A 61,954-nucleotide genomic window follows, 5' to 3' on the forward strand; every position below is an offset into this window, starting at 1 on the left:
TTAAATTAATTTCATCGAGGGAAACATTAGATTATGGATTTTTTGGAGATGATGAATGCGATGGATTATCGTTTGTAATAGCTCACTGCTGGTTACTGTCTGACTAGCTAGTTATATTAACTTGCTACTGCTAGTTTGCTAACTAGCCAATTTGTTGCAAATGTTTTGTGTACCAAGGAACATAACACCGAAGACAACCAATGTTACCAAAAGTATATATCACATATTTTTGATAAATGCCTAACTCGGAGGTAATTCGCGAGGGTCGGGGAAGAAGCCCATCGGCACAGAGAAGTGACAGACCGGAGCGACGCAGTAGCGTTAGAACTATAAGCGGTGCTACTCAGCAGCGAGAGAAACACCGGGAGAAGAGGCTGTCGTCTAGTAGAAAGAAACACAGTCACGCTAGGGAGAAAGAACCATGGCATACGGTAGGTGAACGGAGAAGCACTCTCGAAAGAGAAGGCGAACCTCGGACTTTGGTGGAATATGAAGACGTGAGTTCCCAATCAGAACGTTTTTCTGGGAGCCCTTCACCTAAACCAGAACCGCATGCTCGGATTTCGGTCCATCGATTTAGCAAAGTTGTGTTTACAGACATCAACGGACCGACATCCCGAGAGAGATGGTCTCGAAGAGACCGGGATATAGTACATCTCAGGAAGGATGAACAAACCAGTGGTTCATCCGAGAGGAATAGACAAGAGAAGGAACCGAAAAGAAAGGAACGCCAGAGCGGTGAGAGGGACTCTTCGAAATCTCGTGGCGGGCGTAGCCTTAGTGCCACCAAAAACAACCGAGATGGTGCGAGAAACAGTGACAGTGACGGCCAGAAGACGTCTACAACATTGCCGCCCATGTCTTTGGATAAAAGGGAGTCTAAACGGCACAAAAGTAAGTCACGGTCTGAAAAAGAGGCCCTGTCTGCATACAGGGATGCACCACAATCATACCGAGATGACTGTGAAGAACTCGGAGCCTCCAGAAGAAGTCCTGGTTTCAAGGCAGAAAGTCCACATGGGACATCTTATTCCTATGGATACCAGTCTCCCAGTGGTAGTTATAATAAACAGTTTATATGTAGAAGAAGTCCCAGTTATGGGAACAAAAGGCTGTCCCCTAGTTTGACATACTACAGCCGAGATGCTGAGGTCTATGGCGCCTACAACATTTCAAAGTCGCCCAGTTCATACTCAAGCAACAAAAGAAAGCGGTCTCCAATGAGCCCATTCAACAGGCGCAGTTCTCCAAGCTATGGCCGACATAGTCCATTTGAACAGGGAGAACTTGTCTCAAGTCCCTACGGTACCCGTCGGCGATCACGAAGTCCATACCGAAAGTCACTCAGCCCAAGTCCAGTAATAAGGTAAGCAGTCAATCAGATGGTACTGTACCTGTATTAAAGTCAAAGATAACACGCCTGGTATAATTTCAGGTGTCAATCGTCTAACTACCTACCCGACTGTCTGATTTGGACCAGTGTTTTAGCTACTCTTGTGTGATCATGTTCAATATTGTGTTTTATGCCCTTGGATTGCTGAGTTAAGAAAGTGCCGTAAGCTCATTGCACAGCTAGCTTGCAATGTTGCAAATGGAGCCATCCAATCGGTACCCTTTGGGTGGCTCAACCCATTGGAACGTTGTCAAGGAGGCCGGTATCACTGGTTCGAGCCTAGTATGGACAGTGGAGGAAGCTAAGCTGTTAGCAGCACACTGACCCCCGTTACACATACTTCCTCATTATGTAAATATGATTACACAGAAGGCCTTAGTTTGGAAGAGAGGCCATCTCCTTTTCAAAATGCAAGATGGCTTAAGACAACAGAACGCTTACAACAGATGGCCTACGAAGTGTTGAATTAACTTGGCACATGGAAACGGTGACAGTAACAGCATGCACATTTGGCTTATCAATAGTAAGCGCTTGACTGGTACTCTGTCATGGGGCCGCTAGGTGCTTTAAATGCTGCCTGCCATTGTATCAGTACCCAAATGTACAAGTGCAATGTATCTAGATACCCATTAACGCATTGTAACATGATCAAAAATGTTAGCTAGCTAGTCACTTCGACGGATACATTATTTCTGCTGCTTGTCATGTTGTGTGCTGACTTCATCCACAGGAGCCACTGGGAGACACCAGAGTTTCAAAATCCTTTGCTTTGGTTGACTAAAGTTATGCAACACTGGCTTGAGGGGATTAAATGTGAATGGTTACAAAGTTAATATTTTGAATCATCCATTTCCTTTGTTTTTATTTACTAAAGTTTCAATGTTTGAAAGAAGGCTACACGGTGGACTACACGTGCCACCTCAAGGCTCCTGACTGCAAACATTTTAGTCGCACCCTTTGACTTGGCTGTGCGAGTAAAACATTTCATCGGTTGCATCAGTGCAAGCTGCACATTCTACATGGTCACCTCACTCAAAACATCCTATTTTTTAGGGGGCTAAAATCCTCATGATTCCAGTAATGAAAGTGTCTGCCTGTCGCGGTACCTGTTTCACTAGGGTCTGCTGCTGTGTCGAGTGAGCCTCTCGCCCCTTTCCCGGGGAGAAAAATGCTCTGATTTGTATAATATTTTAAAATCCAATTGCTGGCAAAGCACTACTTTCCTGTTGACAGCTTTCTGTAGGTATACTTTTTATTTCTCAGCTCTCAATTTTTAGCTCAGTAGCAATTATTTACAACCGTTATATTTTATATTCATGTTTCCATATTAAAGGACTCATGAGCACCAACGTGAAGTAAATAGAAGTATGTAAAATTGGGTGTCAAATGAAAGCTGAGTCTATTTAAAAAAAAAAATATTAAGGCATATATATACTAGGGATGTGACAATTTTAAAGTTTGCATTTCCTTCTCATTTAACTTCTCAAAATATTGCCATACAGGACTCCGCTGCAACCTTTCGGTTACTAGTCCAACGCTCTAACCACTAGGCTACGCTGCCGCCCCGATTGCACGGGCAGGCACGACTCCAGCACCATCATTAATTTTGCCAATGACGCAACAGTGGTACATCACTGGGGCCAAGCTTCCTGCCATCCAGGACCTCTATACCAGGCGGTGTCAGAGGAAGGCCCTAAAAATTGTCAGACTCCAGCCACCCTAGTCATAGACTTCTCTCTGCTACCGCATGGCAAGCGGTACTGGAGTGCCAAGTCTAGGTCCAAGAGGCTTCTAAACAGCTTCTACCCCGAAACCATAAGACTCCTGAACATCTAGTCAGATGACTACCCGGGCTATTTGCATTGCCCCCCCCCCCCCCCCCACACTTTGATCAACTCTACCTACATGTACATACTACCTCAACTAACCGGTGCCCCCGCACATTGACTCTGTACCGGCACCCCCCTGTATATATATATATATATATATTTCTTTTTTACAATTAAACCGCAATAGTACGGTTTGACCATCTTGAGACTCAGGAGCCAGTATACACTTCCCCAAAATAGTCTGAAAATTCTAGAAATCTGGCATTAAATTTGATGTTTTTGTTGATGATTTAAAAAAAGTGCTTCTCGTTGAATGACAAACACTTTATTAACCCTTAGCCTACAATTTCCGCAGCCCCGTGGAAATCGATTTAATAACATCCCCATCAAAATCCATCTGTTTTTAAGATTGGGAGATGTTTTTTGCATGGGCTGCCTCTCAATCCATTGTCTGAAGGTCCCCAGTACCAGCAAAAAAAAATGAATGGAAGTATATATGGAGATAGTTTAATTAGTGAATCAGCAGCTTACCGATCACTGTACCTGTACACAGCCCATCTGTAAATAGCACACCCAACTACCTCATCCCCATATTGTTATTTATTTTTTGCTCTTTTGCACCCCAGTATCTCTACTTGCACATCATCATCTGTCACTCTAGTGTTAATGCTAAATTGTAATTATTTCGCCACTATGGCCTATTTATTGCCTTACCTCCCTAATCTTACTACATTTGCACACACTGTACATAGACTTCTCCATTGTGTTATTGACTGTACGTTTTCTTATCTCATGTGTAACTCTGTGTTTTTGTCGCACTGCTTTGCTTTATCTTGGCCAGGTCGCAGTTGTAAATGAGAACTTGTTCTCAACTGGCCTAAATAACTAGTTAAATAAAGGTGAGGGGGAAAAAAGGGGGGTCTTAAAATTCAAACTCAAATAGCTAAATTCTCCTTGGTATGACCATCATAAAAAAATTATATATGTTAGCTTAGAATCTACGTCATCACGCCCAGCATTTTATCCACAAGTCAATTTGATGGTAACGCATCTCTTGTGGGGAAAAAGTGCATATTGTTTTCATGCTGATTAAAAAAATATATATATATTTGCATAAATCTGTCGCCAATTAGATGGAAACCTAGCTACTCAGAGACATTTGTAAATATCAGGTCAGGGTGGAATCTGGATTGCCTGAGAGAGCTCTGCTTTGTGAAAAAGTTTAGTACAACTGTTTTACTAGATTGTGACTAAGGTTGTAATGATGCTTTTAATGGCTCTGAATATAAATTTCCATTTCAGTAGTCTGCTAGATTTGCACTAGGTAGACATTATGCACCTTTTTTAATGAGAACTTTTCTCCTGTGATAAAGGTTCATCATACAACCTGTGTGTCTCCTTTCTCCAGGCGATCTGGCAAGTCTCGAAGCAGGAGCCCGTATTCCTCCTTGAGGCACTCCCGCTCACGCAGCCGCCATCGCCACTCTGGCTCCCACAGTCGACCTTCCAGCCTCTCCCCCAGCACTCTGACCTTCAAGAGCAGCCTAGCGGCCGAGCTCAGCAAGCAGAAGAAGGCAAAAGCTGCCGAGGCAGCTGCCCGGGCCAAGAGCTCCAGCAACGCCTCCAATTCCACCAAGGGCACCTCTACAGGCTCCCACCAGCCCAGCCCCAAGGCCAACCCCACCATCAAGATGGGCCGGCCCCCTTCCCCGCCGCCTCGTGAGAAGGATCCCAGGACCCCTGTGTTGAGCCAGCCCCAGTCCCCTGCAGACAGGACCTCCAAGAGGAGCACAGAGCCCCATCAGCCCAGCAGGGACAGAGAGCGGCACCCCTCGGTGCAACAGGACAAGAGGAAAGCACCAGCATCCGGACAGGGCAAAGAGAAGGGGCGAGTAGCTGCCCCGACTGCCTCTACACTGACATCTCTACTCCTGCCCATGCACGTCCTCGAGCACTTAGATGGAGCAGATTGGTAAAGGGAACGTAATAGAAAATAGCTTTTATAATTTTCACCACTCCACCTCTCTGTGCTGTTCCATAGCCTAACTTCTCATTCTCTTCTTCCCCTGTGCAGCTTGAAGGAGGTCTTACCTTCGCTCTCAGGGAAGAAGCCAGCAGAGCATCAGAAGGCCCACCACCTCCTTGCCGACCTGCCCCTTCCTCCTGAGCTCCCCGGTGGCGGTGCCTCCTCCCCCCACAGCCCATACAACGAGAAGAAGACCACCACGCTTCACCGCCGGCCCAAGTATGTCTGGGCCCCTTGGCCTTCCGTGTCTGCTCTGTGGAACCATTATACTCACCCTACCTCTTCCATGGTCTATGCTTCTTAGTGCTCCTTGAGTTTCTACTGCCTGGTGTTGACCACCACTGCTTGACCTAATCTCTAGTTGGTTTGTTTGTCTCCCAGGATCTGCGGCCCACGTTTTGGGGAGATCAAGGAGACTGAGATAGACTGGGGGAAACGGTGCGTGGACAAGTTTGAGATTATCGGCATCACGGGAGAGGGCACCTACGGCCAGGTGTACAAGGCAAAAGACAAAGACACAGGTGAAGACTACTTGATGCTTTCTTTTCTCAACATTTCATGTAGATCATAGGCTACGCCCTATCTTCCTGGTAGCTCATATTATAATAATTATTTCACTATCAACATTTTAAAGCAAAAACTCACTCTACTCCAAATGTAAGTCTTTCTATGCCCTGTGTATCAATTATGTATGAACATGTTGTAGCAGGATCAAGGGTGTGGGGTTTCCACATCACCAAGTTCAATAACAAAACAGGCACCAGTAGCCCAAATAGAATGCAAAGTGGAAGTTTATTGGGGATTTTGGTACATGGGGAAAGAAGGGGGAATTCACCCGTCTCCTCACAGTCCACAAGCCGTTCCGTTTTCCAGGGGTAATCCTCACACTCGGGTTCTCAGCCAATCTGGTCTGGTACATGGGGGTTAGTCCGACAGTCCAGGTCACAACGGGCAATCACACAGATTTTGCTCTCGTTTCTCTCACTCTTCATACCTCTTGTCTCACCTCCTCTGCCCCTTTGTGTAGGCTGCTCCCTTCTTTATCCCCAAGCACTCCCTGGCGTAACAATTCAGTCCTGCCTCGTTGGGGGCAGGAAGTCCATATAAGGCTTGTGGGTAGAGCCAGCGACCTGCAAGCTATCTTTCCTCAATTCCCGCTCCCTGCCGTCTGCCACAATGTATTTTATAATATACTCTGCCCTTTATCTCTATCCCCAATGGTCTAGCTGAGATGGTGGCCTTGAAGAAGGTGCGTCTGGACAACGAGAAGGAGGGCTTCCCTATCACCGCCATCAGGGAGATCAAGATCCTCCGGCAGCTCAACCACAAGAGCATCATCAACATGAAGGAGATAGTCACCGACAAGGAGGATGCCCTGGACTTCAAGAACGACAAAGGTCCATATGACAAACCCTCTGTATTAGCATGTCCGCACTCCATTCTCTAAATAGTGCACTACTTTTGACCAGAGCCCCATGGGACCTGGTCAAATGTAGTGCACTATAGGGAAAAGCATTTGGGACGCAGTCCATGTGTCTGCATTTATGTTTGTCCATGCATCTGTTTCCCTTCTATATGATCCATCCTCCTCCTACAGGTGCATTCTACCTGGTGTTTGAGTATATGGACCATGACCTGATGGGCCTCCTGGAGTCAGGCCTGGTCCACTTCAATGAGAGCCACATCAAGTCCTTCATGAGGCAGCTGCTGGAGGGCCTTGACTACTGCCACAAAAAGAACTTCCTGCACAGGGACATCAAGTGCTCCAACATCCTGCTCAATAACAAGTGAGTGCTCCTCAGGATAGCTAGCCTCCTGGTCCCATATCTGTCGGTGCTGTCTTGTCAACTCCTATGGTCATTGTCACGCCAAAGCACAAGCAGCTCTGGGACCAGGCTAAAGGATAGCCAATGTCAAAGAACCTATTTCTATCCACTGCGGTGGCAGTGTCTGACAGAAAGGGTTTGGAAGTCAAGTTAAAGCAGTGTTCTGTTCTCTCCGCCAGGGGTCAAATAAAGCTGGCAGATTTTGGACTGGCTCGACTTTATAACTCTGATGAGAGGTAAGCGTCCCGATATGGCTTACAGTTGATTACTGCCCATAGTTATTGGAATTTCAGATGTATTACTGTTTATATGTTTCATCAAACATATAGGTCTCAACTGTGTTTTGTTGTGGATGGTATTATGGTTGTGGATGGTATTAGTATTACACTGATGCATTTGTCATTTTTCTGTCCCTGTCTTGTAGCCGCCCGTACACCAACAAGGTGATCACCCTGTGGTACAGACCCCCTGAGCTTTTGCTGGGGGAGGAGAGGTACACACCTGCCATTGACGTGTGGAGCTGCGGGTGAGAGACACATGCGTTGCGTTGACGTTCGGTGTGGTGTTTCACTGGCTTATGAGAGTCATGATTCTTGAACCAAGGACAGATGATGGGTCATGGTTCTATAAAGATGATAATGTAATCATTCTGTTTTTGTCTGAAATCCAGGTGCATTCTGGGGGAGCTGTTCACGAAGAAGCCCATTTTCCAAGCCAACCAGGAGCTTGCCCAGTTAGAGCTGATCAGGTACGTTGTGGTCAGAGGAAAAGGGTACTATAAATCCGTCATTGTCTTATTCTCAGTATTCGTTTAAAGATTCACTATTAAGAAATTGCTCTGTCATTTCCTGGTTGCTAAAATTCTAATAGTTCGCCTAATTTCAGTATGTGACAAAACAAGAAAATAAAGAGTAGAGCAGGGCTCTCCAACCGTGTTCCTGGAGAGCAACCGTCCAGTAGGTTTTTGCGCCAACCCTAATCTAGCGCACCTGATTCTAATAACTAGCTGATTGATAAGCTGACTCAGGTTAGTTACAACTGGGGCTGGAGCGGAAACCTACAGGAACATGGTTGGAGAGCTCTGGTGTAGAGAATCATTGTACCATCTAAACTGCTGTGAAATATATTTTCCATAACCAAAAATATTGTATTTTCAGCTGTTTGAAGCTGGTGTACAAAACTGAAAGTAAAAGACGCAAAACCAAGAAGCATAGAAATGGCACACACAGAACAGATCTACCACTTCTTAGATTTACTTTCAATGATTGACAGATCCATAACTCACATTTCTATGTGAATTTTGTCAGGTCGCCCAAAAATGTACTTATTGCAGCTTTAACTGTCTGAAAGGCCTTCAACTATCTCATATGACAGTCTTCCTGATGGGGCACAATATTGAACTCTAGCCCAAACTGATGGCTTCTCTCCCTTCCAGTCGTATCTGTGGCAGCCCCTGCCCCGCCGTGTGGCCAGACGTCATCAAGCTGCCCTACTTCAACACCATGAAACCAAAGAAACAGTACCGGCGGCGGTTACGAGAGGAGTATGCTTTGTGAGTCAATCAGCTGGTTTGAATTCAGTAAATGGGTTCGTCATTGACGTATGAAAATAATACACGGCATTATCCTTTGGCTGTGTTTGACTAATCACTTGGTCTTTCTCTCTGGTCAGTATTCCACCCTCAGCCCTGGACCTGTTTGACCACATGATGTCCCTGGACCCCAGTAAGCGCTGCGCGGCCGAGGCGGCGCTAAGCAGTGAATTCCTCAAAGACGTGGACCCAACCAAGATGCCCCCACCAGAGTATGTTTGGGAAAAGTCGTTACTCCTCAGTGTCTGTGATCCATCACTGTAGAATGTACACTACCGTTCAAAAATTTGGGGTCACTTAGAAATGTCCTTGTTTTTTAAAGAAAAGCAGTTTTTTTTTGTCCATTAAAATAACATCAAATTGATCAGAAATCCAGTGTAGACATTGTTAATGTTGTAAATGAATATTGTAGCTGGAAACGGCAGATTTTTTTTAATGGAATATCTATATAGGCGTACGGAGGCCCATTATCAGCAACTATCACTCCTGTGTTCCAATTGCACGTTGTGTTAGCTAATCCAAGTTTATCATTTTAAAAAGCTAATTGATCATTAGAAAACCCTTTTGTAATTGTTAGCACAGCTGAAAACTGTTGTTCTGATTTAAAGAAGCAATAAAACTGGCCTTTAGACTAGTTGAGTATCTGGAGCATCAGCACTTGTGTGTTCTATTACAGGCTCAAAATGGCCAGAAACAAAGCACTTTCTTCTGAAACATTGTCGTTCTGAGAAATGAAGGCTATTCCATGCAAGAAATTGCCAAGAAACTGAAGATCTCGTCCACATTGCTCTTTTCCAGTCTCCCCCTGTGGCAGGACTGCCACGAGTTGTGGAGTAAGAAGCGGCGGAAACAGAAGCAAATGCCAGAGGAGCTGTCAGCTCCCAAGGCCCCCCGTAAGGAGCTGGGGCTGGGAGACGACAGTCGTAGCAACACCCCCCAGGGCTTCCCTCCGCCCGGGGGGCTCAAAGCCCAGCCTGTGGCTGCCTCGGCCCTACTGGGTGAGTGAATGGGTCTCTAGTCTAGTACCGCAAAGTCAACCCACCATACTTGCCTCATGCCTTGTCAGTTACACACTAACAACAACTTAGAGTGAATTAATAGTTACTTTTTAGTAAATCATGTTTTCTTTTGTCTCCCGTAGACCCAAAAGGTCCCAACTGCCAGCTGACCCAGGAACAGCTGGCGGTCCTCCTGAAGCTGCTTGGCCAGTCCAAGAGCACTGTCAACGCAGCCCAGATCGCTAAGGTCAACTCTGAGACACTGCAGCAGCTCTCCAAGGTCCTGCCACCAGCGCCCTTTGACTCCAACCAGCCCCCAGAGCCACCCCCTCCGCCCAAGCCCCCTCTGATGGGTGGAGCGCCCCGCACGCCCCCCATGCCCAAGCTCCCATCACCACCTCCCTCGTCGGTTTCGCAGGGGAAGCCTGAAGGTGAAGCATCGTCAGCCACCCAGACGGCGGTCACCATGCTGCTGGCCCAGCTCCTCCAGGCCCAACAGAGGCAAGAGGCCAGGGACGAGGCAGTCGGCAGAAACCCACTAGCAGGACGGCCTCCGCCACCCCCTGAGCCCAAGCAGCCCCCAGAGCCCATCCCTGTCTCTCCAGGTAACTACACTCATATATAGACATTTTGCTAGTTGTGACTGTTGTGACCATCCAGTAGGCTTATCTGTCTCTAATTTCTCTACACAATGAATTTAATGTTGGATAGAACTCCAACTAGAACTATTCCTTTGCATTGAATTAACATCATGTCTTGTGCTTTTCCCCCTTAGTGTCCGAGGGGAGTGGAGTTTCCTCCAGACCCATCCTACCCCCTGACCAGAGACCCCCTGAACCTCCAGAGCCCCCTCCCTGCTGCGAGGACCTGGACTACCGGCAGAAGATGAAGCCCAAGACTGGCCACCTGCCGCCCATGCTGACCTCAGGTGTGGCCGGTGAGGAAGGAAGGTTCCCGGAGCAAGTTTACTCACCACACCCCTGCGCAGAAGGACCGGGCTATGGCGGTGACTACAGCCGCCCACCCCCTCCACCCTTCCCTCCTGCAGGTTTTGGCGACAGCTACATGGGCCACATGCTGGGGGGTGGCCTGCCCCCCCACGCCCTGAGGGAGGTGTTCACCAGCAGCGCTCCGACCCCCGGCTCATCCTCAGCTGCCGGGTCCCTGGCCCCCTCGCTCCAGGAGCCCTACCCTTCAGGCACAGGGGGAGGTAGAGGTGGCAGTAGCATGGTGTTCAGCGGGGACAAAGACCACCGTTTTGAGTACAATCAAAGCCCCTCCTTGCTTGTGGAAGGGCAGGTCAACCCCACCACCATCCAGCTCTACAACCATGCCACCCCTCCCCCGCCCATCCCACCTCCGGGCCAGTCCTGGGGCTCCCCTTCCCAGGCCGGGGCCCCATCTATGCCCCTTGGCTTCAACACAAATGTGAACTCAACAGCCATCCGAGGGCGAGGCCTCCCCTTCTGATTGGCTGTGGCATAGTGAACGGGGCGGGGTGTGACGATGGAAACACCCCAGACTTGAGGACTCAAAAGAAACTGAGCCCAAACCCTCTCAGGCTGACCAGAGGGATCTGGAAATGCGCACCTGATTTGTAATAATTTAAAAAAATCTGTGTCAAGCATTGTAGTCCTAATTTATCTGGAATGTGGGGTATGTTGCAGAAGGAGGGGGCTTTTCCTGCTCGTACCTTTTTGTATTTTTTTTTGCAATCTATTCTACTTCTGTCTTTTAAATTAAACATACATTTTTCGAGTGTACATTTACCAGGCTAGGTATGCGTTTTAAATATGTACTTTAGCCGTTCTTTAATTACTCCCGGACAGACTATTATTAATATTTTTTGCACTACTGACTAAAGAAGGCGAGAACAATTTAGGTATGAAATGAATGAAGTGCTATATCTGCACAATTATAAAAAGACCAGTTATGTCGTTTTTGGGGGTTAAGAATATGTTGCAACCAGGAGGTCTCAGTTGATAGGGCTTCTCTAGGCTTGTTTTTGATGAAAAGTTCAAGTGTTATTGTCACATCCACAAGTACAGTGAAATGCTTAACTTGCAAGTTAAGTTTCTTCTACCCAACAGTGAAGAGGTCATCGGTTCCAGAAAGACTGGTAAGCAAGCACTTGGGTGAATGCAGTAAAACTGATAGCTACTGAATGACTTGATGAAAGGCTGTGTTCACTTTAAATTCCACAAGCCCTCTGCCAATTGCCATTGTAAAATCGTATGTAAACAAAAAGAGATGTAACCCACGTTCAAAAAGGAGACAAGCAACTGTCCTTTTGTACTAAAATGTGATTTTTTTTTCTCCATTTGGCAAATGTTTATTAAAAAAAATGCCAACAATGCTTTCTTTGAGTGTACTTTTTTGATGAACGACCATCATGAGGTATCATCAGTTTCTCTAAACACAGGTTGCAACATCGCAGGACTTACGTGAATGCTTGCGAAACAGACCAGGCCGGGGTTTGAGAAGTCAATGAGAAAAGTGAAAAATCCTTCCTTTTTATTTAATTTTCTCAGTCTAAAGGCACAACCTAGATTCCAGTCGATGTATTAAATCGTTGAACATGTTACTACTACAACCTTGTGAAAGTGACAAACTAACCTTTTAATTTTCATGAGCTTTTATATCAAACGAGGTTATGATTTGAAAGCCTGCACAAGTGCAGTTTGTCGCGAGACGACCATTAGACCTGATGACGCCTACAAGTGTGATCTGGGATTTCTATTGGAGAAGTAGTTTTAGCCTGTCTTCATACTGTACTGTCTTTGTTATCATACCTGAACATACTAACCACTGGAGTGCAGTGTAAGTCAACCAACAACTGAGCAAAAATGTGACAGTTGTCTGAGAAACAGACCATTTAAATTCATAGCCTAGAAAAGACAAAATGATGAATGACAGTGATTAGATGCTCGGTTGTTTTTATTTTTCTATACAATACTATTTTGGCTTGGTAGTTTTGCTGCCAAAAGAAAGGCATGGATGAATGAGGATGAGATGAAGGCTGGAACCACCTGGGATGAAGTCAAGAAAGCCACCCAGGACAGAGTTCACTGGAGATGCACCGTTAAGGCCCTTTGTTCCACTAGGAGCTGAATGGAGTTAGTCAAGACTTCGGTTGAAATGTCTACATATCCAAGGCTGAGAAGGAAAGACTCATTAAACACAACTGTGGCTTCGGTTGTGTTTAATGACTAAATGCTAGGTGGCAAGGCGGCAAGCGGTACCGGAGTGCCAAGTCTAGGACCAAAAGGCTACTTAACATTATCTATGCATAGTCACTTACCCCTACCTACATGTACCCCTGCACATTGACTCGGGACCGGTACCACCTCTATATAGCCTCGTTATTGTTACTTTTGATAATTTTTACTTTAGTTGATTTGGTAAATATTTTCTTAACTCTTTCTTGAACTGCATTGTTGGTTAAGGGCTTGTAAGTAAGCATTTCATGGTAAGGTCTACCTACACCTGTTGTATTCGGCTCATGTGACAAATAACATTTGATTTGCTGCCTCTTGTGCAGGTGCTATAGCAAAAGGGCAGACTATTGTTGTTGCCACCCCCAGGGCAGGTACTATAGCACAAGGGCAGATTATATTGGTGTTACTGCCCACGAGGTAAGGACTTTTGATGTTACTGCTGCCGGCGCAGGTACTATAGCATAAGAGCAGATTCTATTGATTTTGCTGCCATTGGGGTAGTAACCATAGTAAGTGCAGATACTACTCATGTTGCTGCCTCAGGGGCAGGTACTATAGCAGAAGGGCAGATACTGTTGATGAACTCAAACTGTCTTATATGTTTTTGTATGAACTGTTTGTCATTGTGACCATCGTTACAGTGACTGATTGTCAGGCAGTGACTACCCAGCATTTTTGCATTTATTGAATGAAAGGTGACATTTTTTTAAATTATTAAAGGAAGCTTAATATAATTTTTTTAAGATACAGCATCTATATTTAATTGCTAGCAAGAGTTATTTTCGTTGTAGGGCAGAATTGCCTAATACTTTTATCACATGTAAAATAAATACATGGCTAGGGAAATTACAAGACTTGCCGGCTTTAAAATAGACATGAACGATCAGACATGAACGACCAAAGGAAATCGCAGAAAGACGCAAAGTACTGCATCCACTCTTCGAAGACAATAGACTAAAAGGGAGACGTGTAAGCTCTCGTAGTCAACAAGCTATACGTTGATAACCAACTGTTCCGAGACACCAAGACCACTCCATGGCTATTCTAACACCATTAATGGTAGGGATTGTAATTTAAAAAAAGAAGGAAATGACAGAATTCAACAATTAATAAAGAAACTATAAATACACTATACTATTCAAGTTTATGTATAGTATTTATAAATAGATCAAAGATAGGACAATTCATGAAATAATAAATCCCCAAATACAAGGAACTGGAACACAAAAGTACACAAAGCACGAAATTAGGCAGGAATCAACAAGGTAGAAATGAAAACATGACAAACAGATGACATAACAGGCACAGTATGTGGATATGTACATGTGAGGGGAGTGAACACTTTCGCTCTGTCACAACTCCTGTTCCCACACACACATGCCAGAGCCCATGTGTGTGTAGGAACAGGACTTGTGACAGAGCGAGAGTCTTCACTTTTGCGCAGATATGGGATATACATTTTAAAATTAAAATATATAATTTGTTTTTGATTTGTTTTCATGATTGTGCCAACCCTATATCCTAGACACCGACCTGAGCGACCCACCCACTAAGGAGAAGTCCTTATCCGTTTTATAGGGCTACTGCAAGTAGCCTACGCAGCCATGACAGAAAGGTGAACGCAATCAGAGACCCACTAAAGCAGCACCGCCCCCTTATAAATCTGAGCCTTGGTCCAAAAGCTAAAGCCCCCGGATGGGTGAGCATAATGTACAAGGATTTTCTCAAAGCTGCTAATGAGAACCTTGACGACCTCATAACTAGCCAGTAGGAATTCCGATGGAGTACCCCACCCAGGTAGTGGCAGTGCTGGTTAAACTGGCTGCAGTAACCCATGGGGAGGGACTCACACTCGAACAATCAGAGAGGGAACATATGATTGTGGCCCTGGCGGCACAGAATAATCAAACGGTTTGACTGCACAGAGGTGCTTGGGAAGATGGGTCACAACGGGGGACCAGCTTGTATTGGGGTATTGGGGGGAAGGGGGGGATCCGGGTTCCATCAACTAGGACTAGATATTGGTTAATCAAATCTTTCAATTTCTGCTCAATTTGGCATGCCTTCTTAAACAGCCAAACTGTATATGCACTCACTCATCAAGTCTTCTCATAAGTTGGGCTCGGGGATGGAAAAACTGTTGAACATTTGAATTTGTGCTTGTGGGGTGGGGGGGGGGGGGGTTGTTGGGTGAGTGAGTGAGTGAGTGAGTGAGTGAGTGATTTTGCTGGACCCCAGGAAGAGTAGCTGCTGCCTTGGTATTTGCAATAGAGATCATAAGCAATAGAGATCATGAACTGGGTCATAAGTCTTTGTATGGCGGATAGGCTTTCAATGGAAAAACAGGCATTTCAAAATAAAAGCATTTCCTGGATGGATCAAAATATATTTTGATTTGTTTAAGACTTTATTGGTTACTACATGATTCCATATGTGTTATTTCATAGTTTTGATGTCTTCACTATTATTCTACAATGTAGAAAATAGCAAAAATAAAGAAAAACCCTGGAATGAGAAGGTTTGTCCAAACTTCTGAATGGTATTTGGATTTATTATGGATCCCCATTAGCTGCTGCTATTTTCTACATTGTAGAATAATAGTGAAGACATCAAAACTATGAAATAACACATATGGAATCATGTAGTAACCAATAAAGTCTTAAACAAATCAAAATATATTTTGATCCATCCAGGAAATGCTTTTATTTTGAAATGCCTGTTTTTCCATTGAAAGCCTATCTGCCATACAAAGACTTATGACCCAGTTCATGATCTCTATTGCTTCCTCAACATGTGGCCAGTCTTTAGGCACTCTGAAAATTGAGGGAGAAACAGCATGTTCAATGAGTGGACAGTGGAAATTTCCAGCCATGAGCCCAGTGCATGACCGGGAGTGCGCATTTCTTGTTTCTCCTTTTCTATTGACGAAGCTTTGTCCGGTTGAAATATGATCGATTTTTTATGACAATGTGGATTGATTATAAACATCGTTTGACATGTTTCTACAAACTTTTAAGGTACTTTACTGATTTTTCGTGGTTTTTGAATATAAAGAGGGACATTATCGAAAAAAAAAGAACATTTATTGTGTAACATAGAGTCTTCGGAGTGCAACATATGAAGATCATCACAGGTAAGTGATACATTTTATCGCTATTTCTGACTTTTGTTACTCCTCTTCTTGGCTGCTAACTGTTTGTAATGATTTGTCTGCTGGGCACTGTTCTCAGATAATCGCATGGTTTGCTTTCGCCGTAAAGCCTTTTTGATATCTGACACAATGGTTGGATTAACAAGAAGTTTATCTTTAAGCTGGTGTATAACATTTGTATCTTTCATGTATGTTTATTATGAGAATTTCTGAGAATTTCTGAACAAAACGCGCTAACAAAACTGAGGTTTTTGGATATAAAGAGGGACTTGATCGAACAAAACTAACATTTATTGGGTAACTGGGAGTTTTATGAGTGTAATCATATGATGATCATCAAAGGTAAGTGAAAGATTAGTGGAATCTGTGTGGGTAGCTGGACAGGTAGGATGACTGACAGTGAAGGTGAACAGGTGGTCACGTGTCAGGTGACAGAGGAATGGATGAGACTGAGGCAGGAATTCCTTTAACCATAAAGTGGTATATTTACTGAGTAGTCTGTGCTGCATAACAAAGGAAACAAAATAACATGTATCCAATCAAATTCATAATCACAAAGATCAAATCATAACAATCATTCATTATTAACATAATTAGGGAATTCAACAATCCAGTTCATTAAGAAGTCAATAGTAATCACCCGTGAGTCATTTAGGGTCTTAACTATTTATCATAAATCATGAAAGAATACAAGCAGTGAATGGTCATTCAATCTATAATCCCCTTTAGTTTGATATCAAAGTCGATCAGTTAGCAAACAATAACGTTTCTCATTTCACCCTTTCAATTGTCTTCATGTGTACATGTAATTAACTTAATTACATATTAACCATATCGATTGCATAATTGGCCTATGATGATCCGTAGGGCCGCGATCATTGACAATTCACATTACACCATATGTTTGAAGCGTGCACTCCAAGCCGCGCTCCGCGGTAATAACTATAAACAATAACTGATGGCCCACTCTCCCGATCGCAACAGATAGTTCAGATGAAAGGTAACAGAGTCGGTGGATTTACGTGGATTCATGGACGCACAGAACTTCTGGAGCAGACGGAGTTAAGGAAGAGAAAGCAGCGAGATCAGGCGATGGCGTTTTCCTCCTTTAATGTGGATGAGATCTGTCGGTCATTGCCACCTGACCTAATTAAAGCGCCCCTGGCCCAGCTGAGTAAGTGGCCATGAATTAAAGGATTATTCCACCAACTCCATGGGCCTTTTCTACAGTAAGTGATTAATTTTATCGCTATTTCTGACTTGTGTTACTCGTCTACATGGCTGGTTACTGTTTGTTATGATTTGTCTGCTGGGCGCTGTTCTCAGTTAACCTTTTCTCAATACAGGGGGTGCTGTTTCCACTTTGGAAAATATCGTCTCCAAATTAAACTGCCTCATACTCAATTCTTGCTCGTACAATATGCATATTATTATTACTATTGGATAGAAAACAATCTCTAGTTTCTAAAACCGTTTGAATTATGTCTGTGGGTGAACCAGAACTCTTTCTACAGCGAAAATCATGACAGGACATGCGAAGCTCTGAAAAATAGTCTCTGATCTCAGATCAGTTTTAAGCTCTGTGTGTGCCCTATGGATCGAAATGAACTGCACCCGCCTTCCCCTGGATGTCAGTAACCAATGAGAAGTGGAATGGCGTCTCTACGTGTTTCTCAGAGTTTATAAAAGGCAATGGAGTGAGATGTCCCTTCTTTTCGACGCTCGCCAGGACGCAAGGGAGGACATCAGAATGGCATGCTCAAAAGCTCTCGTTATTGACCAAAGATCTATTCGTCTGTGATTTAATTCGATATAGGTGTTAGAAACATCATAACGAAGTTATTTGAAACCGATTTATATCAGTTTATGCGAGTATATTGCTATTTTTCGGAATTTCCTTAGTATTGCGTTTGAGGATTTGGACATGTGTGTGCCGTGTAGCTATCGTTAGCTGCTAGTTCCGAAGTTGAAGAGGTCGTTTTACAACAAAGCAACGATTCTTTTGGACAAAGGACACATTGCCCAAGATACTGATGGAAGCTCGTCCAAAAGTAAGAGTTATTTATGATTTTATTCCGTATTTATGTGGAAAAATGTAAACGCAGTTGTCGGCCATTTTTTGCGGCACTAGTCTGGCTGTAACTCACAATGTATGTCTAGTAACGTTAATTTTAAAAATCTAAATCAGCGGTTGCATTAATAACCAATGCATCTTTCATTAGCTGTCCAACCTGTATTTTTTTTGTCAATCTAATCGATAAATAATCGTAAACATAGGTGCCTTTCCAAGATGGCGCCGACCAGAATGCATGCCATGTTTTGACAGATTACATTGCATAACCACGATTTGTGATGCTAAATATGCACATTTTCGAACAAACTCTATATGCATTGTGTAATATGATGTTACAGGACTGTCATCTGAAGAATTCTGAGAAGATTAGTGAAAAAATTAATATATTTTGGTGGCGATAACGTTATCGCCCCTTTTGCATTGATTCAATGCTGGGGTGATGTTAGCTCATGTGGTATACTAATATAACGATATATTGTGTTTTCGCTGTAAAACACTTAGAAAATCTGAAACATTGTCTGGATTCACAAGATCTGTGTCTTTCGATTGCTGTATGCTGTGTATTTTTCAGAAATGTTTTAGGATGAGTATTTTGGTAATTGACGTCGGTCTCTGTAATTATTCCGGCTGCTTCCAACGCTATTTCAGATTGCAGCTGCAATGTAGAACTGTGATTTATACCTGAAATATGCACATTTTTAAAAAAAAACATATGCTATACCATAAATATGTTATCAGACTGTCATCTTATGAAGTTGTTTCTTGGTTAGTGGCTATATATATCTTTATTTAGTCGAATTAGTGATAGCTACTGATGCAGGAAAAAAATGGTGGAGAAAAAAAGTGGTGTCTTTTGCTATCGTGGTTAGCTAATAGATTTACATATTGTGTCTTCCCTGTAAAACATTTTAAAAATCAGAAATGATGGCTGGATTCACAAGATCTGTGTCTTTCAATTGCTGTAGGCTGTGTATTTTTCAGAAATGTTTTAGGATGAGTATTTTGGTAATTGACGTCGGTCTCTGTAATTATTCCGGCTGCTTCCAACGCTATTTCAGATTGCAGCTGCAATGTAGAACTGTGATTTATACCTGAAATATGCACATTTTTCAAAAAAAACATATGCTATACCATAAATATGTTATCAGACTGTCATCTTATGAAGTTGTTTCTTGGTTAGTGGCTATATATATCTTTATTTAGTCGAATTAGTGATAGCTACTGATGGAGTAAAAAATGGTGGAGTAAAAAAAGTGGTGTCTTTTGCTAACGTGGTTAGCTAATAGATTTACATATTGTGTCTTCCCTGTAAAACATTTTAAAAATCAGAAATGATGGCTGGATTCACAAGATCTGTATCTTTCATCTGGTGTCTTGGACTTGTGATTTAATGATATTTAGATGCTTGTATTTACTTGTGACTTTATGCTAGGCTATGCTAGTCAGCTTTTTTACTGTGGGGGGTGCTCCCGGATCCGGGATGAGTACCAAGTAAAAGTTAATCGCATGGTTTGCTTTCGCCGTAAAGTCTTTTTGAAATCTGACACCGTGGTTGGATTAACAAGAACTTAATCTTTAAACCGAAGTATAACATAACGCTTGTATGTTTCATGAATTTTTATAATGAGTATTTCTGTTTTTGAATTTGGCGCTCTGCAATTTCACTGGATGTTGGCCAGGTGGGACAGCAGCATCCCACACCCCCTAGACAGGTTAACAAAGTTTAGCAGTAGCTTTTTGGATTCCTTTCTCTGCATGTTGAACGAATGGTTTACTCAAATCGATGGCATCAACTAAACTGACTTTTTGGGATATAAAGAAGGATTTTATCTAACAAAACGACACTACATGTTGTAGCTGGGACCCTTTGGATTGCAAATCCGAGGAAGATTTTCAAAAAGTAAGTAAATATTTAAAATTGTTATTTGTGATGTTATGAAGCCTGTGCCGGTGGAAAAATAGGTTGATGTGGGGCGCCGTCCTCAAACAATCGCATGGCCTATTGTAAATCGGACAGTGCAGTTAGATTAACAAGAAGTTTAGCTTTTAACCAATATAAAACACTTGTATGTACCTAAATGTTTAATATCCATAATTTTTGTGATTATTTATTTGTATAGCACGCCCTCCAATTTCACCGGAAGTTGTCGACAAGCCCTAAGAATTAAATGGGGGCTGTGGGAAGCCAGGCAGAACATGGTAAAGACAGGGAGAGATTGGGGGGTGGAAGGGATAGTGAGGAGGGTGGAACAGGACTTGAGGGGGAGGATGAAGAGGGAGTGAAGGAAGTGTGGGCAGCATGCTGCCCGGGAGAGGTGGAAGGGGGGTTTAGGGCTGATGTGAAGGGATTAGGGAAAGGAAATAGGTTAGGGATGGAAAGATAGGGAAAGGTAGGGATTTAGGTTTGTAATTTATGTCGGTTATGAGGGGGAGGGGGGGTGCTCTCCTGGGTTTTAATTTAGTGTTTTCTTTTGTTTTGTGATTTAAATGTCTTGTTTTGAGTATTTGTGGTGGTATTTATGATTATGGTGATGGTCTGTATTATTATGCTTATGTTTTTTCCTGAGCGTTTAATAAAACCTTGGAATCATCTGTTGACTTTGATTTTAACCATGTAATGTAAGTAGTAAAGAAGGAAATGGCATTTTTAGCAGAACAGAAAAGTAAGTGCGTTATTTTAAGAAGTAAGGAAAGGGAATTAGAAAAAGGGGAGAAGTGTACAAGGCACTTCAAGAAAATAGTTAGTAAGGGTAGGACAATGACAGGATTGAAAAACAAAGATGCAGATACAGAGGGAATAAAATAAGTAGTCAAGGAGTTTTATGGGGAACTGTTTGGAGTAAAAGATGTGTGTGAGGAAACCATGGGGGACGTTTTAACATACATTGACAGGACCTTACCCAACACAGACGACCTAACAAAAGACCTGACGATGACAGAAATCGATAAAGTACTGAAACATTTTAAGAGGGGTAAGTCCCCGGGGGAGGACGGTCTCCCCTTGGAGTTTTATCTGACCTTTTGGGATGTTTTAGCCAACAAACCTCTGACTGTTTTTACTGACTTTGAACAACTTGACAAACTACGTGACAGTTTTAGAGTAGGTATCTTGACCCTTTTACACAACAAAAAGACAGGACTGACCTGAAAAACTGGAGACCGATTACCCTTTTAAATTTTGACTGTAAACTTTTTACTAAGGTTTAAACGCTCAGAATGTCTTCTGTTTTAAGGGGAGGTGATCCACCCGGACCAAACCTGTGCCATTCCCGGAAGGAAGATCACAGACAGCCTGGTACTGATCAGAGATGCCATCTGTTATGCGAGAGACTGAAACATATGGCTTGTAGTCCTAAATTTGGATTTTGATCGGGTCTCGCACCAGTACCTTTTCAAGGTATTGCAAAAAAATGGGCTTCCCGGACAGGTTCTTAGCTTGGGTGGGACTGCTGTATGGGGATATCACCAGCAAAATCCTTGTAAATGGGCAATGTCAAAAGCAGTGGGAGTACACCGCGGTGTCCGTCAGGGCTGTCCGTTATCTCCTCTTCTGTTTATGGCCTGCATCAAACCACTGGCACAGGTCTTGCAAAGGGGCCAACGGATCAGTGGGGTGGGTATCCCAGGGAGAGGGGGGGATGACCGCCAATTGTGTTTTTTACATGGACGATGCCAACATTTTATGCACCAACCTTTTATCTATCGACAGGACCCTGGACAGGGCTGACTGGTACGGACGAGCCTCTGGGGTGAGACTGAAGACAAGACAGAAGCCCAATTTTTCAAACAATGGGCAGACCCAGACTTGACCAGACTACCACTGACAGTTAAAATGACTGACATAAGGGCACTGGGGTTAAAGTTTGACCGGGAGGGAGGAGGAAGCGGCAACTGGAGTGGGATTCTGGGGACAGTATGACAGAGACTGGGTTTTTGGGGACTTCGACAGCTGACTTATGAGGGCAAGGTTTTAATCATGAAAGCTGTGATTTTACCTGTGCTGTTATTAATCAGTTCTGTTTTATCCTCCCACAAACAACTCTTTAGCTTTGGAACAAATGCGGTTTTACTTCCTGTGGGGAAGCAAGTGGGAGAGGCTGAAGAGGGAGGTGGTCAAGAGACCCATGTACAAGGGAGGGAAAGGCTTGCCTGACCTCTAGTTGTTCCTGGACAGCTGCAACATCTCACTCTTGCCACCTCCCTGGTCAACAACAATACCCAGGCCCTCGCACGGTTCTGGCCCGGGATCTTACCTCAGGACCCTGAGGCTGATACCTGCGAGCCCCAGTCTCTTTCCTGCTCCCCACACACTACGTCCAGCTCCAAAAGTTTTTAAGACATTTTAAACTGGATAAAGAGGCAGTCACGGTTTTAACTAAACGCCGCTCTCTTCTCTTTTGTGCAGGAGCGGGAACCAGTGTGTCCAGTGCACGGGCTTGCTACAGGCGAGTCCACAACGGTTTGGCTCGTGCTGTATGGGGTGGGCCGAAGGGGGTGAGCCGAAGGCCGAATCAGTAGACTTTGGAGTCTCTCGGGGGAACTCGGGTAGTCTCGGGTTCTCTCGGCGGGGACTTCCGGGATGCCTCGGAGGCTAGGTGGAATTATTGGGCGGGCGAGTGGAATCAGACCTCCTCTCCTTCCCACGTTCCCGTAACCGCCCATTCATCCGGATGGTCAAGGCGATGAGCGAGTCGAGATACGTTGGTAGTTCCCGGGCTGCTAGCTCGTCCTTAACTTCCTCCGATAATCCATGCAGGAATGTATAGAACAGCGATTCCGGGTTCCAGGCAGAGCTGCCAACGTGCGGAAATCCACTGCATAGTCTGCCATACACTGGAGTAACTTCCGGGCAGCCTCTCCCCCAGACAATGGAGATTCAAAAACCTCCACCACGAACTCCTCCAGACTGAGCATACTGTTGTTCCCACACTGCCGTAGCCTAGGAGAGAGCACTCCCAGACATCAGCGTGATGAGGTACGCTATCTTCGAGCTGTCCAAGTGGAAGGAGGAGGGCTGCAGCTCGAAGATGAGAGAACACTGAGCGAGAAACGCCCGACGCCCAACGTTCTGGGGGAGGTAAGTGGGGTTCTCGGGAAACCGGGGTAGCCGGGGGAGCCGTGCTGCTAACAGCCGGGTTACTGAGGGGCTGGAAGGTTATCGTCATGGTAGGCTGCCTGACAGACAACCCACAGAATTGCTCCAGCAATGTGTTCAACGCGCGGTCACGGCGTTTGGCCAAGGTCTGGATCCCTCCATAAGACCACGAATGAACTCCTCGTGCCTTCCAAAGGTGACTCCTTGGGAGGAGATGGCGTTGCGGAGCCGGTCTGAGTCTGCTGGGTCCGTCATCGTCAGTTCATACTATCATAGCTCAGGAGAAGACCCAGATGCAGACAGTTCGAAGTAACAAAAGTTTATTACAAAAACAGGGGGCAGGCAAACAACAGGTCAAGGGCAGGCAGTGGTCAGTAATCTAGGGCAGTGTCACATGGTACAGAACGGCAGGCAGGCTCAGGGTTAGGGCAGGCAGAATGGTCAAAACCAGGAAAACTGGAAAACAGGGACTAGAGAAAAAACAGGAGTACGTTAAAACACTGGTAGGCTTGACGAGACAAGATGAACTGGCAACAGACAAACAGAGAATACAGATATAAATACACTGGGGATAATGGGGAAGAAGGTAGAACAGATCAGAGTGTGACAAAACTAGGACCTGCTTTTTTTTATTCATTGATTTTTATTAACCCATCCACACATCACAGGACAAATATATATTTTTTAGTTTTTTTCTTACAGCTTTTCTGCTCCATATACATTCATTTTACATAGACATTTTGCATACACATGGTACTTTTATGTAAAGCAGTCAAATAACAATAATACATTACCAAACATAAGATCTTTAATCACACCCCTCAGACACTCTCAGCCCATTCCACCGATCACCATAGACCATCCTCGTTTGGTTTCCATGTGCCATATATTTTTCAATTGTGCAAGGACCTGCCTTGTTGATAATGCTGTTAAGAAGGTAGAGCAGCGCTTCATTATGGACAGACTTTCCCCCATCTTAGCTACTGTTGTATCAATATGTTTTGACCGTGACAGTTTACAATCCAGGGTTACTCCAAGCAGTTTAGTCACCTCAACTTGCTCAAATTCCACATTATGTCCTGCAATATTTAGTTGAGGTTTAGTTTTTAGTGAATAATTTGTCCCAAATACAATGCTTTTAGTTTGACAAATGTTTAGGACTAACTTATTGCTTGCCACCCACTCTGAAACTAACTGCAGCTCTTTTTTAAGTGTTTCAGTCATTTCAGTCACTGTAGTAGCTGACATGTATAGTGTTGAGTCATCTGCATACATAGCTTTACTCAAAGCCTCAAAGTGGCATGTCATTAGAAAAGATTGAAAAAAGTAAAAAAAAAAAAATCCTGATTCTACCTGGATTATGTTGGAGAGGCTTCCATTAAAGAACAACCTCCATGTTCTGTTAGACAGGTAACTCTTTATCCACAATATACCAGGGGGTGTAAAGCCATAACACCAGTTTTTCCTGCAGCAGGCTATGATCGATAATGTCAAAACCCGCACTGATCAATTTCTCCCAGCCAATTATCAGTCATTTTTGTAAGTGCTGTGCTTGTTGAATGTCCTTCCCTATAAGCATGCTGAAAGTTTGTTGTCATTTTTTTAAACTGTAAAATAGGATTGTATCTGGTCAAACACTATTTTGTCCAAACGTTTACTAAGGGTTGGTAACAGGCTGATTGGTCAGCTATTTGAGCAAGTAAAGGGGGCATTACTATTCTTAGGTAGCGGAATGACTTTTGCTTCCTTCCAACCCTGGAGGCACATTTTCTGGTAGGCTTAAATTGAAGATATGGCAAATAGGAGTAGCAATATCGTCCGCAATTATCCTCTGAAATGTCCCATCCAACTTGTCAGACCCCAGTGGCTTGTCATTGTTGAAAGACAACAGTCATTTTTTTCACCTCTTCCACACTCACTTTACAGAATTCAAAATTACAATGCCTGTCTGTCATAATTTGGTCAGGTATACTTGGATGTGTAGTGTAAGCGTTTGTTGCTGGCATGTCATGCCTATGTTTGCTAATCTTGCCAATGAAAAAATCATTAAAGTAGTTGGCAATATCTTTTGCTTTCGCAATATCTTTTGAATCAGATGAATGAGCCATCTGATTCAATTAATGATGAGGTTGAGTTTGCTTTTTTTCCTAAAGCTTTTTACTATCGTTCTTCAAGTCATTTATCTTTGTTTCATAGTGTAGTTTCTTCTTTTTATTCAGTCAGTCACATGATTTCTGAATTTGCAATACGTTTGCCAGTCGGTTGTGCAGCGAGACTTATTTGCCATTCCTTGGATGGGGAGCTGATGAGAAGCGTTGCTGCACAGCTATTTTCAGGTCTCTCCAGAGTTGTTCGATCGGGTTCAAGTCCGGGCTCTGGCTGGGCCACTCAAGGACATTCAGAGACTTGTCCCAAAGCCACTCCTGCGTTGTTTTGGCTGTGTGCTTAGGGTCGTTGTCCTGTTGGAAGGAGAACCCCAGTCTGAGGTCCTAAGCGTTCTGGAGCAGGTTTTCACCAAGGATCTCTCTGTACGTTGCTCCGTTCATCTTTCCCTCAATCCTGACTAGTCTCGCAGTCCCTGCCGCAGAAAAACATCACTACAGCATAAGGCTGCCACCACCATGCTTCACCATAGGGATGGTGCCAGGTTTCTTCCAGATGTGACGCTTGGCATTCAGGCCAAAGAGTTCAATCTTGGTTTCATCAGATCAGAGAATCACGTTTCTCATGGTCTGAGTCAGACAGGCAGTGGAGAAAAATACACCCTAGCCTGAAGAAGAGAGGCTTATGAGAAGCTAGAGCAGAAACCTGTCTCTGACCGTCCCCCTCGCTCTCCCTACACCTCTCTCTACACTAGCCCAAGTTAAAACAAAATCCGCTTTCACCCTAACAAACAACACCCGTACCCTAGCCCATACTACTCCGGCATAGGCACAGTCCCAAAAGGCATGGCGCACTGTCTCCTCCCCGCCACAAGATGGTCTTGCTCAAGTGGGGGATCGCGCCAAGCTATGCCGATACATGATGGAACGTACCGGCAAACACTTCTGGAGGCTCAACCAATTCAAGTCCTCAAGCCCGTTGTCCAAACCCCGCGCCTGCATTCCCTCCCAGACCACTTCCGGGATACCCGCTACAGGCGCCGGACACCCTCCCTGTTTGACCTCCTCGTGGTCTAAACCTACTTGGGCAACTTCAACCTCGGGGTGCGCACGCAGCCACTTGGCCACATGACCAAAGTGCCACGGCAGCTACTCCGCCCGAGGACCTGTGTTAGACCACACCATTACGCTTCTCGCCTGGTATGAGAAGAACACCCACAGGAGGTAACCAGACAGGTGTATTACGGGATGAGCAAGCTCCGTCAACAAAAAATAAACAAAAATTGTGTCCAGCTTGAGGGGGAGATGTGGTACTCCCCTGCCTCCCTCCCCGATGGGGCAAAGCATGCATGTCCCGGCGACCCACTTGTACCTGCCACCCCACATGAACTGAAACACCAACCACACTAGAGGTCTCCTCAGACAAGCCGGCAACGGGTAGACGTATGCCAGATATAAAGGGACGGCAATACATCTACCCTGAGGACCAGGACCTTGCCTATAAAAGATAACAACCTAGCCCTCCACATTGCCAGCTTCTTTTGCACAGAGAGATAACCCCCGGGCACCCCTGCCTGACCCCAGACGAGAAGTCAAGAACATCACCCATCTGACCGTTTACGCTAACCCGGCATCCCGCTCCGACATATAAAGTATGGCTGTGGCCATAAGGGGTAGCGGGTAGCGGTTACGGACGGTTATGGCATTAAGTCCCCGGTAGTCGATGCAAGGACGTAATCCACCGTCTTTTTTGGCCACAAAGAAAAACCCTGCTCCCGCCGGCGAGGTGGATGGACGCATGAGGCCTGCTGCCAGAGCGTCCTTGATGTAGGTATCCATAGCAGCTCGTTCGGGAGGAGATAGGGAAAAGATCCGACCCCTGGGGGGGCAGGTGCCCGGAAACAGGTCGATGGGGCAATCGTAAGGTCTATGGGGTGGTAGTTTGGTGGCCCTCTGTTTGCTAAATACCGGTTTGAGGTCATGGTAACACTCGGGAACTCGGGATAGGTCGATGGATTCTAGAGACTCGGGAGGGGAACTCGGGAAACTAGGGAAGATACAAGTGGCTTGGCACGTAGGACCCCACTGCTTGATAGTGCCCACAGACCAGTCGATGTGAGGGTTATGGCTGTGAAGCCAGGGGTATCCAAGGATGAGAGGGAACTCGGAACACGAGGTCAGATGAAAGTTCATCACTTCCTGGTGTTGGGAAACTGAAAGTCGCAAGGGGGTAGTGACACGAGTGACAAGTCCAGATCCCAAAGGGCTTCCATCCAACGTAGTAACCCTTATGGGGTCACTAAGAGGTTCAGAGGGAACGCCATTCTCCTTCGCCCAGACACCATCCATGAAGTTACCTGCGGCTCCAGAGTCTACCAAGGCTTGAAGGGGAAGCTTGTGGTTGTCCCAGGAAAGGGTAACTGGAATAAGCAGGCGGGAGTTGGATGGATGGGAGGAGGTTATGTTTCCCGTTACAGTCCTCCCAGGCCTGCACGGGAGAGTGCGTTTTCCCTGGAGCCCGGGACACGTGGAGAGGAAATGGCCCAGTTTGCCGCAATATAGACAGCATCGCTCCCTTATCCGGCGGTCTCTCTCAGCCTGGGAGATGCGTCCAACCTGCATGGGTTCCGGTGGAGTCAGCGAGGATAAAGGTGGAGACTCGGAGCTAGGACCGATAGGAGCTAGGGTGAGAGATCTACGGTTGAGCTCTCTCTCTCTCAGACGCTGGTCTATGCGTGAAGCCAACTTGATCAGGGACTCGAGGTTGTCCGGTGGTTCCCGAGTGGCCAGTTCATCTTGGATGGTGTCGGAAAGACCCTTCAAAAAACACACTGTGAGCGCCTCGTCGTTCCAGCCACTCGCTGCTGCCACCGTGCGGAACTGGATGGCATAGTCCGTCACGCTGCGCCGACCTTGGCTGAGAGTCAGGAGCTGTTTGGCTGAGTCAGGACCCCTGGTGGGATCTTGAAACACTCGCTTGAATTCTTCAGCAAAGGTAGAGTAGCTGGCACAGCAGGGACTTTGGGCATCCCACACAGCAGTAGCCCAGGCTAGGGCTTTTTCCGACAGCAGGGTGATGATATATGCTATCTTGGACCGGTCGGTGGGAAACGACGAGGGTTGCAGCTCGAAGGAGAGAGAACATTGGGTGAAAAAACCCCTACAAACACTCGGATCACCTGAGAACCGTTGGGGAGGCGGCAGACGAGGTTCAGCCAGGGGGTTAACTGCCACGGGCACTTGAATCTGATGAACTGGAGCAGAAGCGGTTGCAGGGGAAAGTTGATCAGAAATCTGCTTTATGGAAGTCATCATCTCCGACAGAAGTTGAGAATGTCCAGCCAGTAAGGCCTCTTGCTGAACCAGAGCAGCTTCGTGACGTTGGACAGTCCCCTCGTGGTGGGACAGCATGGGAAAAAAGTCCTGGGTACTGGCTGCCTCTGGGTTCATTTTAATGGCTCAGTGTTTCTGTCAGGACCCGGTGAGAGAAACAGTCACTAATAGTCGGCAGAACCCAGAAGATGAGGCAGACTCAGCAGTACTAGAGATGGTGGTTTAATAAAAGGACAAGATCTTCAGGCAAAGAATATAAATCCACCACGTCCAAAAATAAAGCCAAGAGGCACAAAATGGATATCCTCTAAAATACATAGAAACTCCACAAAGTGGTAAAAACAGCAGGGAAAAACAAACCTCAATTCGTCCTCCTCATCTGACGAGGAGTAAGAAAGGTCGGACCAATGCGCAGCGTGGTAAGTGTCCATTATATTTAATAATCCTGAACACGACAACAATACAAAAATAACAAAGTGAATAGAATAGAAAACCAAAACAGTCCCATAACGTGAACAAACAGACACGGAAGACAACCACCCACAAAACACAACAGAAAACAGGCTACCTAAATATGGTTCCCAATCAGAGACAATGACTAACACCTGCCTCTGATTGAGAACCATATCAGGCCAAACGAAAAACCCAACATAGAAACACAAAACATAGATAACCCACCCAACTCACGCCCTGACCATACTAAAACAAAGAAAATACAAAAGAACTAAGGTCAGAACGTGACACATTGGCTTCATCAATAAGTGGCTCAAAGACATCATCCCAACAGTGACTGCACCTACGTACCCCAACCAGAAGCCATGGATTACAGGCAACATTCGCACTGAGCTAAAGGGTAGAGCTGCCTCGTTCAAGGTTCGGGACTCTAACCCGGAAGCTTATAAGAAATCCCGCTATGCCCTCTGACGAACCATCAAACAGGCAAAGCGTCGATACAGGACTAAGATCGAACCGTACTACACCGGCTCCGACGCTCGTCGGATGTGGCAGGGCTTGCAAACTATTATAGACGACAAAGGGAAGCACAGCCGCGAGCTTCCCAATGACACAAGCCTACCAGACAACCTAAATAACATCTATGCTCGCTTCGAGGCAAGTAATACTGAAATATGCATGAGAGCATCAGCTGTTCCGGACGACTGTGTGATCAAGCTCTCCACAGCCGATGTGAATAAGACTTTTAAACAGGTCAACATTCACAAGGCCGCAGGGGCAGATGGATTACCAGGATGTGTACTCCAAGCATGCGCTGACGAACTGGCAAGTGTCTTCACTGACATTTTCAACCTCTCCCTGTCTGACTCTGTAATACCAACATGTTTCAAGCAGACCAACATAGTCCCTGTGCCCAAAAACACCATTATCCCAGAAAACCTAGACCCACTCCAATTTGCATACCGCCCAACAGATCCACAGATGATGCAATCTCTATTGCACTCCACTCTGCCCTTTCACACCTGGAGAAAAGGAACACCTATGTGAGAATGCTATTCATTAACTACAGCTCAGCGTTCAACACCATAGTGCCGTCAAAGCTCATCACTAAGCTAAGGACCCTGGGACTAAAAACCTCCCTCTGCAACTGGATCCTGGACTTCCTGACGGGCCGCCCCGAGGTGGTGAGGGTAGGTAACAACACATCCGCCACGCTGATCGTCAACACGGAGGTCCATCAGGGGTGCATGCTCAGTCCCCTCCTGTACTCCATGTTCACCCATGACTGCACGGCCAGACACGACTCCAACACCAACATTAAGTTTGCCGATGACACAACAGTGGTAGGCCTCATCCCTGACAATGATGAGACTTGTGGTGCCAGGACAACAACCTCTCCCTCAACGTGATCAAGACAAAGGAGATGATTGTGGACTACAGAAAAAGGATGGCCGAGCACGCACCCATTCTCACTGACGGGGCTGTAGTGGAGCAGGTTGAGAGCTTCAAGTTCCTTGGTGTCCACATCAACAATAAACTATCATGGTCCAAACACACCAAGACAGTCGTGAAGAGGGCATGACAAAGTCTATTCCCCCTCAGGAGACTGAAAATATTTGGCATGGGTCCTCAGATCCTCAAAAAGTTATCCAGCTGTACCATCAAGAGCATCATGACTGGTTGCATCACTGCCTGGTATGGCAACTGCTCAGCCTCCGACCGCAAGGCACCACAGAGGGTAGTGCGCATGACCCAGTACATCACCGAGGCCAAGCTTCCTGCCATCCAGGACCTCTATACCAGGCGGTGTTAGAGGACGGCCCTAAAAATGTTCAAAGACTCCAGCCACCCTAGTCATATACTGTTCTCTCTGCTACCGAACAGCAAGCGTACCAGAGCGCCAAGTCTAGGTCCAAAAGACTTCTTAACAGCTTCTACCCCCAAGCCATAAGACTCCTGAACAGCTCATCAAATGGCTACCCAGATTATTTGCATTGCCCCCCCCCCCCCCCATTTACGCTGCTGCTACTCTCTGTTTATTATCTATGCATAGTCACTTTAATAACTCTGCCTACATGTACATATTACCTCAATTACCTCAACTAACCGGTGCCCCCCCACATTGACTCTGTACCGGTACCCCTGTATATAGCCTCGCTATTGTTATTTTACTGCTTCTCTTTAATTATTTGTTACTTTTATTTTATTTTTATTTTTCTTAACACAGCATTGTTGGGCTTGTAAGTAAGCATTTCACTGTAAGGTCTACACCTGTTGTTTTTGGCGCATGTGACAAATAAAATTTGATTTGATTTGAAATACCAAGCCTAAAATCAAGAAGCGCAACCAATGCAGATGTAGATGCAAAGTGGCTAGGAAAAACTCCCTAGAACAGCAGGAACCTAGAAAAGAAAAATGTAACCTACAGATGTAGGATTTTAATTTGATCACCCTGTTGCACCCTGTTTCAGGGGAACTTTCTTGCAATGCAGGAAATTTAAAGTGCCCCTCCAGTCTTTCCTCTTTTGTTCTCTATTGCTCCTCTATTGTTCCTCAAGCAAAGGGGAGGCTGATGACATCACCTTTAAAAAAAAAAACATTTACACTTTCCTATCAGACCAACTCGTTGAATGCCGTACTCCTTGAAGTTTGCAGTTGTCTAAAAAACGATATTTTGCTCAAAACATATACATTTTCTACCCTTTAGTGTGTGTACTTTACAGTATTTATACTTGGGATATTGCTTTTCAACAGTAAAAGTTCAAAAATAGCTGGAGGACTTCTTTAAACCTGGTAGTGTATTTGAGGTTAAAGGCTTCTGACATTTGTAATTTCCACTTTATTTGAGACTTGATTTTTCCTTATGAAAAATGTATCTACCCCTACAAAACGGGCCATTAACTATAATCCACATAATAATTCACATTTACTGTTGCTGCAGGATTATTTACCTGTTGTAACAAACTGGCTCAAATTAAGATCATATATATGTAACCTCAAACTTAGACTGTAACTGTCCTGTGAACGGCGCTTAACTTGGGCAGGAGCTCACCGGAACTGAGTACGGACACCTTACTACTTTAGTTCCTGTACCTCTTACATACTATGAACTAAATATAAACCGATTAGCTAAATATAAAACTATTAGCTAAAAATAACATCCTACAGGGTTATAACTCTGAGTACCGCCACTTATTTTAGTCCAAGTCAAGCACTAACTGTGAAGTGGTACATAAATGCTTGATTATGATCACCTTGCTCTGCTCTTTGACCTCTCAGATGGTAGCAGTTGGATGTAATAACATTGTGTCAATTGTGTTGGGCTGATATTATTAGATCAGAGATGGATTGTGAGTGACAAATCCCAGTGGTGGGAACACCTGAGAGAATACCCTGGTCTTAGGTTTCTGCTTTTAAACTATGAAAAACTATAGCTGGGAATAGACCAACACTTGGGTAAAATCAAAGGCTAAGACTAGTAGAGAATGTACCTCCTTCTCCTTGTCACTGTCAGCATACTATGATACATCACTGTCCCCTGGTGAACAAAAGTAGAACGTTCGCATTTTCAGTCAACACAGTACGTCGCCGGTGCTGTAGAGGGCAGATGTACATTTTATTGCAGTTGTGTGTACAGTGTACAATACTTTAAAGGAAGGACCCCCGCCTTCCCCGGCTGAGGAAAATGGCCGACGTAGAGATGGAAATCGAGTCTACAAGAATGAATAATAATGGAAACGAACACGTGTAAGACATTTTAGAAGATTACACAGTCATGCAATTTATTTGTAGTACGTTTATCCGGCTCAGTGATTTTGGCAAGTCGACGTTGTGGTCGTTGTATCTGTTTCCTTAAGCATTAAAACTACTAGGCTAGCTAGCTGGCTAACTATATAGAGCTAGCCTGCAATCTCGACTTAGCTAGCACCGAGTGGTCGAACGTGTTTGCTGACATGTTTACATGTTTTCTATAGATAAACCACAGATAAACTATACCATAAACCATTCAAACCCTAGTGCCATAACATGTGACTTTATATGCTAGCTATTTTGCTCGCTAGCTATCTAGCTAACAATACCTATTGCATCAGTAAGAAGTTAACGTAGCAAGCTAGCCAGTGTTTGCGAGCAAGCTAACACGTTAGCTGGGTAATTCTCACAAAACTTGACATTTGACCAAACAATTAAAAAAATTCACGAAATGTTATATTGGATCACTGAGATTGGGATCTGTACTTATCTATTTCATAATTATTCTTATGATTTAAGTTTTTTTTTTTTACAGTTATGCATTTTACCTCAATTTCCACAACTAACGTTACCAATGCAAAAATGCTCATTACTGTAACGTTACACTAACAGTTTTCAGTCCAAAAAAGTAAAACAAATCCATTTCTAATATTTTTTTTTACATAGATCCCGCAATGAAAATGCCCGAGTTAAACATAGCACTGAAAATACAATTATTTTTATGTATTTTGTAATATCTCATTACCATAACATAGCGGTTTTAACATTTTGTCATCACTTGTGTATACAGGTTTATTTTTATGTACACATATTTGGATAAAGAACAAAAGTACAACTAGATTAAGCCAAAGTTTTATTTTTCCTAATATTTCAAAAAATATATGTGCATTATGGTAATGATGAGCAGGTTTCGGAGACTGCAAGTTTCGGTAATGAGTGTTGCATAGTTTGCCATTGAAAAACTACTGATCCCTCTGAGATTCAGTAATTTGTTAATCCCAAATGATTTGCATACTAAAATCACTATTAATGCAATTTACTAAAATACCCCTTAATTACAGTATAAGTACTGTAATTACATGCATGTATTTTCAAAAGCAAAAAAAAATCTAAGGTCTTTACAGGTAGTATTGCTGTATTTGGACATTTGTAGTTGTAAGGCATTTTAGATGTATTTCTGGATTGAATGGGATGTTAGGGGCAAACGGCATAACGGCATATATGCCTATAAAGTATCTAAATCCATGAGATATGGACCAAAAACTGTCTTGGGATATTAAAGGTAGACTCAGCGATATGACGTAGCTGCATAGGGGGTCATTTTCCGCCACAACTAAGAACGTTGATGCGCAAACCCCTCTGTTTTGGTGCCCTGATTACCATGCTGTGAATAGCGTGAAGTGAACCCATGCACAGATACCGTGTGTGACTGTTTTAGAGCTAAGTCTTGCGTCTCGCTCATCTCAATATCTGCGGTGCGGCTCGTGGCAATGTAATTTTGCTGAGTCTACCTTTAAACAACAGTATACAGTGGCAAGAAAAAGTATGTGAACCCTTTAGAATTACCTGGACTTCTGCATAAATTGGTCATAAAACTTGATCTGGTCTTCATCTAAGTCACGACAATAGACAAACACAGTCTGCTTAAACTAATAACACACCAACAATTATACGTTGTCATGTCTTTATTGAACACACCGTGTTAACATTCACAGTGCAGGGTGGGAAAAGTATGCGAACCCTTGGTTTTAATAACTGGTTGACCCTACTTTGGCAGCAATAACTTCAAGCAAACATTTTCTGTAGTTGCGGATCAGACCTGCACAATGGTCAGGAGGAATTTTGGACCATTCCTCTTTAAAAAACTGTTTCAGTTCAGTAATGTTCTTGGGATGTCTGGTGTGAACCGCTCTCTTGAGGTCATGCCACAGCATCTCTGTCAGGACTTTGACTGGGCCACTCCAGAAGGTGTATTTTCTTCTGTTGAAGCCATTTTGTTGTTGATTTACTTCTGTGTTTTGGGTCATTGTCCTGTTGCATCACCCAACTTCTTTTGAGCTTCAGTTGGCGGTTACAGTTACTTTCTCCTGCAAATTGTCTTGATAAACTTGGGAATTCATTTTTTTGTTGATGATAGCATGCTGTTCAGGCCCTGAGGCAGCAAAGCAGCTCCAAACCATGATGCTTCCTTCACCATACTTTACAGTTGGGATGAGGTTTTGATGTTGGTGTGCTGTGTGTTTTTTTCTCCACCCATAGTGTTGTGTGTCCCTTCCAAACAACTCAACTGTAGTTTAACCCCATTAAGCATTCTGCACTGTGCTCTTGCAGTCATCTTTGCCGGACGGCCAATCCTAGAGAGAGTAGCAGCAGTGCTGAACTTTCTCCATTTATAGACAATTTGTCCTACCATGGACTGATAAACATCAAGGCTTTTAGAGATACTTTTGTAACCCTTTCCAGCGTTATGCAAGTCAACAATTCTTAATCTTGGGTCTTCTGAGATCTCTTTTGTTCGAGGTATGGTTCACATCAGGCAATGCTTCTTGTGAATAGTAAACTCACATTTTGTGAGTTTCTTTATAGGGCAGGGCAGTTCTAACCAACATCTCCAATCTCGTCTCAATGATTGTACTCCAGGTTAGCTGACTCCTGACTCCAATTTGCTTTTGGAGAAGTCATTAGCCTAGGGGTTCACATACTTTTTCCAACCTACACTGTGAATGTTTAAATTATGTATTCAATATAGACAAGAAAAGTACAATAATTTGTGTGTTATTAGTTTAAGCAGACTGTGTTTGTCTGCTGTTGTGACTTAGATGAAGATCAGATCAAACTTTATGACCAATTTATGCAGAAATCCAGATAATTCCAAAGGGTTCACATACTTTTTCTTGCCACTGTTGGTAAGTGTGAAAACAAGTACAGATGTAAAAATGGTGAATATCCTACTTTAAGTGGTGTTTGGGTTGCTCTTTGCAGAAACACGAACTGCCGATTGTGGCTTAAAGTAAGTTAAATGGGGTTTATAGACCCCATATTTCTTGTACGTAATCAAATAAATGTTGTTTTTACAAAAAATCAAGGTTTTAAGGAATGGACCTAGTAAATAGATTAAGTTTCCAGTACAGCTCACCCATTGACTATAAATGAGACTTAACTTATTATCATTACTGAAATTAAGGTTCTTATTACCTAAACTGACCTAAAAATTATGTTGTAATGAGAAATGTGTGTTTCGGTAATGAGTACCTTAACTCAATATGCAAAAAATAGGAGACAGCCATTATGCGTCAGAAAACAATTGACCACATCACTAAAGCCCATTCACGCCTCCGTGTTGGTAAGGTAATGGTTCCGATTTTTTCACAATTTGAGCTTTTTAGCCGTGCTGGTAATGAGAAGTCCAAGTGGGTTAAAGGGGGTGTTTGAGAAGAAGAATCTCATTTTGAAGGCATATAAGCGAATAAATTAACAACCTGTGCTCATCTAAGGACTACCCTTCTAGATTAGTGGTTCAGAAACTGTGGGGTGCACCTGTGGGGATAATATTTTGGGGGGATAGAAATGCCCCAAAAGATGGGGGAAAGTACTGTTTCCTCATGGCTAACTACCAGGAAGTTTGAAAAGACTGAGTGGGCGGGGAGCTTATATTAATGAGGTTGCCTTGACTGACAGCTCTTTGAAATGCCTATGTCAAGAAACAAGGATCTAGTGAGCAGTTTGCAGTAAAATCATCTTAAGCTAATTTGGTGATACACAAAGCAACTCAAACAATTGCATCAATTACGTCCCAATTTTTTTTACATTTCCTGTCTCTTGTGATGCGGTTCACAGCAGCACATGACAACTGCGTCAGAGTTTTGAACTAGCCGCCCCCCCCCTTTTTATTCCTTGCTGGCTGAAGACCTAGCTAGCCAGTAACTGTCTAACACCAGACACAGATGAAAGGGGAGACATATAACACAGGAGGTTGGTGGCACCTTAGATTTGTCATATTCATTATTCATTTACGATTCATTATATTTGCTGACACCCTACAGTCAAATGTTGGCACCAGTAGAGTAGCTACAGTATCTAGCTATATAAGCCACGCCCCTCCGCAAACACTCCTTCTCCGATGTTGGTTACAAGGCTGTAGTTATTTAAATTCGGTAAGAGAATATCATGTTACCATTGATGTATTAAAATGAGAGTTGGGATGATGTCACCCTATCCCCTTAATAATCCTGGCTCCTGAATCCAAGTGTTTGACATGGGGGAGAGGACCAGTGTCTTTATGATCAAACTTCATCAATGTAGAAGCAACAGTCATTTTTCATACTTTGGTAATTATATATATATATATATTTTTATCCTTTATTTAACTAGGCAAGTCAGTTAAGAACAAATTCTTATTGACAATGACGGCCTACCCCGGCCAAACCCTCCCCTATCCCGGACGACACTGGACCAATTGTGTGCCGCCCTATGGGACTTTATTCTGGTTTCATCCAAATATCAAATTTCATGAAAAACGTGATTTTTACTGTTCATGACCTTTAACAAAATTTCAACTTACTCCTGAAAGTTGTAATAATAGAATGCACAAGGTGCAAGTTTTAAATTTGGTAGTGCATCATCAGTTTTCCTCTTCCTCATGTCAGTCATTACAGACCTATTTATAACATTTCATAAATGTACAGATCAACTAGCCCATTTCATTGTAATTGAGTTCCTCAAATATCACATGAACACACACACAAGACATGTGTAGAATTGTAGGAAATTGGCTTTAAAACAGCAACAAAAATTATCCACCAACAAGAGGGGTGCGGTAATGAGACATGTCCACAGTCAGTGTTTTTACGTAATAAATATTATAGTTTAATGTAAACTTCAACAAGTATTCCATTTTTAGGATTTATGGACAAAATTCGGCAACATATTTAGTGTTTTATTCAAGTGAGTTAGGTTTTTTGAAAGTAACATTTTATAAAACATTTCTGTGAATTTAATCAGAAAGCATTTCAGTAATGAGAGTTTTGGGTGAAAAATGTGCATATTAATTTATTTAAAATAAGACACTTTGGCAAAAAAGTTGACATCTTAGTCTTCAGAATGATAGTGGATTTTTGCATATGCATCATAGTTTTGTAACTAAATTTTCTACAGATATGTTTAAAACTGGTTTCATGAGAATCACCCAGCTAGCAGTATGCGTCAGCTATGGCGGTAAAGTCAGGAAGCAAGGATAGTAATGTTTTGGTCGATGAATGTTGTAGCTAACCAAGTTACAAAAAAGTTATTGGTTTAAATTATATATTTGACCAATCTCTTTTTATCTCCACAGGAAAGAAGATTTGGAGAGCAATGAGAAGAGTGGGAGTGAGGAGGAGAGTGTTGAAAATTCTGAAGAAGAAGAGGACGATAAAGAGGTCAGAGAGGGGGAAGCTGAAATAAATGGAGAAAAGACAGCAGAGGGGTCCAAACATTACAGCAGTGGCAGCAAACACAAGAAAAAGAAACACAAACACCGCAGCAAGCACAAAAAACACAGACACGCCTCTGAAGAGGACAAGGACCGCAAGCGCAAACATAGACACAAACACAAGAAACACAAACGTAAAGATGGCTCCTCTCCATCCGCCCCTGGCATCAACAGCTCCTCTAGCCACAGAAAAACGGACATATCCCCTGTATCTGACGACAAGGCTTTATTGGAGGAGTTGGAGAAACAGAGGGCCATGATCAAAGCAGAGCTAGACAGCCAGATGATGGAGGGGGGCAAGGTGCAGTCAGGCATGGGCCTCATCCTACAGGGTTATAACTCTGGCTCTGAGGAGGGAGATGGAGATGGGGGGGTCCGGAATGGGGAGCAGCACCAGAGGGACAGCATGGCAAAGCCCCCCTCCCCGAGGGGTAGAAGTGGTAAATCCAGACGGGACACCACAGAAGCAGGCAAGTCCAGCTCCAAGCGCCACAGTCGGAGCAAGTCCAGGGAGAGGACCGGCAAGGAGTCCAAGTCAGACAAAACGACCAAAGGCACCAAAAACACCACCGCCAAAGAACGTGGCCGCAGCAAATCAAAAGAGAGGAAACGCTCCCAGAGCAGGTCCAAAGAGAGAAGCAAGACGTCTCCTTCCCCCTCCAGCAGGAGATCAGAGCAGAGAGGCGGCCGCTTGGACAAACGCTCCTCGCCCCAGAACGATGACAGACCAAACGCGGTGCACAGCAGCCGGAGGTCCAGATCACGGGAGCGCCCAGGACGATCGGAGGCAGAGAAAGAGCCAGACAAGAGGCCGACCAAGTCCCCGTTTAAGGACACCTCGTCAGGGAAAGAGAATCGCTCTCCCCAAAGGCGAGGAGGAAGGGAGCTCAGCAGCCCCCAGAGGAGACGCAGCACCTCCCCACGCTCCACCAGAGACTCCCAACGGGCATCAGCTTCAGCCTCCACCTCCAAACAGGGCTCTCCTTCCAGAGCAGCCAGGTCCCCAGCCAGGAGAGGCAGCAGTCGCTCCATAGACGCCAGGAGGAGGGATGCTGACAGACAGGGCTCCTCACCACTAAGGTCCGTTACTATGGAATAACCTGCAGTCCACTCCCTATTTCTCCAACTTTGAGTCCCAATGTTTTTATTTTTTTAAATGAACCATCATTTATTTAAGCCTATATTATTACGAAATGTTTATGCAGTGCCTGTTTCTTGTCCCGTACTGTACAGCAGTAGAGGTCTGTACATGGCAAGGGCAACTATTACTTTTGTGTTTTAGGATTGGGCATTAAGAATGTGCTACTGTGCTACCACCACTGATCTTCTAAGCTTTCTCTCTCCTACAGGAAGCGAATACGGCCAGAAGCAGGACCAGGGGGTAGAGCGAGGTCACGGGAGACCAGCCCCAGAGGTGCTCCACAAGGTCGCAGGATGAGCCGCTCTCCCTTCAGAAGAAGGTCTCCCTCGCCCTTCCGGAGACGGAGTAGATCTCCACTGAGACGCAGGTTAGACGAGACAAGCTGAAACTTTGTGTGTGTGGATGAGCTGGGCAAAATGGAATCTGCAAGAGTTCTTCCTCAAGCCTTCAGAAATGTATTGAGAATAATGTAAATAATGGTAGTAATACTGTATTATTATTAGATACTGGACTCGTATAGCTAGTTCCTTTCCGACTGATTCCCTTTCAAATTCTGTCTGGCTCTATTGATGAAGCTTTAGTGATGTCAGAGTAGGAGGCTCATAAGACAAGGTTGTCTAAGGGTTTGTTAAGTGTTTAACAAACCATTCAGAACAACACAAAGTGTTTCCTTTGCTGTGCGCTGCAGGTCACCAGAGAGGGACAGGTACGGCCGTCTCAGACAGTACGGCAGGCGCTCCAATTCCCGGGACCGGGACAGGAGGAGGAGACATGGCCGGGACGAGGACAAATTCAAGGGCAGCCTCTCTGAGGGCATGAAGGCCGACAAGGAGTCCTCCGAAGAGGAAGTGTGAGTAGAGGGACAACACACACACACAAATGCTATACTCGGCAATATGGTAATTCTCTGGGTGATTGTGTGTTCTTGTAAGTGGGTTTATTTTGTGCTCAGGTTCGAGGACTTTGACGGTGAGGAGGTGGATGAAGAGGCCCTCATAGAGCAGCGCCGCCAGCAGCGCCTAGCTATCGTCCAGGTCAGTTCCTCTCTCACTCTGCTGTTGGACTGTCCATAGCTGTTTCAGGGATCCCCAAGTCCAGTGTTTCGTTTGTTTACAGACACATCCTCTATTTTTTTCTACTCAGATATGGGACATTTTCATGATTTGATTTTTCATGATACACCGCTGAAATTGTCCCACATCCAAACCAATATCTTATTTTTCCGGATTTCCATTGTTGTGACCTCTCTATGCCTGACACTTTTCTCCCTGCGCAGAAATACCGTGGCGGCAACGAGGACAGCATGACGTCTATGGCGTCGGATCCCAGTAGCCCCCAGAGCAGCACGCGGAGCCGCTCGCCCTCACCAGACGACATCCTGGAGCGCGTGGCGGCCGACGTGAAGGAGTACGAGCTGGAGAACCTGGACACGTTTGAGGAGAACATCAAGGCCAAGCAAGGCCTCATCACACACGAGAAGGACGGTGAGTAAAGGGTCAGGCAAGGTGAAGATATATGCGCCCTATTTCCTACAGTATATGGTTGATACAACCATCCCAGCTCTGCAGATTTTGCTGTGAAGAGACAGAATCATTAGATTATTTGTTTTGATACTGTCCATATGTTGCTTGTTTTTGGTCGCATGTCCAGGGATGGCTGTACAATTGCAACATTTACTTTGAGCTAACTCTGCAGATAGCGCTACTGGGTGATCTGAAAAGTCATAGTCAATCAATCAATAATATAATAATACTTTTAGCAAACATTTTTATCTTTAATTTACAATCTGTAGAAACTATGAGAATAGAAAGGTTCAGAACTTTTGTGAAACATCACAGCACAGTTGAAAAATATATGGCAAATAGAAATCCAAAATGGATGGTGTTAAGAGACAGATGGGAGGGGTTGACTGGAGCTGAAGGGTGGGACTAATAACAAGATAACTAATGTAAAATATACTGTGTCCGTAAAATGCATATACAGTTGAAGTCGGAAGTTTACATACACCTGAGCCAACTACATTTAAACTCAGTTTTCACAATTCCTTACATTTAATCCTAGTAAAAATTCCCTGTTTTAGAACAGTTAGGATCACCACTTTATTTTTAGAATGTGAAATGTCAGAATAATAGTTGAGAGAATGATTTATTTCAGCTTTTATTTCTTTCCTCACATTCCCAGTGGGTCAGAACTTTAGTATTTAGTATTTGGTAGCATTGCCTTTAAATTGTTTAACTTGGGTCAAATGTTTTCGGGTAGCCTTCCACAAGCTTCCCACAATAAGTTGGGTGAATTTTGGCCCATTCCTCATGACAGAGCTGGTGTAACTGAGTCAGGTTTGTAGGCCTCCTTGCTCGCACACGCTTTTCCAGTTCTGCCTACAAATTCTCTATAGGATTAAGGTCAGGGCTTTGTGATGGCCACTCCAATACCTTGACTTTGTTGTCTTTAAGCCATTTTGCCACAACTTTGGAAGTATGCTTGGGGTCATTGTCCATTTGGAAGCCCCATTTGCGACCAAGCTTTAACTTCCTGACTGATGTCTTGAGATGTTGCTTCAATATATCCACATAATTTTCCTGCCTTATGATGCAATCTATTTTGTGGAGTGCACCAGTCCCTCCTGCAGCAAAGCACCCCCACAACATGATGCTGCCACCCCTGTGCTTCATGGTTGGGATGGTGTTATATAGAACGCCGCAGCCCGTCTGGTGAACTTTCCCAAGTTCTCTCACGTCACCCCGCTCCTCCGCTCTCTCCACTGGCTTCCAGTTGAAGCTCGCATCCGCTACAAGACCATGGTGCTTGCCTACGGAGCTGTGAGGGGAACGGCACCTCCGTACCTTCAGGCTCTGATCAGGCCCTACACCCAAACAAGGGCACTGCGTTCATCCACCTCTGGCCTGCTCGCCTCCCTACCTCTGAGGAAGTACAGTTCCCGCTGAGCCCAGTCAAAACTGTTCGCTGCTCTGGCACCCCAATGGTGGAACAAACTCCCTCACGACGCCAGGTCAGCGGAGTCAATCACCACCTTCCGGAGACACCTGAAACCCCACCTCTTTAAGGAATACCTAGGATAGGATAAAGTAATCCTTCTAACCCCCCCCCCCCTTAAAAGAGTTAGATGCACTATTGTAAAGTGGTTGTTCCACTGGATATCATAAGGTGAATGCACCAATTTGTAAGTCGCTCTGGATAAGAGCGTCTGCTAAATGACTTAAATGTAAATGTAAATGTGTTCTTCAGCTTGCAAGCCTCAACCCTTTTTCCTCCAAAGATAACAATGGTCATTATGGCCAAGCAGTTCTATTTTTGTTTCATCAGACCAGAGGACATTTCTCCAAAAAGTATGATCTTTGTCCCCATGTGCAGTTGCAAACCGTAGTCTGACTTTTTTATGGCAGTTTTGGAGCAGTGGCTTCTTCCTTGCTGAGCGGCCTTTCAGGTTATGTCGATATAGGACTCGTTTTACTGTGGATATAGATACTTTAGTACCTGTTTCCTCCAGCATCTTCACAAGGTCCTAGACCTGTTTCCTCCAGCATCTTTGCTGTTGTTCTGGGATTGATTTGTACTTTTCACACCAAAGTACGTTCATCTCTAGGAGACAGAATGCATCTCCTTCCTGAGCGGTATGACGGCTGCGTGGTCCCAGTGTGTTTATACTTGCATACTATTGTTTGTACAGATGAACATCGTACCTTCAGGCATTTGGAAATTGCTCCCAAGGATGAACCAGACTTGTGGAGGTCTACAATTGTTTTTCTGAGATCTTGGCTGATTTCTTTTGATTTCCCCATGATGTCATGCAAAGAGGCACTGAGTTTGAAGGTAGGCCTTGAAATACATCCACAGGTACACCTCCAATTGACTCAAATGATGTCAATTAGCCTATCAGAAGCTTCTAAAGCCATGACATTATTTTCTGTGATACAGTGAATTATAAGTGAAATAATCTATCTGTAAACAATTGTTGGAAAAATTCCTTGTGTCAAAGTAGTAGATGCACAAAGTAGATGTCCTAACCGACTTGCCAAAACTATAGTTTGTAAACAAGAAATTTGTGGAGTGGTTGAAAAACGATTTTTAATGACTCCAACCTAAGTGTATGTAAACTTCCGACTTCAACTGTATTTTATATATTTTTTATATGTATATAATATTTTGCAAATAGAAATCAAACTGGATGGTCTTCAGAGATAGAAGGGAGGGGTTGAGGGTAGCGGAAGGATAGGTGTAAAAACAAACAACATATAGCTATTGTAAAATAGATTGTGTCTGTAAAATGTATATAGTATGTATGAGCTGGAAGTAGAAGCCTAAGTGTTGTACATTAGTTTAGTCCAATTAGGGGAGGGATTATAGAGTTAGTGGAAGATAAAGGAAAGTATAAGAAAATTACAACAAATGAAAAAGAACTGTTACCAACCGCTGTCGTGCAATGTTTTTTTAGGGAGTATGTGACACAGCTCACTTGCCAGCCATGGTCCCAGCAATTTTCTGCCCAATGGGCAATATCAAATGTGCAAAAATACCTTAAGAAATACGTTGAGATTCTCACGTGGCCCATTATATTAGGCTTTCTGCATTACTGGGGTATAACAGTCATATGATAGATGTAGTTTGAAGAGAGCAGACTTTCTTTCAAGCTATTTTTATAGCCAAACCTTTAGGACTGGGACGTTTTCAGACTGAGAAATATGATGATCAATATTTATTCCCAGGCAATGTAGTGAACTATAGCCTAATCATATTTAGGAAGTATATTTCATTGGAAAGATAACTGACCCGTGTTTCTATGACCATGCATAGCCTATAGCCTACTATACTTAATTCAGACCACACGCGCACCTGATCTCGCAGGTATGGCTACTGAACTGGAAGCAGCGAGAATCATGACAGCCACACTTGCTACGTTTTGCATATAGGATATAGCCTACGTTTTAGGAGGATGATTTGCAGGCAGAGACAAATAAATGGGTAGTCAATACTTATTGACTACTAAATGATGATTCCATTTTTTGATTGCACTTCGACTCACGTTGGTTGAGCACCCTCCACTTCTTTCCATGATCAGTATTTATTTGCGGACACTGTAGTAAACTACAGTCTAATCATATTTAAGTTAACTGCCACGTGATTCTCCGCTCGTATAGACAGCCTACTCTATTTCCATGAGACCACACATACTAGGCGCGCTACTAGGGAGGTAGGCTACTGAAGTTGAATAATGCGGAAAAATATGTGCTTTTAATACAATTCCGTAGGATAACGCATACAAATCAGATAGACGACCGTTTCCAAATAATCTGGTGGACAACAAAAATATTTGCCCGCTCCCGCCCGCAGCATGAAAATTGCTGACTGTGCCGTAATGATTCTATTGTGTAGTTTCCGTTTTCATGTACTGTCTTTTTAAGCACATGACCAAATTAATTTCCCCCTAGTGTGATAATAAAGTTGATCTGAATTTGAATCTGTCTGCTTGGGAGAAAGCTGACAATGCAGTAGTGACTTAACACATACGACTTACATTGACCAATGCAGGGGTGGTAAATTAGTCTTCGGTCTGTAAGTAAGTCTTTGGGTCCCCTATGGTCATTCATTTGCATTCCTTCAGGTGATATTTTATGGCCAAAACGTGTGCCAGTCAGAGCATGTTTCTACTAATAACTCACAAATGTAAAAAAATGTTTCCCCCTCCCTCTTTCCGTTAGGACCCAAAAAGCCCTCGGCCCCGGATATGTTTACAGAATCGGACGACATGTTTGAAGCAGCCATTGATGTAAGTCTTACAGGAGCCTCATTCCCCTCCACTGATTTCAAACCATGTTTGTGTCTCTGATCTTTAGAGTGCAACTCTGGACTAGACACGCAAGCTCGTCCTTATCTTCCCGAATGATCTGTCTGTTGCAGTAGTTCATTATGTGAGTGTGGTTGAATGTTTGGTTATGTTGTGGTTGAACCATTGGTCGTATATATCTCTGTACAGAGTGCCAGGATGAGAGCAGCAGGTGTGGGGGGGAAGGACTTCAAAGAGAACCCCAACCTCCGGGACAACTGGACCGACGCAGAGGGTTACTACCGTAAGTGCCCTTGACTGTACACTGTACAAATGTTACTGTCATTCACTAATTCATCAATTAAATACATTTTTTTTCTCTATAAATCAGCCCTGTTTGGAAACAGTCCGTGTAGTCTTACAGTATTCAGTGTGGTCCTTTGATTTCATGATCATTCAATATAGTGTTGTTTTAGGCCTGGAAACTGGATATCGCATTGAGAAATGTCCAACACTTTATAAACATGCCCCTCATCTCTTCCCTCTGTGTGCCACCTGTATGTTAGGTGTGAACATCGGGGAGACGCTGGACAAGCGCTATGACGTGTATGGCTACACAGGCCAGGGAATGTTTAGCAATGTGATCAGGGGCAGGGACACGGCCCGCGCCGGACAGGATGTGGCTGTCAAGATCATCCGCAACAACGAGCTCATGTAGGTCCTCAGGCAGGCAAGCCTCAGGACTCAAATGGCAACCCATTCCCTATATAGTCTACTACTTTTGACCAGCACTCTTGACCAGGGCCCATAGCTCTCTAGTCAAAAGTAGTGCACTATATAGGCAATAAGGTGCCATTTGGGTTTGTCTGGTCTGTTTCACTTATTGTTATGGGAGCATATTGCCTTTACCACCCATACATTTGAATGTGCACTCTCATACGTATTCCATCTATGTGAAGTGTCCGGGTTTTCCTTGGACAAGGGGAATTTATCTGATTTATTTATACAAATAAATAAAAAACAATCAATGCTTACCTTGCTGATTTTGTTTTGGGTCTCCAGGCAGAAAACTGGCCTGAAGGAGCTGGAGTTCCTCAAGAGGCTCAACGACGCCGACCCCGACGACAAGTTCCACTGCCTGCGCCTCTTCAGACACTTCTACCACAAGCAGCACCTGTGTCTGGTGTTTGAGCCCCTCAGGTACTGGCTGGGAGACTACCACTACTGCACTGTCACCACACTATGGCTATGTATTAAATTGTGATCTATTATAGGGCACTTCTGGTCAAGATTAATGCAATTTAAAGGGAATAGGGTGCAATTTCAGACACACCATATGTCCTTAGTGGCATTATACGCTGCAGCGTGTTTGTCATCTAGCACACGGCTTCACTGGCTGTAACTCGTGTCTTTCTGTGTCATTTCTGTTCCCAGTATGAACTTGCGCGAGGTGTTGAAGAAGTATGGTAAGGATGTGGGCCTCCACATCAAGGCTGTCCGCTCCTACACCCAGCAGCTCTTCCTGGCCCTCAAGCTCCTCAAACGGTGCAACATCCTCCACGCTGACATCAAGCCCGACAACATCTTGGTATGAGGCCCATACTATCATTATATTAGGGATGTGACAAATGGAACATTTTGCTTAACTTTTAAACTGCATTTTTATTTTTACAGTTTTCAGTAAAAAAATCTAATAATAATCATAAAATTCCACATTAATTCACAATGCAGAATAATGGTCCTATTATGCATGTATGACCGCTAGGGACCGGGCAATAAAGTTATATCTTCCGCTGTCAGATATACCCTTGAAAGCTCCTTGGTATGTTTGTTTGACTGTAAGGGTACACTACGGCTTTTTAAATGCCAACACGAAACCTTCTCTGGAGATAGTTTCGAAACGCCACTGAACGGGCATTTTAGTTATCTGAAAAAGGAATGCTGCTTCTGAAGCGGGTCTAATGTCCATCAATAGGCGACCAGGAGTTACAAGACCCAGCTCACAGATCACTGCACCTGTACATAGCCCATCCAACTACCTCATCCCCATACTGTATTTATTTATTTATCTTGCTCCTTTGCACCCCAGTATCTCTACTTGCACATTCATCTTCTGCACATCTACCATTCCAGTGTTTAATTGCTATATTATAATTACTTCACCACCATGGCCTATTTGTTGATTTACCTCCCTTATCCTACCGCATTTGCACACACTGTATATATACTTTTTTCTCCTGTATTATTGACTGTATGTTTGTTTATTCCATGTGTAACTCTGTGTTGTTGTATGTGTCGAACTGCTTTGCTTTATCTTGGCCAGGTCGCAGTTGTAAATGAGACGCAGACCACTCTCTCTTAAAAATGTACTTCAAAGTTTGTTAAATACCGTGACTTTACAAGACATTTAGTCTAAAGAAAATGCATCTTCTGCAAGGAACCGACTCCTAAGATTCAGTCATTTTGGAACGGAGGAGCCTTATTAATGGCTGTACTTCCAAGAACACAAACAATCGCATGTTTCATAGCGAGGGACGAAGAGAGAGGGGAGCTTCACAGTATAGGCAGGTCGGCCACCAGGCAGACATAGTCAGAACCGTGCACTAGGCCTATCTATCGACAATCAAAATCTGTATCTCGCAATGGAATGCTGTTTTTTGCAATTTCTTGGCATGCAATGTCTCGCAAATTCGGTAAAGCAGGGCCTATCATCAATGAATAGGCTAGGATATTCTACACACAACAGACTCGCATCATTAGCGAAGAGAAAGAGCAGGCTAGCCAGCTGCACTGTGATTAACATTTTCTGGGGGGTAAAAAAACAAAAATTCTGTTAAAGATTTTTCTTAGTTACGGATCCCAATTTTGTTTATAAACTTTCACACCCCTACATTTATATATATCATCACATGACTGTTAACCACTGCACTGAGGCTGGCTCGTGTTCATAAGGCACCAAATGGAAGAAAGCGGACTGAAACAGGGAGGGACTGCCTGGATTCGTCCAATAAGAACCACTTGGTTTTTCGATTTCTGTAGAGTTAAAAAAAAAAATGCGTTTTGCTACACTGCCATAATGAATAAAACCCTGGTTTGATAGTGTCTGTTTCTCTGTCTCTCCCCACAAGGTGAATGAGTCGAAGACCATCCTGAAACTCTGCGATTTTGGCTCGGCATCCCACGTGGCGGACAACGACATCACGCCGTACCTCGTCAGCAGATTCTACAGAGCTCCCGAAATCAGTAAGTTGTGTTTGTTGACTATAAAGATTTTTCTTAAATTATCAGGGTTGTAAACTCGTCACTTTAAACCTGCTTTGATCTCAAAATATATATATTTTTATTTAACCTTTATTTAACTAGTCATGTCAGTTAAGAACGAATTCTTATTTATAATGATGGCAAAAGGCCTTCTGGGACGGGGGTTGTAATAAAAAAAAAATATATATATATATACGACAAAACACACATCACGGCAAGAGAGACACCACAACACTACATAAAGAGAGGCCTAAGACAACAACTTAGTATGGCAGCAACACATGAAAACACAGCATGGTAGTAGCACAAAACATAGTACAAACACTATTGGGCAGAGACAACAGCACAAAGGACAAAAGAGTAGAGACAACAATATATCACGCGAAGCAGCCACAACTGTCAAATCAAATTTTATTGGTTACACATGATTAGCAGATGTTATTGCGATTGCAGCGAAATGCTTCTAGTTCCGACAGTGCAGCAATATCTAACATGTAATCTAACAATTCCACAACAACTACCTAATACACACAAATCTAAGGAATGGAATAAGAATATATACATAAATACTGTCAGTAAGTGTCCATGGATTGTGTTTTTGAATGAAGAGATGGAGATAAATCATCCACGTGAATTGTGTAGATCTGTCTGACAAAAAGTTTGTATCACCCATTGAGCTATAAAATAGGCATGAACAGGTCTTCTTGACTTCTTCTCCCTGTGCAGGGCCCGTTCCAGTCATAAGCGGTTGCTTAGTGCCCCAGCCCAACACATGATGGGGGGGCAACCAAATCTTGCTATAGCCAGCCCTGTCCCTGTGTGATCAGTAAATAATGTATGTTTCTCATATCAAAATTCATTACTGAGCACAGAATGCATCCCTAAACGTCAACTACAAATCGAAAAATAATATACAGTATGTCCTATCAGAATGAGTGCTTCATCCAAAATCGTGTGTGTGTGTGTGTGTGTGTGTGTGTGTGTATAGAGTTGTCTGAAGAGTAGCGTAAAGATGGTTTCAAATATGCCTAGTCTGTTTTTCCCTTAATGCCACAATGAAAATTAAGATCATTATGCATTTATACTCCTTTCTACATTCCTCCTGCCCAATCACAGGTAGGTCTTTGGATATGAGCAAATCAGCCATTTTCTGCAGTAGCCAATTCTATTATACACTAAAAAGTGTGACGTTAAATTCAATGTGTTTGGTGTGAAAATCAGGGACAGGTTTGTGTGCAGAACATATAGAACACGGGAACAGGGTGGCAGGGCAAACCCTGTGGTATCACAATACTAGTTAGTAGTGATGCACCGATATGACATTTTTGGCCGACACTGATAATTTCCTCGCCAAAAGAAACGCTACCGATAACCGATATTTCAAATTTTAGCAGCCTTTTAAGCATTCTAGTACAGTTCAATAGTTAACACACACACATGGACGCAGCGGTCTAAGGCACTGCATCTCAGTGCAAGAGGCATTACTACAGTCCCTGGTTCGAATCCAGGCTGTATCACATCCGGACATGATTGGGAGTCCCATATGGCGGCGCACAATTGGCCCAGCGTCGTCCGGGCCATAATTGTAAATACGAATTTGTTCTTAACTGACTTGCCTAGTTAAATAATGGTTACACACACACCACACTTACCAAAAAGTTATTTTGTTGGCATTTACATATGTCCCCATTACCAGTAAAACAATAATCAAAACCTATTTCTTTCATTCACTTGCTGTGCTGTTTCGTTGTTCATTTTTTGTAATTTCATTCTCAACCAGGATTTCTATGAAAGGTCTTTTGAGTCTTTGCGTGTCAAAAAAGATACACGTCTAATAACACTATTTGACACGTCAAATAACACGACATAATCTGTTTCAGTAGCTATAGTTAGCTGCCTAACTATACAGCTAGGTGTCATCATCTAAAATAACCCTAATTTTGAAAGACAGTTCTTATTTGATTAATGGTGGTCGGACCAATCTATGTGAAGCTAGCCACAATGGTGGACTTTGCAGTTAGTCATCAAAATATTTGTATTCATTTGCATCACTGTCAATTATATACTTTTATTTTGAAGGCAAACCGCAAATTCCACTATTGAATTTAGTTCTTATTGTGGCTAGCTTCACAACACATAGTCCTGTCAAGCCTCACTAGCCAGGTGAAGCTAGCTGGCTGCTTATAAAGTTAGCTTTGGGAAACGGGGTTAAGTAGCTGGCTAGCTATTTATTTTCATGAACTGAAGTTCAATTTCAAAAGGGAACAAGTGGCATCCCAGCTAATACTTACTCACAAGGATTCCTAAATCATTGCTAAGAATAATGAAAATGACTACAGTTTCTACTGGTCATTGTTTTCAGGCTGGTTGTATTGGTGCTAGCTAGGTACCAAGCTAAAGCTAGCTATCCCAGAAGTTGCGGTCGAACAAATTATGCTTTATTACCAACACGGTATTGTAAACACATCGTTTGTGGCCGGTGTTTGCTTGTTTGCAGACTTTTTTGTACAGCTTTGACAGTGCTACTGAATATGTTTTGACATGCAAAGACCCAAACAGCATTCCATAGTATGTATGTCGTGACGCTATTACTGTGTAACTCCGGTAGGGCAACATCTGACAATAGCGCACTTGGTAGTGTGTACCGGTACTCGACCAGTCGGCGAAAGCCAACATCACCCACGACAGAGAACGGTTGATTGTCAAGGGCAATGAATTCCATTATTTTGGCTTTAATGGATTTCACCTTTGAGTTGTATCGCTGAAAATGTCTTACTCTTTCAAATGACTGCTCGATTTGTTGACTGCTCGATCCACACAGCAGACATTGTGGGCTAGGTTAGAAATGCTGTGTTGCACGTGAAGCGCAACATTTTACGTGCCGTTATTACGTCATGTACCTACGTTATATAGGTTTGCACGGTAGCTTTGACATCGGTTTTTAACATCGGCGTTAATCGGGCCAATACCGATGTTGCCATTTTTAGCTAATATCGTCCGATTCCGATATGTTCACCGATATATAGTGCATCCCTTCCGCTTAGTATCGTGATACTTGTCCTGGTATCACATCGTTAGTGAAATGTTGGTATTGTGATAACCCCACTCTGAAAATTGCAGTTTACGCAGATTTTTTCTCTCACCTTTTTGGGCCTTCACCAGTTTGCATCCCTGAATGATGGTCTCACATACTTGGATCACATTCATTATGTCTCTCTCTATCACAGTCATTGGGAAGCCGTACGACTACAGCATAGACATGTGGTCGGTGGGCTGCACCCTATACGAACTCTACACAGGCAAGATCCTGTTCCCCGGCTCCTCCAACAACCACATGATCAAACTTGCCATGGACCTCAAGGGCAAGATGCCCAACAAGGTAAACTGTCCACATTACTGGACCTGGCTGGTTTCCTAGCCTCAACCTTTTTCTCAAAGTTAGATTTTGAGAGGAAGTCATAACCTGGGGTATTGTACACTGTGCTGTAAGGTACAGATGATGTCATGTGTCTTCTTTTCTTCTCAGATGATCCGGAAAGGCCTGTTCAAAGACCAGCACTTTGATCAGAACCTCAACTTCCTCTACATTGAAGTAGACAAAGTGACTGAAAGGGTTTGTATATGTTTTACTTTTCACCTACTACTTTTTCAGGAAACAATCTAAGAAAGAGGGCAAAGCGGTTTCCCTGATTCTATCGATCTTCAGTCTGTGGTTCAAGCATAAATAACTTGCTAGGTTTGACGGGGCTAATCATGAAGGCTCATTCAGATGGTTAATGGTTTTTGAATGGTTCCACTGTCTTATAAAAAAAATCTCACTTCTGCTTCCACCACCTCCCCCCATTCCACCCCTCCACCTCCCTCCATCCACCCCTCCACCTCCCTCCATCCACACCTCACCGTCCCGTCCACAGGAGAAGGTGACAGTGATGAGCACCATCAACCCCACCAAGGACCTGTTGTGTGACATGGTGGGGGGCCAGCGGCTGCCCGAGGAGCAGAGGAAGAAGGTCCTGATCCTCAAAGACCTGATCGACAGCACGCTGATGCTGGACCCGGCCAAACGCATCAGTATCAACCAGGCCCTGCAGCACCCCTTCATCCAGGAGAAAATCTGACCTCAGACCAGCTCACACTATACCACTAGCCTGTTTCCAGATCCATTTGTGCTGTCTCGCCAATTATGGTCATTCTGATGTCAATTGCATGACAACAACAACAGTTGGCAAAACAGCACAAAACAGATCTGGGACCAGGCTACTATACCACCACCACCCAGAGCAGCGATGTCAGGTCGAATACTGCAGTATGGCAGCCAAAAAGACAAGACCAGACTCCCCATTAAGAATGTTATGGATGTATATTTTTCCCTCCCCCCTATTTTGATTATGATGGGTACTATAACCTGGTATCTAGTTTTATTGTAAATAGGTCATTGAAAATTGACATTCAAAAAAATGTTTTAACTGGCAATGAAATGACAGAAATTGAAAGAATATCATTCCTGTAAATATGTCTATTGCGTTGTTGGAAGAATCAGAGTGTTCAGTCAGTCTAGAAATTTGGGTCGTGTACTATTTGGGTCAAGAAGATGATACATAATGGCACATCTTCTGCAGTTTCTTTTTTATGATTACAAACATTGCTCATTCTGCTACGATGCATGCTTTTGAATGTGCATTCTTTCGTTGTGCCCTAGACGTGTGTAGCGCAGGCCTGTGTAATGTAAATGCTCTGTGTGTGTAGCAGCATTTATGTCCCATATGTTATGGCAGCACAAGCCCCATTTCACAGGTCCCAGGCCTGTGCTTAAGGAATGGACTCAACAGTAGTACTGTACTCCCCTCAGAACAATAGGAATGTTCCATTTCAAGCACGGCCATTGTGTTATTTTACAGAACAGCCTCGATTGACTCCAATGATTTCACAACTTCTCTTTATTTCTCGCTTTCTCTCTCTCTCTGACACGGTCCTGGCTATAGGCTCTCAGCCTCGTGCATGAGCCTTGTGTGTAAAACACAGAACTGGTGGAAGTTCTGGAAGCCACCACTCTCCCTCATTGTTCTCCTATGTTGTGTACACACAGTTTATTAGGTACACCCGTGTAGTACAGCGTCGGATCCCCCTTTGCCTCCAGAACAGTCTGAATTATTCGGGGCGTGTAATCTACAAGTCTGAAACGTTCTACAGGGAATGTTGGTCCTTGCTAACGCAATAGTATCACACCACCGCCACCAGCCTGTACCGTTAACACCAGGCAGGATGGGTCCTGCTGCTTATGCCAAATCCTGACTCTGCCATCAGCATGACGCAACAGGATTCGACAGACCAGGCAATTTTTTCTCCACCTCATTTTATTTATTTTTTTAACCCCTTTTTCTCCCCAATTTCATGGTATCCAATTGGTAGTTACAGTCTTGTCTCATTGCTAACCCGGACAACGCTGGGCCAATTGTGCACCGCCCCATTGGTCTCCTGGTTGCGGCCGGCTGTGACAGAACCTGGACTCGAACCCATAATCTCTAGTGGCACTGCGATGCAGTACCTTAGACCACTGCGCCACTCGGGAGGCCCTATTTTTCCACTTTTCAATTGTCCAGTGTTGGTGATCGTGTGCCAACTGGAGCCTCTTCTTCTTTTTAGCTGATAGGAGTGGATGGAACCCGGTGTGCTCGTCTGTCGCAATAGCCCAACCGTGACAAGAATCGACGAGTTGTGCGTTCCGAGATGCCCTTCTGCACACCACTTGTACTGTGCCGTTATTTGTCTGTTTGTGGCCAGCCTGTTGGCTTGCACGATTATTGCCATTCTCCTTCGGCCCCTCACCAATGAGCTGTTTTCGCACCATTCTCGGGGACACCCTACACACTTGTGTGTGAAAAGCCCAGGAGGCAGCTGTTTCTGAGATACTGAATCCGGCGTTCCTGGCACCGACGATCATATCACATATACAAAGTCGCTTAGGCCACTCCTTTTGCACATTCTAACGTTCAACCGAACAGTAACTGGATGCCTGTCTGCCTGCTTTATATACAGTTGTGGCCAAAAGTTTTGAGAATGACACAAATATTAATTTCCACAAAGTTTGTCAGATGTTACTATAGAATACTGAAGTATAATTACAAGCATTTCATAAGTGTCAAAGGCTTTTATTGACAATTACATGAAGTTGATGCAAAGAGTCAATATTTGCAGGGTTGACCCTTCTTTTTCAAGACCTCAAATTCGCCCTGGCATGCTGTCAATTAACTTCTGGGCCACATCCTGACTGATTGCAGCCCATTCTTGCATTATCAATGCTCAAATTTGTCAGAATTTGTGGGTTTTTGTTTGTCCACCCGCCTCTTGAGGATTGACCACAAGTTCTCAATGGAATTAAGGTCTGGAGAGTTTTCTGGCCATGGACCCAAAATATCAATGTTTTGTTCCCCGAGCCACTTAGTTATCACTTTTGCCTCATGGCAAGGTGCTCCATCATGCTGAAAAAGGCATTGTTCGTCACCAAACTGTTCCTGGATGGTTGGGAGAAGTTGCTCTCAGAGGATGTGTTGGTACCATTCTTTATTCATGGCTGCGTTCTTATGCAAAATTGTGAGTGAGCCCACTCCCTTGGCTGAGAAGCAAACCCACACGTGAATGGTCTCAGGATGCTTTACTGTTGGCATGACACAGGACTGATGGTAGCGCTCACCTGGTCTTCTCCAGACAAGCTTTTTTCCGGATGCCCCAAACAATTGTAAAGGGGATTCATCAGAGACAATGATTTTACTCCAGTCCTCAGCAGTTCAATCCCTGTACCTTTTGCAGAATATCAGTCTGTCCCTGATGTTTTTCCTGGAGAGAAGTGGCTTCTTTGCTGCCCTTCTTGACACCAGGCCATCCTCCAAAAGTCTTTGCCTCACTGTGCGTGCAGATGCAGTCACACCTGCCTGCTGCCATTCCTGAGCAAGCTCTGTACTGGTGGTGCCCCGATTCCACAGCTGAATCAACTTTAGGAGACGGTCCTGGCGCTTGCTGGACTTTCTTGGGCGCCCTGAAGCCTTCTTCACAACAATTGAACCGCTCTCCTTGAAGTTCTTGATGATCCGATAAATGGTTGATTTAGGTGCAATCTTACTGGCAGCAATATCCTTGCATGTGAAGCCCTTTTTGTGCAAAGCAATGATGAGGGCACGTGTTTCCTTGCAGGTAACCATGATTGACAGAGGAAGAACAATGATTCCAAGCACCACCCTCCTTTTGAAGCTGCCAGTTTGTTATTCGAACTCAATCAGCATGACAGAGTGATCTCCAGCCTTGTCCTCGTCAACACTCACACCTGTGTTAACGAGAGAATCACTGACATGATGTCAGCTGGTCCTTTTGTGGCAGGGCTGAAATGCAGTGGAAATGTTTTTGGGGGATTCAGTTCATTTGCATGGCAAAGAGGGACTTTGCAATTAATTGCAATTCTTCTGATCACTCTTCATAACATTCTGGAGTATATGCAAATTGCCATCATACAAACTGAGGTAGCAAACTTTGAAAATGTATATTTGTGTCATTCTCAAACCCTTTGGCCACGACTGTACAGTGCTTTCAGAAAGTATTCAGACCCCTTCACCTTTTCCACATTTTGTTATGTTACAGCCTTATTCTAAAATACCCCATAATGACAAAGCAAAAATTGTTTTTTAGAAAAGATCACATTTGCATAAGTATTCAGACCCTTTACTCGGTACTTTGTTGAAGCACCTTTGGCAGCGATTACAGCCTCGAGTCTTCTTGGTTATGACGCTACAAGCTTGGCACACCTGTATTTTGGGAGTTTCTCCCATTCTTCTCTGCAGATCCTCTAAAGCGCTGTCAGATTGCGTCGCTGCAAAGCTATTTTCAGGTCTCTCCCGAGATGTTCGATCTGGTTCAAGTTTGGGCTCTGGCTGGGCCACTCAAGGACATTCAGAGACTTGTCCCGAAGCCATTCCTGCATTGTCTTGGCTGTGTGCTTAGGGTCGTTGTACTGTTGAAAGGTGAACCTTCGCCCCAGTCTGAGAACCTGCTCCAGAGCGCTCAGGACTTCATCAAGGATCTCTCTGTACTTTGCTCCGTTCATCTTTCCCTCGATTCTGACTAGGCTCCCAGTCCTTGCCGCTGAAAAACATGCCCACAGCATGATGCTGCAACAACCATGCTTCACCATAGGGATGATGCCATGTTTCCTCCAGAAATGACGCTTGGCATTCAGGCCAAAGAGTTCAATCTTGGTTTCATCAGACCAGAGAATCTTGTTTCTCATGGTCTGCGAGTCCTTTAGGTGCCTTTTGGTAAACTCCAAGCGGGCTGTCATGTGAGTTACTGAGGAGTAGCTTCCGTCTGGCCACTCTACCATAAAGACCTGATTGGTGGAGTGCTGCAGAGATGGTTGTCCTTCTGGAAGGTTCTCCCATCTCCACAGAGGAATTCTGGAGCTCTGTCAGAGTGACCATCGGGTTTGGTCACCTACCTGACCAAAACCCTTCTCCCCCGATTGCGCAGTTTGGCCTAGTGGCCAGCTCTAGGAAGAGTCTTGGTGGTTCCTCTATGTTCTTGGGGACCTTCAATGCTGCAGAAATTTGTGTACCTTTCCCCAGATCTGTGCCTCAATCAATTTAATTTACAGCAATTAAGTTGTAGAAACATCTGAAGGAAAGTCAATGGAAACAGGATGCACCTGAGCTCAATTTCAAGTCTCACAGCAAAGGGTCTGAATACTTATGTAAATAAGGTATTTTTATTTTTAATACAATTGCAAAAAATCTAAAAAACCTGTTTTCGCTTTGTCATTATGGGGTATAGTGTGAGGAACATTTTTTATTTAATCCGTTTTACAATAAGGCTGTAACGTAACAAAATGTGGAAAAGGGGAAGGGGTCTGAATACTTTCCGAATGCACTGTATCAAGCCACTGCCACATGACTCACTGTCTATAGGCGCGATCCATTTTTGTGAATGGGGTGGTGTACCTAATAACCTGGCCAGTGAGAGTATATTCCATTTACCATCGTCTTCATTTTAAAGATTTTCATGTTTGATTCGTTTGTTTTTTCACGAAAGAAAAAAAATAGTGATTTCCGCAAATAATTGAGTTTCAGCTGATGTAAAAAGAGCACCTTCAGTGTAACACAACTTTTAGTAATAAAATATTTCATATTCAATATTGTTTTGGCGCTCCTCTTTTCTCAAGCACAATACAAATGTACAGCACAGGAATATATTTCACAGAAATATCTATTTCCTGTATTGAGCATTGCATTCTAATTATTGATGTTTGTGGTGCTGTGGCTAAGGAAAATCAATAACTGGATAGAGGGCTTCATTGTATTTTCTATGCAAGACTAGTTGAGTTTCTCTTAAGGTTTGAATGCTGACTGAGGAAGAGGAGACTTGTGAAAATATGAACTCAGATTGACAGGTATCCCAATTTCTCTCTCCATTTAGCATTGAAGTTCTTGCACTGTGAGAGCACCAACCAGGGCCCTGACAGGCTGGCCCCTGACATACCCCTACCATTTCAGTCAGACAGACAGGAAAACTAGAGCTAGAGACGGAGTCAAAAGGGGATAGAAATGCCTCTGAAGGGAACTGTTCTTGTCTGAAACATTTGCAGCCTGGGAGCTTCAAAGTCAAAGAGCCCATCTCACGTGTCCAGTTGAAATGATTTAGCTCCTTTTTTTATTTTCTGAAGTCTTCTGATGCTACCAAAAGGGTACCCTTTTGAGAGTCCTCCATTTCATCTCGGTGATTGCCGTGTTCAGTCACTGGCTTCTAAAAGGCAGAGAGCATTTAGGAAGTCTTACGAAGTCCAGGGGAAAGGTGAAATAAGGTGAAGCCTAGCTCTACTTATGTCAAGGGCACCTAAAGGACTTGAAATGGGTGCTAATGGGTTGAGTTGCCATGTTAAAGGATTGGGTAAATTATGGGCATTGTGAAATGGCAGATGGCGAGGAGGTCAATCAGAGAGTCTCACAAGGGGACAGATGATCCATTACCTGTGATCTCTGGAGCCACAGAGAATCTTCAGAGGGAAAACCTTTGGCCAAAATACAAGACTTTCAGTGTATTAGAGAAGATTAGGGATTTTCTACCAAGACTATTCCATTTCACAGGATGGCTTAAAAATCCTTCTTTAACCTGTCCCCTCCCCTTCATCTACACTGATTGAAGTGGATTTAACAAGTGACACCAATAAGGGACCATACTGTAGCTTTCACCTGGTCCGTCTATGTCATGGAAAGAGCAGGTGTTTCGAATGTTTTGTACACTCAGTATAGGTCAACCTCACTGACTGGGGTCTACCATATGGGTGTCATCCCAGATTATAAAAAAGAAAATACTTATAATTAATGTGTTACCCATTAATTTTCTTTTTTATAATCTGGGATGACACCCATATGGTAGACCCCAGTCAGTGAGGTTGACCTATACAATATTTAGCTACATAAAATGAAGTGTAACATCTAGTAATCTAATTTTACTTATGCAGATATGCCATGTACTCTGTGGTGTACTTGTGGGTTTATCCTCTCACTTGGATGGCAAGGAGGTTCAGGTTGTCATAATGGGTAACACACATTAATTATAAGTATTTTCTTTTTTATAATCTGGGATGACACCCATATGGTAGACCCCAGTCAGTGAGGTTGACCTATACTGATTTTATTTTTTATAATCTGGGATGACACCCATATGGTAGACCCCAGTCAGTGAGGTTGACCTATACTGAGTTAATTTTCACTCAGTATAGGTCAACCTCACTGACTGGGGTCTACCATATGGGTGTCATCCCAGATTATAAAAAATTAAATCAGTATAGGTCAACCTCACTGACTGGGGTCTACCATATGGGTGTCATCCCAGATTATAAAAAAGAAAATACTTATAATTAATGTGTGTTACCCATTATGACAACCTGAACCTCCTTGCCATCCAAGTGAGAGGATAAACCCACAAGTACACCACAGAGTACATGGCATATCTGCATAAGTAAAATTAGATTACTAGATGTTACACTTCATTTTATGTAGCTAAATATTGTGTATCTTGAGGGGTACTTACTTGTAATTAATGTTAACTTATTAGTCGAGGCTCCTCAAAGGAGGAAGGAGAGGACCGTTCTCAGTGAATTTCATAAAATGTTTAACTATAAAACATTTAAAAATGTATCCATTTTAGATAAAACTACACTAAATATAATCGCGTCACCAAATAACTGATTAAAACACTATTTCGCAAAGGTCTACAGTAGCCTCAACAGCACTCTGTACGGTAGCACCATGGTGTAGCTGGAGGACAGCTAGCTTCCGTCTTCCTCTGGGTACATTGACGTCAATACAAAATCTAGGAGGCACATGGTTCTCACCCCCTTCCATAGACTTACATAATAATTATGACAACTTCCCGGAGGACATCCTCCAGCCTACCAGAGCTCTTGCAGCATGAACTGACATGTTGTCCACCCAATCAAAGGATCAGAGAATTATTCTAGTACTGAAAGCATAAGATACAGCTAGCTAGCACTGCAGTGTATAAAATGTGGTGGGTAGTTGACTCAAAGAGAAAGACAATAGTTTAACAGTTTGGAACAAATTAATTTCTTCCAAAATGAAGGAGAAGCATTTTTTTTTTCATTTTCAATTTCACTTACTTAGCTAGCAAATGCAGCTAGCTAGTTTAGCCTACTGGAGCACCCTGCTCAAACAGAGGGTTGCTGTGTTAGCTAGCTGGCTATGACTTTCCAACACAACACTGGAACTCTTCCAAGTCAAGGTAAGCTTTTGGTATTACTAATTTATTGCCACCGGGGCCCGCTGGTGTAACTGCTTACTGACTGTACACTGTAACGTTACTGCATGATTGTAGCGCGTTTACAAACGCGTTAGTTCCATTAGCTATGCTGACTATGACATTACCTTAGCTAATATGGTGACAACGATATAGGCTCGGTGTAGCGGTTTGGCTTGGAAATGTTTTCTCGCCTGGTCACATACAGCTGATGTGTTGTGCATTGAAGTCCACCAGCGATGGGAACAGGTGAGAGAAGGAGAGCGCATGGATGGGAAAAGGAATACAACGTGGCTGCCATGAAAGTCAACTGTGTTTATGCATGATTAGGGGTGTATTAATTTAGCCGATTCTGTTGAAAATGTTTCTTAATACGGAAGCAAACGGGAAAAAATGGGGACAAACCCCTACATTTGTCCAATAGAAACTCTAATTTACAACTGTTGGACTTATGAATACACCATTATATCAGATAGATGCTGGCAAAGAGTGTGCAAGGCGGTATTGAATGTCACTGTCTGTCCATTTGTCACTGTCACCTCAAATTTGTCGCTCGACCTGTGCGCACCTATGTTGTAAACATTCATTCATAGGCTAGATTTTAGCAACCTCATGATGGGTATAGGGGAAATTTGAGTATCGTGTAATAGCCTAAACCTATTGCTGTTATATTGAACTGGGTGAATGGAATATGAATGAGAGTCATCTGATATGCTGTAATGGAAATAAGGTCATGCTCATGAAAAACAAAATTGTCCTCCCTCATCTTAAACGGCACTGACCGCCACTGGTACTTATATACTTTAGTACATTACCCATCCTAACAACCTGGCCCTGTTAAAGCTTCCGGAAGCGGCATCCAAGTGTGAGGATAAACAAACTAGTACACCACAGAGTACATGTAATATCTGTACAATGCAATTACAGAGGTGTTACACTTCATTTGAATTAGTTAAGTCCTGTGTATCTTGTGGGGTACTTACTTGTAATTAATATATACTTACCTATCCTGACAACATGGCCCTAATTTTAAATCTTCTAGAAGCACCATCCAAGGGATAAAATAAACATATTAGTACACCACAGAGCACATTCAATATCTGCATAAGTACAATGTAATTACTAGGTGTTATAAAGGAAATGTATCTTGAGGTGTACTTACTTGAAATTATTGTGTACCTACAAAGTACGTTACCCATTCTGACAATCTAACGTCAGCTTCTGAAAGCGCCATCCAAGTGAGAAAGTGAACACACTAATACACCATAGAGTACATATCTGTAATATCATAAGTACAAGGTTGCCGCTAGTTACACAGGATTTAGTCTTTAAAGTGTAGTTTTATAGTTAACTATGAGCAATTTCTAAATAATTACTTATTACTCATTATAAACTGGGTGGTTCGAGCCCTGTATGCTGATTGGCTGACAGCCGTGGTACGACAAAACATTTATTTTTACTGCACTAGTTATGTTGGTAACTAGGTTATAATAGCAATAAGGCACCTCAGGGGTTTGTGGTATTTTGGCCATATACCACACTTCCTCAGGCCTTATTGCTTAATTACCAAGTGAAAATACCTACAAACAAAAGATGAGCTTCTACCTTAGTCAACTTTATTGCAAAACGTACATTTCTTAGATTCAAAGTTAGATTATTTAG

The 61,954-nt window shown here is 43.6% G+C and overlaps 2 protein-coding genes across 2 annotated transcripts in view; both read left to right on the forward strand.

Annotated features, from left to right (window-relative positions):
- The window catches only part of LOC139583784 (cyclin-dependent kinase 13-like), a 12,621-nt gene extending 604 nt beyond the window's left edge, over positions 1-12,017 (forward strand). The window contains exons 1-14 of the mRNA XM_071415237.1: positions 1-1,366; positions 4,631-5,194; positions 5,297-5,467; positions 5,630-5,769; positions 6,475-6,645; positions 6,846-7,035; positions 7,254-7,310; positions 7,499-7,600; positions 7,745-7,822; positions 8,510-8,626; positions 8,746-8,877; positions 9,464-9,663; positions 9,807-10,268; positions 10,439-12,017. The exon at positions 1-1,366 is cut by the window's left edge and continues 604 nt beyond it. Coding sequence (XP_071271338.1) covers positions 237-1,366; positions 4,631-5,194; positions 5,297-5,467; positions 5,630-5,769; positions 6,475-6,645; positions 6,846-7,035; positions 7,254-7,310; positions 7,499-7,600; positions 7,745-7,822; positions 8,510-8,626; positions 8,746-8,877; positions 9,464-9,663; positions 9,807-10,268; positions 10,439-11,133 — 4,209 coding nt within the window. The 5' untranslated portion in view covers positions 1-236 and the 3' untranslated portion in view covers positions 11,134-12,017. The remainder of the gene's footprint in view (positions 1,367-4,630; positions 5,195-5,296; positions 5,468-5,629; positions 5,770-6,474; positions 6,646-6,845; positions 7,036-7,253; positions 7,311-7,498; positions 7,601-7,744; positions 7,823-8,509; positions 8,627-8,745; positions 8,878-9,463; positions 9,664-9,806; positions 10,269-10,438) is intronic.
- Positions 12,018-32,680: 20,663 nt separating this feature from the next.
- LOC139583785 (serine/threonine-protein kinase PRP4 homolog) lies at positions 32,681-57,666 on the forward strand. Its single transcript, XM_071415238.1, has 15 exons — positions 32,681-32,836; positions 38,172-39,389; positions 39,659-39,817; positions 40,139-40,300; positions 40,403-40,484; positions 40,727-40,934; positions 45,168-45,235; positions 45,443-45,536; positions 45,799-45,946; positions 46,295-46,432; positions 46,667-46,820; positions 48,361-48,475; positions 51,721-51,872; positions 52,020-52,106; positions 52,408-57,666. The coding sequence occupies exons 1-15, from the start codon at positions 32,775-32,777 to the stop codon at positions 52,609-52,611; spliced, it is 3,051 nt and encodes a 1,016-aa protein (XP_071271339.1). The 5' UTR covers positions 32,681-32,774; the 3' UTR covers positions 52,612-57,666.
- The last annotated feature ends 4,288 nt before the right edge of the window (positions 57,667-61,954 follow it).

Source organism: Salvelinus alpinus, chromosome 8, assembly GCF_045679555.1.
Source record: "Salvelinus alpinus chromosome 8, SLU_Salpinus.1, whole genome shotgun sequence".
Lineage (NCBI taxonomy): Eukaryota > Metazoa > Chordata > Actinopteri > Salmoniformes > Salmonidae > Salvelinus > Salvelinus alpinus.

What these genes read in the sequence shown, in the direction of transcription:
- LOC139583785 (XM_071415238.1), top strand. Translation starts at nt 32,775, where the DNA reads ATGGCCGACGTAGAGATGGAAATCGAGTCTACAAGAATGAATAATAAT. An exon ending in AGCGCCTAGCTATCGTCCAG is followed by an intron (nt 40,485 to 40,726) that starts GTCAGTTCCTCT and finishes CTCCCTGCGCAG; the next exon opens with AAATACCGTGGCGGCAACGA. An exon ending in CGACGCAGAGGGTTACTACC is followed by an intron (nt 45,537 to 45,798) that starts GTAAGTGCCCTT and finishes CCTGTATGTTAG; the next exon opens with GTGTGAACATCGGGGAGACG.